The 60,948-nt window shown below is 39.0% G+C and overlaps 3 protein-coding genes and 1 long non-coding RNA gene across 4 annotated transcripts; 2 read left to right on the plus strand and 2 right to left on the minus strand.

Annotated features, from left to right (window-relative positions):
• Positions 1 to 6,598: 6,598 nt before the first annotated feature.
• LOC107795057 (auxin-responsive protein SAUR36-like) lies at positions 6,599 to 7,695 on the plus strand. Its single transcript, XM_016617624.2, has one exon. It carries the CDS (start codon positions 6,938 to 6,940, stop codon positions 7,448 to 7,450), a length of 513 nt encoding a protein of 170 aa, XP_016473110.1. The 5' UTR covers positions 6,599 to 6,937; the 3' UTR covers positions 7,451 to 7,695.
• Positions 7,696 to 26,233: 18,538 nt separating this feature from the next.
• Positions 26,234 to 27,836, minus strand: LOC107795058 (uncharacterized). The gene is made up of 3 exons (XR_001650033.1): positions 27,731 to 27,836; positions 27,471 to 27,660; positions 26,234 to 26,612 (listed from the first exon to the last, which is right to left on the minus strand). It is a non-coding gene; the product is annotated as an uncharacterized LOC107795058 (long non-coding RNA).
• A 5,295-nt stretch (positions 27,837 to 33,131) lies between these two features.
• LOC107795056 (auxin-responsive protein SAUR36-like) lies at positions 33,132 to 34,304 on the plus strand. Its single transcript, XM_016617623.2, has one exon. The coding sequence runs from the start codon at positions 33,410 to 33,412 to the stop codon at positions 33,896 to 33,898; it is 489 nt and encodes a 162-aa protein (XP_016473109.1). The 5' UTR covers positions 33,132 to 33,409; the 3' UTR covers positions 33,899 to 34,304.
• Positions 34,305 to 39,333: 5,029 nt separating this feature from the next.
• LOC142177371 (uncharacterized) lies at positions 39,334 to 39,777 on the minus strand. Its single transcript, XM_075245852.1, has one exon. The coding sequence runs from the start codon at positions 39,775 to 39,777 to the stop codon at positions 39,334 to 39,336; it is 444 nt and encodes a 147-aa protein (XP_075101953.1).
• Positions 39,778 to 60,948: the final 21,171 nt, after the last annotated feature.

Genomic DNA, 60,948 nt, shown 5'->3' on the forward strand with positions numbered 1-60,948 from the left:
GGGGTTATTAGCGACAATGTTGATCCCGACTTGTTGAAAAAATTCAATAAGTGGTTATATTTAGGTACCAACATGGTTTCAAAGATGTTAGATTATATAATTTTTTCATATTATCGAGTGCATATAATATATGGATTTCAAACTGAAACTACAAAATAATTGTACTTGCTATGTCTTTAAATAGGAGGAAGGCGCATTATACTTTAAAAGATAACTAGCTCAACCTGTGGTTTGATCTTGGAATGGAAAAAGTTAATAAAAATGACTGGTTTTAAACTTTGGCACATCCCGGGCAAGTACTCAACAACACGGTACATACATACCCTGACAAAATTTAATGATTAGCTGTAGTATTCTGTTAATTTAGAAATATGCAGATTTTTTGTTTGAAAATTGTAGTTAAATTGTATGAAGTATTGAGAAATAATGAAATCTATTTTTTTACAGCACATTGATATTATTTTATACTATTTGAGGAAGAGAGGAATTTATGATCCTGAAAACAAAATACGGTTTACAACCACTGATTGTATGTTCAAGATTATAATTGAACAAATTTATGAGAGGTACATTAATGCTCCTGCTGATAAGAAGCTTGTTGTTGTCAAACCCCAGTACGTCATAGCAGAATACATATTGGGGTACCGATTACTTGCAAATATTGTATGGGACAAAGTTGATTTTGTGATTATGCCCATAAATATTGTGGAGAAATTTCATTGGTTATTGGTTGTGTTTGACATCAGCAATAGGGTTTTATATATTTATGATTCCATGGCCTCTTCACGAAATCACAAACTTGTTGAATCTGTTGTCGACAAATTTGCTATTATGATCCCCCTCTACTTGTCATGCACCAACTTCTATGGAAAGCGTCCACACATCAACTACAAGAACACAAAGGCATACATTGAAAAAGGTATTACTGACCCTCTTGACATTCAGTGGTTGATCAGTGAGATGTTCCAGCAAAAAGAAGGATCAATGTATGTGCTGCTTTCCTTCTATCTATTTAACTAATTGTATTTTACATTGAATGCTAAAACTTTTCCCCTATTATTTTTTATAGTGATTGTGGTGTATACGTGGCGGCATTCGCAGAATATGTCAACATTGGAGAGCTATCAATTTCAAAGGAAGACCTTTCTGATATTGATCAACACCGTCAACGCTATGGAGCGCTCCTTTTGGATTATGCTAAGAAAAAGCAAGAGCTTGGTGCAATTAGTGAAAGTGAGGTGACTGGCAGATTAGCAAGAAGAAAAGGTGCACCAGCTGTGAACGAGAGAACACAAGTCCGAAAAAAGAAGAATTAGTTGCCCTTTTCAGAAGAAAACTTATAGTTAAAGTGTTTAGATGTAGCTGAGTTGTAGTAAAGTTGTAGACAAATTCTGCAATTTATTTGTAGCAGGTTTGTGCTACAGTTATTTTACTTTTTGTTTTGTTATTTTGTCCAGAATTCTACTACATAGAATAAAAAATATCTGTGGCTTTTTTTTGGTTGAAAGATGTTAATACTTGATCTCGATATTGGTACTATATAATTTCTTTATAGCATAACTATAACTATGTCTACAACTACTATAAAAAAATACATAACCATTCAATTTAGGAGTGTTGTTAGGAAAGGCTGAAAGTAATAAATAAACCCAGTATTTGAACAAAACAACAACAAACCAATTGCATTAAGAGTTAAAATCTGTTTAGCAAACATTCATTATATGAGACAATCTTTATTCAAATTAGTAACACAATTACACCACAACTATAATTCTCTATAACATAACAAATACAACTTCATATGTCTTAAAGGAAATATTATAATCAACAGTACTCGGTAAAATAAACTTTAAATTGTATCAATTGTTATTTTCTTTTGGGAGCATTCCTACAAGATCCTTTGTTATGCCCTTCTAGTTCATAGTTGCCACATGAAACCTTGTACTTTTTTGCATTTACTTCATCATATGGTTTGTATCTTTATTTTTAGGTTTTCCTGGCTGCCTTTTCCCGGTGGGTGGCTTTATAAATTCTTCAACTATATGTTGTGGCACATTCCATTTGCTTTCGTAAGGCAGCGGGTTTACTAGTATTTCATAAGTCTGCAGAAGGCTCTCCCTCATATAATAAGGAGAACAATAGTTTTCACAAGACTCATTCCTGTGCCTCAAAGCCGCCAAAGTATGTGCACAAGGAAGTTCATCAAGCTGGAATTGCCACAACTACATCTCTTGTTTTGAAGGTAAACAATGAAGCGCTTCACACCATCTATCACAGTATGGATGTAATCTGTTGAAACCCTCACCTATAATTTCATTACAAACACACAACAAGTTGTCAGCAACAGATACAAAATAAAATAACTACAATTATACAACAACATTTCTACAATTAACAGTATATATTTAGTTTGGTGGAATCACTGATCTGATGTTATTGGCTATAGCTTACTCTCGTCTTCTGCAATAATATCCTGTTGTCCTCCAACTCTTTGTTGTAATTTTTTCCCAAGGTATGTGAACGTACCCTTTGCATTCAATAACTTTTCATTAGTCCAACATTCAAGAAGAGTCCTCATGTACTCTAATAGTTCTAGTACGGGCAGCTCTCTTGCATCTTTGGTTACCGAATATCATATAGGTATGCTTTAACACGTGTGTCGATCTGTTCAATCTTTGACATTCTTTCATTAAATTCATCAAGCGTGTATGATCGTGTCGTGGCAAAGTACAATTCGCTTAACTTTAGATAACCCTTCTTGAACTTTGACCTTACATTTGTCCAAATATGCCACATGCAAGCATAATGTGGCATGCCGGAATAAGCAGTAGATGTTTCCTTCAAGATACTCTCATTCTGGTCCGAAACAACACACATATTTAGTTTTTCACCATATGCATGTTTGAATTGCTCAAAAATCCATCTCCATGATGTGTCATTTTCTGAATCAACAACGGCATATGCTAGTAGTAATATGCTACCTATCACACATGTGGCAAAAAGAAATTCAATTTCTGTAACAAAACTTGAGAATATAAAAAATACAGTCTCAAAAACAACTTTATAACAATATTTTTAAAATTAATCTACATTACATGTTGTATCCATTGTGCTAGTTGTTAGCATGATTCCCATATATGCCGACTTCAAGAAGGTGCCATCAACTACCACAACTGGCCTAAAATGCTCCCAACCCTTGATGGACGTACTAAGTGCAATAAATGCATACAAGAAACAGTCATCTTCAATCTTCTGCAATTTCACTACCGACTCCGGATAAGTCTTCTCCAGAATATACAAATAACTCGGCAAGCGACTGTAGGAATCAGCAGGATGACCCCTCCAAAATTCCAAAGCCTTTTCCTTTGCTCTCCAAGCTTATATATATGTTAAGTTCACACCATGATCCGTCAACATGTCAGTTTGTATGCCTTTTGATGTGTATATTATCTTAGGATCCACATATTTTGGCATCACCATGCTGCCAACTACCATGATAGTAGCTTTGCGTTGTATATATGTGTTGTCCATCAAAGAGCATGTGTGCAAGCTGTTGAATTTTCGAACCTTGAACAATGTTGATTCATTTATGCTGGTGGACTTGAAGTGCCACGTACAATTGTTCCCAACACATACGAGGCAGTAGCTACAGAAAAAAAAACAATTCAAAAAATGTTATGCAAATTGTAGCTACAAAATACGAGGTTGTTTATGCACAAAAACTTATCTTAAATAATTTATATACAATTTATATACAAAAAAATTACAACTTATACACAATATGAATTTGACAAATAAAATATTCCTACCTTCTTGCACTAGACCTTTTCACCCTAAATTGAAACTTATTCATGACAGAATAGTGCTTCATTGCACTGACAATAATTTTTTTGTCTTGCTAAACTTAGCCTACTTCAATTACATTTGGCGTATGTTATGTTATGATGATACTTTCATATTCCACAATTGCCGGAGATATTTGCATATCAATCAACTTCACTATTCCTGATACTTCTTCAATTGTATTACAATTGCTTGACAATTGTACCACGTTAGTATTGCGATAATCAGAAGAACCTGCACTCAATTAAAAGTATAGCAATTCAGACCTATGTATATTCATGTGTTCAGTATTTGACAGAATGCTTGTAGAGACATAACAGTTGAACTACATTTGTTATGTAGTAAAATTATAGATAATTTATAGTAAAATTGTAAGACAATTGAAATTGAAAAAACATCAGCACTGGAAAAACAAAGCAAACCTGCAATTGTGCTCGCATTCGACATACTGCATTCCAAATCAAAATCACGTACTGTTATACACAACAAATACATTCCTAAGTTTTTGTTTTCCTTTTTTGTCTTCATATACACTCGAACTCCCATATCGCTCCGAATTTCCATTGGAGGACAAACGTTCATTGACAATGTATTTGATTTCGATGATTTTTGCGGAGGTATCGATCATTAGATGCTCTGCAATTGCGGAATTCAATTGACTATAATTTGAATGGTCATTGACTACAATTCTGTCAACATCAAAATCTTTGTATCTCCCAACGCTATCGCACCGACCATTGAGCTGAAGCATAATTGATAATTTTGACATTATATCGCAAAATTCAATTCAATTATAGCTAATTGTTAACAATTATTTTGTTCAAAACCATTGTTTATGGAAAATCAGAGGAAACCAGAGAAAATCAGAGAATAGAAGGATACTACAGATATGTTGCCTTGATTATGGCGCGATGATAACCGGTGAAAATCTGTGTAATATAATGATTCTACAAATATGTTGTCTTGATTATGGTGCGATGATTGCGTTAGTAAAATCTCTAAGCGATCCCAAAATCCAACGTCTAAATAAGGATGACTATCGCAAAAAGGATTCTAGTTTAAACAAATATATATATTTTGTAGTTAAATCGTATTTAAGTCGGATTAATTAAAAAAATATGAATATTTTTCGTAATAAGATTTCAAATAGTACATAATAACAAAAAAATCTCTTATATTTCGTTGAAAGTACACAATTGTACGATAAAATCGTACACTATAACATTTGTCTATACCACAAGTTGTTTATTTGTCGCTTAATGCTCGGATTATGGTTGTCGCTAAACGTTACTACAGTACTTACTAAATCCTAATTATCATACACAAATTACCTTCGACGAATCTACCTAATTATGAGTTATCACAAAGTTAACGTTAGTAGTACAGGGCATTTAATAATCAATAAGGCAACGATTAAAAAATAGAATTAGTGAACAATGAATCCAAAATCTGGACTGACTGTTACAACGTTTTCTTTAATACTTTATTATCAAATAAGTAAGAATCCCTCGTGTGTTGTAATATCAAAATACTCAAATATCCCTCAATCTGGAACGAAGACAAAATTGTGTTGAATGACAGTGAAAATTGCAGATCTTTTGCATGGTGGTGGCAAAGACAAGTTGGCGGATTCTACGCAAAAATAACCAAACTGTCTGCTTTAGCTCGTGTTGCACTGGCAACTTGTCGTAATATGAAGTTGCTTTGTAGGCCATCAACCAGTTTTTCTTTACAAGATTAAGATTCATAATATATCTATCTGGGTTTCGGTAAATGAAGACAAGGAAGACCAGCTTAATTAATCTGGTTTCTGATTAGTACTTAATTAGTGAATAATTACACGACACAAATGCAACTTCTAATTACATCGTCGTCGTCAAAATCTTAAGAAACATTATTGTCTTCCAATAAGCGATGTTGATGATTAATTGGCCACATGTCTTGTTTTTCCAACAATTATCAATCAGAAGGATACTCTTTTAGTAATGTTTGAATATTAAAGGCTGATAGCACCCAGAAGTAGATAATTCATGTAATTTAAGTTTAGTTATACATTTTTGCAATAATCTAATTTGGTTGTTCTTATGCTGGTAAACTAAATTCAAGTCAAATCTTGCTCCCATCAACCGATTTGAGTTTGAAGGTAAGACTTACTCTTTTATGGATTATTGAATGAGTCAAGATGTTGAACTGAAGATTTTGATTAATTTTGTTTTAGCTTAATATTACCGAACATAACAGTTAGTGTTGGTTATTTTTGGAATTTGTCAATTAGAAAACTCAAATGTGAAACACAGAACTAAAATAATTAAAAACTTGACAAGCTTTTTATTCAATTGGGGGGGGGGGGGGGGGGAATTTTTATTAAGCAACAACAATCACCACCTCAATTGAGGATAAAATAGGTATTTTAAAAATACAATTGAATTTCGAATTTTGAGAAGGGATGATTTTGCTCTTTTATATTTTAAGTAATTATTTTGGGATTGTAAAAATAAGTACACTGATATTGTTTATAATTTAAACTCTTCTTATTACTAAATTTTTCGCATTAAAAGGTTTTTATCTCCTTGAAAATTAATCTCTCAATAAATCTCAAAGTCAAACAAGTTTGATCACTTCTCATCGTGTGTGCCGACCATTTCCACTTTGGCCTCTCCCATCTCTCCTCCACCCCACGCGCCTAGCCCCCCACCCCCACGCTCTTTCAACCCCCCAAAATAATTTTCCATATATATATGTACACAGCCATAGTATTGTTCAAACATGTTTGACTTGCCACAACTCTCATAAATTGCAGCTTTCCACATTCATCAAAGAAACCTCATTCTTCGTTCATTACTTTTTGCCAATCCAAGAATCTCTCTTTATTGCTTCCTTAATCCTCTTCGTTACTTCTCCCTATAAGAAGATAGACGGAATAATACCTCCAACTTTTATAAGTCGATCCATTTAAAAAATTTCGTAGCAAGAACCAAAATCTCCTTCAACAATGGCATTTACTAGTTCTTGAAATTCTTTTCTATTAACCCATAATTTTAGTTTTTAAAAGAAAAATTAAAAGCCATATTTTGTGAGATAAAAATTTTGAGCTATGAAAAAAGTGAGAGGTTTCAGGCTTGGACGGAAGCTGGTGAGAGTTTTCAGCTGGTTTATTCACAGCAGAACAAAGGGAAGAGTTGGACACAAGCGGCTGAGATCACCGGGATGTGCTAGCAGAGCCATTTCAAAGCTATGCAAATTAGGACGTATTCTGAAGCAGGGAGCAAAAGGTCTCTGCTTTGCAAGACCCAATTCGGGTTATATCCGGGTCGGGCATGATCCGGTAGAACCGAAGCAGGTGACCGTGCCAAAGGGACATTTAGCTGTGTACGTGGGTGAGAAGAAAGATGATACTTGTAGAATTGTAGTGCCTGTGATATACTTTAATCACCCTTTGTTTGCTAATTTGTTGAGGGAAGCAGAAATGATATATGGGTATAATCATTCGGGTGGGATCCAAATCCCTTGTCCAATATCCGAATTTGAGAACGTTCAATCAAGAATCGCCGCCACAGGCGGTGGTGAAAACTGCCGTGTAGAGCGGAGCTGGAGGTGCACATACTGATTTAGGCTACGGAACAACCCCCTACCTTTGACTATTTTTCGCCGACGAAAAAAGGGCACGATAGATGTGTTGGGGAGGTTTAGTTTATGTTACTTCTATACTTCAACTTGAGGGAAAACGAAAAGATTTTTTTTATAGAAAAGTTTGTAGTGATGTCAAATATTTCGGGTGTGAAGGATTTATTTGTATTAATTCATGTAAACCTTCGAGCTCAATTTTCAAATGCATATTACTCCGTTTATAGATACACATTCATAAATTGGTAGAAGCTTTTCGTACCAATAAAATAAGCAAACTCATATATTGACCGGCCCCCACTTTGAGAGCCGTTCTCCAGAGGGTATCTTCTTACTCCACTTTGCTTACGTTGAAATCTTGTATGTTAACAGCATGTGAAATTTGGACAACCAGAAAGTCTTATATGCTCTCGAAAACGATATGAAACAATGAAATGGTCATACACGGCTGGGAATTATTCATTTAACTTGGAATTCGACTTTCAACCTATTGAATACTTGAAACTGACAAATATGTTTGTTTATCCTAAAAACGGATAACAATTGAATTTATATGTGGTTTTAAGGACACGTGATTTTACTTGGTACAAACTGAAAAAATATACATATTGATATTGAAATTGACTGTAAAGAAAAATAAAAGCAAACCAAATGAGATGTGTAGCTTTGGGTCTCGAACCAAATGAAACAGCAAAGCAGGGGCGGAGCTACAATAGTGGGTGCGGGTTCGGACGAATCCAATAACTTTTTCCGGAACTCTATATTTGTATTGAAATATTTACTAAATCTATATAAATATATACTGCCGAACCCAGTAACAAAAGGGGTCTTGGTTCAATGGTAAGGGCTGTGGGTTCACTGGGAAAGATGGGGGTTCGATTTCCTCTGAAAGTAGTGTTTTATTTTAAAATTTAGAACCCACACACATAAAATCCTAGCTCCGCCTCTGAGCAAAGGAAATATAAGCAGAGTAACACAATATTGAGAACCTAGAGAAAAGAGTAGTATATTGCTTTTTTTTTTTACTGTCTTCCCTCCCTTTACAAATGATCAGACCCCCTTTATATAGTAGGGGAGTCCTACTCTTGATATAATTCTAAATGCAGTAAGGACTCCCATGATAGGCTAATTAATCGGCCTCTTCTTAATATGTGCCGTGATTTCTGCCGAGATTCTCCCCCTAATTGCGGCTATAACGACTTTTTTGTTTCTTGGCTCGATCTTGATCGATCTCTGGATCTTCGAGCTCAATCTTGGCCGACCTCGATCTTGATCGGTCTGTGGGTCTCGAGCTCGACAACATATACTTCGCATCATGGCTCGATATTACAATGATGAACCTTAGACCATCATGTTCCAATATCGATTAATCATACGAAGGGCAAAACTCGATTTTGACCGTATACAGATAGTCCCCTTGTTTCTCGGAAAGAAGATGATGAGAAACGATATGAATTTTTGGACTCCGACTTGGTAGATGATGATGTCAGCACTGAGCCCGATTATGACGTATGCAACAAACGTCTCGTCGGTCCAGTTACCAATGCATTAAATGCACGTCAGTCGTTGGTCGACCACTACCGGTTCTGAACTGTCATCACCAGGCTATAAATATTCACACTTTCATCCTCATCCAAACTTTTCACTGAAAAGATTTTTCTCTACTCTTGCATCTTCAAAACAAATCCCTTTGCTTCATACATTTTACATCGCATACAACCCTAATTCTCATTCCCTTTGTTTATTAATGGCAAAAACCTCCAAAACGGTGCCGCAAAAAAAGGCCGATTCTTCATCACGACCCGCCGGCAGCGAGGATGCGGCAGAGCCTCGCCTTGAGGAATTCGTTCCGGTAGGGTGTTCAACTGTCATCGATTTTAAGGTTGAAAAACATCCTTCGATACCTAGCCGATGTGAGCCGATCTCGAGGTACCAATGTTCAATCACCGAGAACATTCTCGATAAAGTAAAACAGGAATGCAACTGGGGCGACAAGCACGTGGTAGTCCCATCGCCTGAAGAATCAATTACTACCCACGTGGAAGGGTTCTTAAGTATTTATACTTATCCTTTCTCGTTGGGTTCATTAGACCCTGTCATCGTCGCCTTTTGCAAGAGATACCCTTGGCCAAATTCACCCTTCTTTTTGGAGAATAGTGATTTTTCTTCGATTCTTCTCAAGCAAAATCGAGGGGTGTCTTTTCACCCTCGATCACCTTATGTGCATTTATAGTCTCTGACTCTATCGAGGAGGGTTAATCAAGCTTGCTCGCCGAGCTACCAAAGCGTCATTCTCGAGTATAGACAAGACTCGTGATCGGGGTTGGATGGGCCGATTTGTTTGACTCAGAACCTTAGACCTGATCCCTGCCGATGACATTTCATATCCTGAGAAATGGAATATGAACCGTGAGTACTTATTTCCCTTCGAGCTCTTTAATTTGTGATTGCCTTTCATTTTCTTGATCCACTTTTTCTTGAGTACTTTTTCTTTCTTGTCGAACTAAGGAAGAATGTTGCCATGATACCCCCATCTAGTGATGAAGAGGTCCCTGCCCCGAAGCAGGTTAAAAAGAAGAAGAGAAAAGATGCACCGAATTTCCTGGTCTCGGAAAAGATAAAACCGGCGAAGAAATCTCGCAACCCCAAGGGGGCTCCGGTATCATGCCTCCGGATTCGATCCGCCGATTAAGGGATGAGCACGAATAAGGAGAAGAGTAATTAGCATATGTACGGGCTAATGTTGTGATACAATAATCCTCTGAATCGGCGGAGGTAGATAAGGGAACTATGGCCAAAATTCCTGAACAAGGAAAAGCCAAGATTATCTCATCTCGAGCTAAGATCGTTGCAGGGGAGACCGGGGGCAAGACTTCTCGAGAAGCAGAAGATATCTCGAGGGACAAGCTCGGGTTAATCGACATTAGTAGATCCCCTCAGATTTCGGATACTATGATTCGTGAGGCCAACATGTTGGAAGGTCGATCTTACGAGGGTATTCAGGAGTCGACTGACATCCACGGCTTTCTGGATGGGCTCGAGTCAGCTGCCTCGGAGGAGATTATTGGGTTCGGCAGATTACCGGTGCCGAAAAAAGCATTATGGTCGGGCTCTACCGGGTCTTTATCGGTTCCAAAATTGGTGGACCGATTCTCGGCCCCGAGTGTTAATCCTAATCGTAAGTGAAAGATAGTGCTCTCCATCCCAGAGGATGCCCGAATTTGCTCTCCCCCTATAGGGATTGCTAGTTACCTTCGGTCCTTAGTGACCGAAGAGGATCAAACCGTGATGAATGCGGTAGGACCCGCTTGCCTTTTCAACGAGGCTCATCATGCTCTGAATCGGGTAACTTTGATGGTATCTCTGTCGTTTATTTTACACTTAGATTTGTAGATAATTCTAACATCTTTTTCCATATTTGTAGGCTTCGGTGTTGCATCACGAGGCTTTCCTCTGAATCCGGAAGGAGCATGGGGCCGAAGTTCAGAACCTCACTGAGAAGTGTGACTCCTACAAACTTCTTAATAAGAAGCTTCGGGCAGATTTGGCAACGGCTCGAGATGAGCACAAGGAAATAGCTGAGCAGGCATTCCGAATTCTTCAAGATAGTGAAGATGAATTCAAGATAACCACTAACGATCCAATTCTACAGGTTCGACAGAGGCTTGAACAGATTGGACGGCTCAATTCGTAGGTAGATGAGCTACTGGCCGAGGCGGAAAAATTCAAAGAAAATATGGACGTCCTTGCCTCGAAAAAGGAGGTCGTCCAAGCGCAATTGGAGTTGGCTGAGACCCAGCTTCGGGTTGCAGAAGAAAATGCCTAGGTGCAGATTGAGAAGATTAAGGAGCTTCAGCATCGATTGGATTTGGCCACTTCTGATAAGACAGGCTTGGAGGATGAACTCGAAGTGGCCAGATCTGAGGTGGCCTAGGCCAATAAAAGAGCTGATGCTAATGTGGCCCAGTTCAGGATCGATGTTGAGGTCAACCAGGCCAAGGCCAAGAGCATGGTCGAACACACTAAATGGAAGGCTCGGAGGGAAGCTCTCGAGGAGGTCAGTGCTCAGGGCTTCGATGTTGCTGCCGAAATTGAAAATGCCAAGGCGGAGGAAACCAGAGCCCGAAGGCTAGCCTTCCCTAAGGAAGACTCCGAGAGCTCGAGTAAATCTGAGGACAGGAAAAATACCGAGGACGCAGCCTCCGATGAAGACCAAGCCACTTAGGATATTAAGTTTCTTGTTTTTCTTTTGTATCTTTTCTGGGGTCGATTTGGCCTTTTGTTAAAAACTTTTGAATATATATATATAAGGCTTTTCTTACTTTTTTTATTCTTTTGTTTTTCCTTTGCTTTTCTGTATTTTACGAAGGTCGAAAATGCCTTAGCATAAAATTGTGTCCGAGGTTTAGACAATTTGATTGGAATCGAACTAGTATAGCCCTTAGTTTTTTCGAACGAGTGAGTGCTTGCTGGAATTCGAAGTAATGTAGCCCTTGGGATTTTATAAGAAATGTTGTTTATGGCTTTCTCTCCTTTTCGGCTTGGAAAAGTTTTTTATCATTTGTATATGCAAAACACTCGTAATGCCTTGGCTCGAAATATGGAATCTTTCAAGAGTTCGAACAATTTTGTACTCATTAGAGTTTACGAGGCTTGATATTATCGAAGCCTTTTATGATTTTGCCGGGGCAGCCTTTTTTAACCGGTTTATGAAAGAATTTGAAGGCTTGTTTTGTCACGAAATTCGGACGTCTCTGATCTGTGTTAGTTCGGCTGTAGCCTCTTTAGTTCGAGATTTGCCTCTTGGACTTATTTTCCCATTTTACTTTGAGCTTGCCCGAAAAGTCAGTCCCCGAGTGGATTGGTCGTGGCCTATAAATATCGAGGGTTGCCTAAAAGGTCTTATTATCTCGGAGTTTTAATAATTCGATCTCGTTTAGTTTTTGGACGGCAGTCCCCGAGCGTGGGGGTAATTATCCGAACTATGGTTACAATCGACCTTTAAGCATGTTTACATAATAGGTCGAAAGTATGGAATTGTAATGAAAAATACTCCTCTTTATAAATAATTATACATGCGTACATGTTCTGTGCCAAGGCTCGAGCAAACTATTCGGGCACGGTTCGTTTACCGTTTGGCGCTTACAAATTTTTCCTATAGAGACCCTTCTTCCATGAAGTAACTTCCTCGCATTAATGTTGACATTCTAGGGCAATGCCCCCCAGTGTTCGAGGTTGATTATAAAGAAACCTCGGATACTGTTGAATTGTTCTAAGTTAGCACGATCAATAGTTGTCTCATTAAAAACCTCGCCGGAAAACCTATTTGGGACAAAACCGGTCTAAGGAAAAAAGAGTGCAACACGTGCTTTCAGACCTAAAGGTTTCGTGTCGAAGAATCCCTCACTGTTTCTGGTCGAACACCAGCAAGGGTTAGTTTAAAATATAAATGAAAATAGAAAGGGCCGTACCTTAGCAGTAGTATCGTTTTAGGTGCGATACGTTCCAATTGCTCGACAGTTGTTCGCCATTTATCATGTCGAGCTTGTAGGATCCTTTTCCGATGATTTCGAGAACCTGGTACGGTCCTTCCTAGTTCGGACTCAGTTTCCCTTCATTCGGATTTCGAGTATTGAGGGTGATGTTTCTTAGCACCAAGTCCCCGATGTTAAAATATTGAATTTTGACTCTTCGATTGTAGTATCTTTTGATCCGCTGTTTTTGGGCGGCCAATCGGACGAGAGCGGCTTCGCATCTTTCGTCCAACAATTCTAGGCTCATATGTATGGCCTCGTTATTTGACTCATCTGTTGCATATCGAAACCTGATGCTAGGTTCTCCGAGATCGACCGGGATCAGAGCTTCGGCGCCGTAAACTAATGAGAACGGTGTTGCTCCGGTACTGGATTTCGATGTTGTGCGGTATGCCCATAGAACCTCGGGTAGTATTTCTCTTCATTTTCCTTTAGCGTCGGTCAATCTCTTCTTAAGATTTTGGATGATGGTTTTGTTGGTCGATTCAGTTTGTACGTTCCCACTAGGATGATAAGGTGTTGATAGGATCCTTTTGATCTTGTGATCCTCGAGAAATTTAGTTACTTTTCAGCCGAAGAATTGTTTTCCATTATCACATAAAATCTCGGAGGGCATCCCAGATCGAGATATGTTGTGGTCCCAAATGAAGTCTATGACTTCTTTTTCTCTGACTTTCTCAAAAGCCTGTGCTTCAACCCATTTAGAGAAATAATCAGTCATAAACAAAATAAGCTAAACTTTACCTTGGGTCGACGGGAGAGGGCCAACGATGTCCATTCCCCATTTCATGAAGGGCCGTGGGGAGAGGACCGAGTGGAGTAGTTCCCAGGGTTGATGAATCATGGGCGCATGCCTTTGGCATTTGTCACATTTTCGAACGAACTCCCTTGCATCCTTCCCCATATCGGTCCAATAGTACCTGATCTGATTACTTTGTTGATCAACGATTCGGCACCGGAATAATTTTCACAAGTGCCCTCGTGAACTTCTCGTAGGATGTAGTCCTTATCTCCTTGTCCCAAATATATAGCCAACGATCCACCGAACGTCTTTCTAAACAGCGTTCTATCTTCAGACAAAGTGAACCATGTTGCCTTTGTGCACAGAGTTCTCGACCCTTTTGGATCCGATGGAAGCTTCTCGTTCTTTAAGTACTCTATGTACTTGTTTCTCCAATCCCAGGTTAAACTTGTGGAGTTTATCTCGGCGTGACCTTCTGCGATTACTGATCTCATGAGTTGTACGATAGTCCCCGAGTTGATTTCATCGTCCTCGACCGACGAACCTAAGTTTGAAAGAGCGTTGGCCTCGCTGTTCTGTTCTCGAGGTACATGTTGCAAGGTCCATTCCTTAAATCGATATAGAGTCACCTGTAGTTTATTCAAGTAACTCTACATTCGGTCTTCTCAGACTTCAAAAGTCCCATTAACTTGGTTTACCACGAGGAGGGAATCACACTTAGCCTCTATGAACTCCGTTCCCAAGAGTTTAGCTAGTTCTAGAACTGTAATCATGGCCTTATACTAGGCCTCATTGTTAGTCAATTTTGTAGTTCTGATAGACTGTGGGTGATTTTAGTACGATGCCTAGTCCGGACCCCTTTGTGTTTGAAGCACCGTCCGTAAAGAGGATCCAGACTCCCGAAGTTGTACCCAATTTTATCAGAAATTCTTTTTCAACTTCGGGTACGAGGGCCGACGTAAAGTTAGCCACGAAGTCTACCAAGATTTGAGACTTGATGGTGGTTCGGGGTCGATACTTAATATCATACCCACTGATTTCTACGGCCTATTTGGCCAATCAACCCGAAAGCTCGGGTTTATGCAAAATATTTCAAAGAGGATAAGTTGTTATAACACATATTGGATGACATTGGAAATACGATTTTAGTTTCCTAGAGGCGCTTATTAAAGAAAGAGCTAATTTTTCTAAGTGTGGATATCTAGTTTCGGCCTCACCTAAGGTTCGACTAACATAATAGACAGGGAATTGTGTACCTTGTTCTTCTCGGACCAGGACTCCACTTACCGATATCTCCGAGACTGCCAAGTACAAGTAAAGTTGTTCGTCCACTTTCGGGGTTTGAAGCAGCGATGGGCTCGATAAATACTGCTTTAGTTCCTCTAAGGCCTACTGGAATTCCGGAGTCCATGCAAAATTGTTCTTCTTCTTAAGCAGCGAGAAAAATCGGTGGCTCATATCTGAGGATCTCGAAATGAATCGTCCTAGGGCATTTATCTACCCCGTCAGCCTCTTAACGGCCTTTACATTATCCACTACTGTGATATCATCGATAACTTTGATTTTATCGGGGTTGATCTCGATTCAACAGTTGGACACCATGAAACCAAGAAACTTGCCAGAGCCAACTTTGAATGCATACTTTTCGGGGTTGAGCTTCATATTGTACTTTCGTAATATATTGAAAGTTTCCTGTCACGTTCATTGGCAAATAATTTCACCTTTGGTGGTTTCTCTTGCCATGTTGAAGCCGTTAAGTACTCGGGTTGCGGGCATAATTTGATCTTGTAGTCCGAGCTGTTCTATGACCCTCGATCGAATAATGTTGGATGAGCAATCTGGATCAATCAAAATACGTTTAACTTGAATTTTATTCATAAGGATATATATTACCAGTGAGTCGTTGTGGGGTTGTAAGATCCCCTATGCATCCTCGTCATTGAAAGATAAGGTCCCCTCCAGTACGTAGTCTCGAGTCCACTTTTCCCTCGTGATCGACACCTTGGTGCGTTTGAATACGGGACCCTGAGGAATATCGACCCCTCCAACAATCATGTGGATCACGTGTTGCGGCTCTTCTTACTCACTCTGTCTGTTTGAATCTCTGTTCTTGAAATGGTTTTTAGCCCGATCGCTTATGAATTATCGAAGATGCCCTTAGTTGAACAAATGGGCTACCTCCTCCCTCAGCTGTTTGCAATCTTCTGTTCTATGACCATGGGTGCCATGATATTTACATATTTGAGTAGGATTTATCTGGGCCGGATCAGTCTGTAGAGGTCTGGGTCACCTGGTGTCTTTGATGCGCCCAATGGCCGATACAATAGCTGATGCATCAATATTGAAGTTGTATTCCGATAGTCGTGGTGCTTCTTTGGGTTCGACATTTCTGTCGAAATCACTCTTACTCATAAGCCTTCGAGAGCTCTGTCCTCGATCATTTCTTCTATCAGTTCGACCGGGATTGCGTCCAGGCCCGTTGTTTCTCCGATCTCCACCGTATGGCTGATATCGATCTCTGATTAACCGTGGTTCCCGGTCAATATCCCTTTTAACTCTGTCGATGGTCCTGTTTGGATAAATGGACCCGGAAAGAGTCCCCAACTGGTCATCCTCGACCCTAATCTTTAACTGGTACCAATTATGCATGTCGTCCCAGGTTACAGCTGGATATTCGATCAAGTTCTGCTTTAACTGTGAGGCTACCGAACTTCGTATGTTTAGGCCTTGAGTGAAAGCTTGAATGGCCCAATCGTCGGCGACTAGGGGCTGATCCATGCGCTCCATTTGGAACCGATATACGAACTCTCTGAGCATCTTGTTGTCTTTCTGTTTTGCTTTGAAGAGGTCCGATTTTCTAGTCTCGACCTTTATCGCTCCGGCGTGCGCTTTGACGAAGGAATCTACGAGCATGGCAAAAGAATCAATGGAGTTAAATGGTAAATTATGGTACCATATCATCGCCCCCTTTGATAAAGTTTCTCCGAATTTCTTCAGCAGTACGGACTCAATCTCATCGTCCTCTAGATCGTTCCCCTTTATTGTGCATGTGTAAGAAGTGACATGCTCGTTGGGGTCGGTAGTTCCATTATACTTGGGAATTTCTGGCATGCGAAAGTTTTTCGGAATGGGCTTAGAAGCTACGTTCGGGGGGAAGGGCTTTTGTACGAACTTCTTTGAATCCATACCCTTCAAAATCGGTGGTGTTCCCAGAATTTGATCAACTCGGGAGTTATATGTTTTCACTTTTTTTTCATTCGCTTCAATATTATTCTCCCCCGATTCAATTCATTTTGTCAGCTCCTCGAACATTTTCAAGATAGTGGGGTCGGTTCCTGACTCATTCACATTTGACCTTTCCAGCACTGGTTCGGCCATGTGAACATTTTTTTGTAATGGCTCGGGTTCGACCCTACTCGGTGCGTGGTTCTGATTTTGAAGTTGTGCTATTGCAGCTTGTTGAGCCTGTAGCATTTCGAATATTATTCGAAGGCTAATCCCGCCTTCTTCGTCGCCTTGTGAGTTCTGACCGACTGATCGAACGCTTCTGCGGACGCTGTTTTCGGGGTCGACGCCCAGATTTGCATTCAGGGCAACATGAGAACTGACATCGATGAGGTCTTTAACTGGTACTCCTTCAAGGTCAACTGGAAGCACTTCATTTCCTAGGGCGGCTACGTTGTCGTTTTCGCCATGAAAACCAAGACCATTGTCGATGTGTGTGGGTACTGCTTGAGAGTTCGACATGCTGATCCTGGAATCAAAAATTCTTACAAGAACAAGTGTAAAGCAGTGTGTGTTATGAAAATTAGCACCAGGTAATCACTATTGTCCTTAGCCCCACGGTGGGCGCCAAACTATTTACCCTAAAAACGGATAACAAATTGAGATTTTAAGGACACGTGATTTTACTTGGCACAAACTGAGAAAAACTGCAAACTGATATTGAAATTGACTGTAAAGAAAAATAAAAGCAAATCAAATGAGATGTGTAGATTTTGCCCTCGAACCAAATAAAACAGCAAAGAAAATATAAGCAGAGTAACAGAGGGGCAAAACTCGGTTTTGACCGTATACAATGTTCATATTAAATTCGCTAACTAGGAAATGAGCATAATTTACTACTTTATTGTGACTCACCTTCACCTTGATCATCACCACCCCCACCCCCACAACCCCAAACCGACCCACCCTTCATGTGAAACACTTTCATCTTCACCCTTGAGCATTTAATCTCAATCCTTAATGTAGTTCTAGATTAGTATTTAGTAGGCTAGGACTATAATAAACCCTTTTAAAATTATGTACTCTTTCTGTTTAATTTTACTTGTCCAGTATTTTAAAAATAAATTTTTACTTTTATTGAAGGGCATTGTATATTGAGTGAGTGAAATAAGCGCATGAAGAGTTCCATTACATCTTGCTTGGATGGTTATTACATATCGTTTTATAATATATTGTATCATATTGTACTGTATCATTTGATGAATAAAATATTTGGATAGACTGTATCGTTCTTCATCGTTTCATGATATCATGCACTAGCAATATGAAAAATAAACTTGCAATATTATAAAAAAAAATTATGATACGAGCTAGAATTATTATATAAAAAGATAGAAAAAAGGATAAAATAAGATTATTTATTAATAATGAAGGGCGAGATGAGAGAAAAAAATAAGGTAACGATGCAACTACACCAAATAGGTCGTATATAAAGTGACACTTTTTATCGTTACGTAACGACGGATTTAATGATACAATACAATAAAATTTTAGTAATAATCAAAACAAACATTATATTTAAAGTAACAATACGATACAATACAATATGTAACAACCATCCAAACAAGTTGTTAGTCTCGTCTAGCAACATTCCCCAAGAACATTTTAGCTAAAAAGTTGGCCTACGTACACTATACCACGTAAAACATTGGAAAAATGTAAAAAAATACATATATTTTTTCAGAGAAAATTAAGAATAATGCGGAGCTACATATAACACAGGGATTAAGTGATGAAAGTAGCCTAGTTATGAGAATTTTTAATAACGGATATTGATCCAAATGTACCTTTGCCGTGTCTTCAATTTCCCTTTGTGATTTCACAATTTTAAGATTTGTTATATGAAAATGTCACTGTGTCTAATAAGAGATGTCGTCGACTTTTCGTAAAGATGGTTATTCAAATACTCCTATGTACATTCCTTTTAGGACTAGTTGATCGTCTTATTAAGTAGCAAACACTAGAATATGAGAGCAAGGGGTCACATAAACAATGGACGGGCTCAAGGGGATAAAAGTGGCAATGTGCTAGTGCCAGCTGTAATTTCAACGTTTGTGATTTAAACCTAAGTGTCACGTACTTAGTAGTTAATTAAGTACATGTGTGGCACTTGATAACTCGCTAACGATCTTGCATAACTTGCTCATGTTCTTGTTATGCCAAGTCAGCCTTACTACACTCAAGATCGCTAAGAGAATGATAGAAATAACGGAAAAGAATTGTTAAAGGAAACTTTGTATTAGAGAGAACTTGAATTGTTTGTTTGATGAGTTACAAATGAATAACCCCCTTTATATACTAGTTTCATAGGGGCTAGTGAGTAAATAATAATTATTAAACAAGGCCCTTATTATTTACAAGTAAGTCCATTCTCTAGAATATTCTACATAGCTAGAATCTTCTAAGGACTTTCCTAGAAATTCCATAGGGTTCTAAGGTCTTTCATGAGAAATCTTCATATTTCTCTAGAACCTTCCCACATGTGCCAGTCTATTTCATATGCAAGCTTCTACATGGCATTAATATATGACAAATGGCACAAACGTGGCATGATGATATGGCGGGTCATGACACTCTCCCCCACCCAATTTTGTGCCGCTATCGGCACAAAGCATCGACACGTACGCGCGCACCTCGACTTGGGGTCGCTGGAGATCTTTGTCCATTAGCCATGATGCTCTATGGAGCGGTTCGCCTTCCCATGTCACAAGGTACTAATCACTTTTCTTCTTGCCTCATTTGTACTTTGGACGGCTAGCAATGATGACCTCGACCCTCCGCCCATTGGATGCCTTTCCTTGCTCTTGGCCTGAATCGCCCCATGGCTCAACCAAGTCTAGTAGCTTCTGAAGCATCGGGTCCATGCTTCCACTTTCTATTTGCGAGCCCTCCATGGTCACAACCTTGCTAGAAAACTTGACCCCTCTTCTTGGTGCATCGTCCAAGTCTGATAGCTTGCCATCACTTTGTAATCGCCATCATCTTCAACTATGTCCGTCCAACTTGCTCCATTTGCATGGTGCCAAGATAGGCTTTGGAATCCCCTACTTTTGGCTTGGATTCAAAACGCATCCCCCCAATACAGGCAGTCTCGCTTGTGTCTCTCTTGTGTGCCTGAGGAAAGTCCTCGAACAATGCTACAAGCCTCTCAAAATCTGGGAATTCACTTGCCCGATGTGATCCTTTACAGAAGAAGCACCCTCCCTTAGGCACGTACTCGATACCATTTTCCGGCCCCTTGCCGTTTCTCTTGGGCCCATGTCCGTTATGGGATGGCCCCTTGCCATTACCCTTGTATATCTCGGCTATGCCTTTCCCATTGTCCTCGTCATGATCTCCCTCACCCCTCTCGGCATTACCTTGTTTGGACTTGGCAGGCTCCATCTTGAAGTCAACAAGCGACTCGGGTACCGCTATGGCCTCGTCCACATTGGCTACTTGGTGTCTTCTTAACTCTTGCTTTGCCCAATTTTGTAACCCATCCATGAAGTAGAATAGGGAATCTTCCTCGGACATTAAAGGATTTGCAGCATTAAGGTAGTGAACTCGTGCACATACTCCCGAATTGTGGCCATCTGTCGGAGCTCCCTTAGCTTCCGCCTAGCTTCATACACCACATTTACCGGGTAGAATTGCTTCTTGAACTCCTTCTTGAACTGCTCCCACTCTCAATCTTGCATAGCCCCTTCTCAGTGTCAGCACACTTTCGACGCCACCATAACACATCAATCTCGGTGAGGTACAATACGGTGGTGTTGATCTTATCCTCATCGTCCCTCACTCTACCGTGCCTGAAGTAGTTCTCCAAGTGTCGAAGGAAGTTCTCCACTTCTTGTGCATCACGAACACCTTTGAACACCGGGGGTTTGGGAGCCTCGATCTTGGCCTCCCTCGTCATCACAACATTGTTGGCCGCCTCGGCACGCCAACACTAACACGCTCCTCGAGTGACTCTATATTTGCCTTCATAGCATCGATAATACTCAAAGCCTCCATGAGCCTGCACTCTAAGGCAGTGATGGTTTTCCTTAGTTCTATCTCGGTTTGTGTACGTCCCTCCAAGTCATTTCAGATACTCTCAATCTCTTCAAGAGTGTGCCCCTCAAGAACGCTAAGGGTGCCTTTCACCTTCCCTAAGCATTGGCCAAAGATCTCCATGGCTTCCATCCTTGCGTTCATCTTCATCACCCACTCTTTACTGAGTGGGACGTCCTCGGGCAGGACTTCCACTTCATCTTCGCTCACCTCAGTGGCAGATGGCTCTTAGGATGTAAGCCCTTCGTTTGACACAACCTCGGGTGGCACCTCCTGGCTCTTGTTAGTAGCAATCCTCCTTTTATTACGGCCACTCTTGCCAACAACATTTTGGATGACGTTAGCTTGGGTGTTGGCAGCGTTAATTTCTCCGTTGTACGCCATTCCCTTAGTTTGATACTCATAAATTAGCATGACCCTTTGTCACGTCTTTAGTCGTTAACTAAGTACACGTGCGACTCTTGACACTTTGCTCATGATCTTGCACAACTTGCTCACGTTCTTGCTATGCCAAGTCAGCCTTACTACACTCAAGATCGCTAAGAGAATGGTAGAAAGAACGGAAGAGAATTGTTAAAGGAAGCTTTGTATTAGAGAGAACTTGAATTGTTTGCTTGATGAATTACAAATGAATAACCCCCTTTATATACTAGTTTCATAGAGGCTAGTGAGTAAATAATAATTATTACACAAGGCCTTTATTATTTACAAGTAAGCCCTTTCTCTAGAATATTCTATATAGCTAGAATCTACTAAGGATTTTCCTAGCAATTTCATTGGGTTCTAAGGTCTTTCATGAGAAATCTTCATATTTCTCTAGAACCTTCCCACATGTGCTATACTATTTCATATGTAAGTTTTCACATGGCATTAATATATGACAAATGGCACCTACGTGGCATGATGATGTGACGGGTCATGACACTCTCCCACACCCAATTTTGTGCCGCCCTCGGCACAAAACATCGACACGTACGCGCGCATCTTGCCTTGGTGCCACCGGAGATCTTTGTCCATTAGCCATGATGCTCTATGGAGCAGTTCGCCTTCTCATGTCACAAGGTACTAGTCACTTTTCTTCTTGCCCAATTTGTACTTTGGACGGCTAGCAATGATGACCACGATCCTCCGCTATCGAATGCCTCTCCTTGCTCTTGGACTAAATCTCCCCATGACTCAACCAAGTCTTGTAGTTTCTGAAGCATCGAGTCCATGCTTCCACTCCCTATTTGGGAGCCCTCCGTGGTCACAGTCTTGCTAGAAAGCTTGACCCCTCTTCTTGGTACATCGTTTAAGTATGATAGCTTGCCATCACTTTGTAACTCGCCATCATCTTCAACCATGTCCGCCCAACTTTTCTTGCTGCCACCATGCTCCATTTGCATGGTGCCAAGATAGGCTTTTGGAATCCCCTCATTTTGGTTTAGATTCAAAGCGCATCCCCCCAATACAGGCAGTCCTGCTTGTGTCACTCTTGTGTGCCTGAGGAAAGTTCTCGAACAATGCTGCAAGCCTCTCAAAATCTGGGAATTCACTTGCCCGATGTGATCCTTTATAGAAGTAGCACCCTCCCTTAGGCACGTACTCGCTACCATTTTTCGGCCCCTTGCCATTTCTCTTGGACCCATGTCCGTTATGGGATGGCCCCTTGCCATTACCCTGTATATCTCGGCTATGCCTTTCCCATTGTCCTCGTCATGATCTCCCTCACCCCTCTCAGCATTACCTTGTTTGGACTTGGCAGGCTCCATCTTGAAGTCAACAAGCGACTCGGGTACCGCTATGGCCTCGTCCACATTGGCTACTTGGTGCCTTCTTAACTCCTGCTTTGCCCAATTTTGCAACTCATCCATGAAGTAGAATAGTTCTTCCTCGGATATTAAAGGATTTGCAGCATTAAGGTAGTGAACTCGTGCACATACTCCCGAATTGTGGCCATCTGTCGGAGCTCCCTTAGCTTCCGCCTAGCTTCATACACCACATTTACCGGGTAGAATTGCTTCTTGAACTCCTTCTTGAACTGCTCCCACTCTCAATCTTGCATAGCCCCTTCTCAGTGTCAGCACACTTTCGACGCCACCATAACACATCAATCTCTGTGAGGTACAATACACTCGTGTTGATCTTAGCCTCATCGTTCCTCACTATACCGTACCTGAAGTAGTTCTCCAAGTGCCGAAGGAAGTTCTCCACTTCTTGTGCATCAGGAACACCTTTGAACACTGGGGTTTGGGAGCCTCGATCTTGGCCTCCCTCATCATCACAACATTGTTGGCTGCCTCGGCACGCCAACACTAACATGCTCGTTGAGTGACTCTATATTTGCCTTCATAGCATCGATATTACTCAAAGCCTCCATGAGTCTGCACTCTAAGGCAGTGATGGTTTTCCTTAGTTCCATCTCGATTTGTGTACATCCCTCCAAGTCATTTCGGATACTCTCAATCTCTTCAAGAGTGTGCCCCTCAAGAATGCTAAGGGTGCCTTTCACCTTCCCTAAGCATTGGCCAAAGATCTCCACGGCTTCCATCCCCGTGTTCATCTTCATCACCCACTCTTTACTAAGTGAGACGTCCTCGGGCAGGACTTCCACTTCATCCTCGCTCGCCTCCAGGGCAGACGGCTCTTGGGATATAAGCCCTTCGTTTGACACAACCTCGGGTGGCACCTCCTGGCTCTTGTTGGCAAAAATCCTCCTTTTGTTACGGCCACTCTTGCCAACAATATCTTGGATGACGTTGGCTTGCGTGTTGGCAGCGTTAATTTCTCCGTTGTATGCCATTCCCTTAGTTGCAACCTTTGCTCTGATACCACGTTGTCACGTCCTTAGTAGTTAACTAAGTACACGTGCGGCACTTGACAACTCACTAACGATCTTGCACAACTTGCTCACGTTCTTGCTATGCCAAGTCAGCCTTACTACACTCAAGATCGCGAAGAGAATGGTAGAAAGAACGTAAGAGAATTGTTAAAGGAAGCTTTGTATTAGAGAGAACTTGAATTGTTTGCTTGATGAGTTACAAATGAATAACCCCCTTTATATACTAGTTTCATAAGGGCTAGTGAGTAAATAATAATTATTACACAAGGCCTTTATTATTTACAAGTAAGTCCTTTCTCTAGAATATTCTACATAGCTAGAATCTTCTAAGGACTTTCCTAGCAATTTCATAGGGTTCTAAGGTCTTTCATGAGAAATCTTCATATTTCTCTAGAACCTTCCCACATGTGCTAGTCTATTTCATATGTAAACTTCCACATGACATTAATATATGACAAATGGCACCTACGTAGCATGATGATGTAGCGGGTCATGACATAAGTGCCTTAAAAATTGCATGGAATTGGAAAGACAAACAGGCAAATTGGGAGAACTTAATGACATTGACTTGTCTGCTTGTCGATTCTCATTCTTGTGGACATGAATGGCAGAATCAAGAACCCTCACACTGAAGAAATTAAGAACAATTAGCCGGAATCTATGGTGAATCCTGCTATTTCTGGATAGAGAATGGAAAACAAAGCTAGAGAGATAGAGCAGCGTTTGAGAGAATTCTAAAATTTTTCATAACTACTGCAAAATAATGATATATGTTCTTTATATACAAAGGGCAAAATTAGTAATATATATATAAAGTCAAAGTTCAATGGTAATGACTTCTTCCATTGACTTCAGGATTGCTTGGTTTCAGGGAAAGTCTCTTGCTCCTCTCCATCTTTTTCTTGGTAAGGAATTCCTTTAGGAGTTACTTAATGGGCTAACTAACCGGGTAAAATAATAACTGGACTAATACAAGATAAATATACAAACTAAACTAAGACAACTGAATAGGCCCAATACTAAAGCTAAACTCTAACACCCCCCATGAAGAAACTAAGAACAACTAGCCGAAATCCATGGTGAATCCGGTGATTTCTGGACAGAGAATAGAAAACATAGCTCGAGAGATGGAGGGGCGTTTGAGAGAATTCTAAAATTTTTCATAACTATTGCAAAATGATGATATATATTCTTTATATACAAAGGGCAAAACTGGTAAAACAAACTAAGCTTAATGGGCTAACTAACCGGGGTAAAATAATAATTGAACTAATACAAGATAAATATGCAACCTAAACTAAGACAACTAGAATAGGCCCAATACTAAAGTTAAACTCTAGCACCCCTCCCCCTCCCCTGAAGAAATTAAGAACAACTAGCCGGAATAAATGGTGAATCCGGCGATTTTTGGACAGAGAATGAAAAACAAAGCTAGAGAGATGGAGGAGTGTTTGAGAGAATTCTAAAAATTTTCAAAACTACTGCAAAATGATGGTATACGTTCTTTATATACAACGGGCAAAACTGATAAAACAAACTAAGCTTAATGGGCTCATTAACTGGGTAAAATAATAACTGGACTAATACAAGATAAATATACAAACTAAACTAAGATAACTGGAATTGACCCAATACTAAAGCTAAACTCTAACACCTCCTATGAAGAAATTAAGAACAACTAGCACTACTCAAAATCACTATTACCGACGTCAATTACCGACGGACGTCCCTCGGTAATAAGGCTTTACCGACGAAAGTCCGCCGATAAGTGGTTGGTAGGTAAATCCTTCCTCGGTAAAATAAACCGACAGAATCCGTCGGTAATTACCGATGGACCCCATCGGAAAGCTATCGGTACATTTCTGACAGTAGTTGGTCAAATAATTTTACTTACCGACGGATATCCGTCGGTATATTATAAAATAATATAATATTAATAATATCAATACCGACGGATATCCATCGGTAAATTAAAAATAATAATTTAATAATACCGACGGACACCATCGGTAAGTTTAGAATTTTAATTTAGTAATTTAAAAATTAAAAATATAAATAAATTCATATTCCGATGGATATCCGTCGGTATTTTTAACAAAATTTGAAAAATTGGTTCAAGACTACCGACGGACTCCCTCGTTAATTAAGAATGCTGGATTGAAAATGAATAATTATTCTGACGGACTCTGTCAGTAAGTCCCTCGATAAATCTGGTATTTTTTGCCAGGGAGTGCCTATTTTTTGCTGCACCACCTGCCAGCCAGAACATTACAATAGAAACAAAACTGCAACCACAATAAAACTCAATGTAACAATAACAAAACTTTATAAACTATCCAAACATCTAAATTATCCCATCAAACATCAAAACTCTCCAGCCAAACTTCAAAATGTAACATTCAAAGTTAACATCCAACTAAACAACAATCCAACCAAACATAAAATCACTCCTTGTCTTCGGATTTCCCCTCATCTTCTTCATCATTTATATTATTTCCATCATTTTCATCCTCTTCATGAATGTGGCTTTTTGGCGAAGAGCGGGGCAGACCGATTAAGTGGTTCACTTGAGCCTTGAGGGAGTCGATGTCATTCCTAAGTGCGTCTATAATCTTCTCTTCATGCTTTCTTTTTTCTCGTTCATCCACATAGTTTCTAGAAAGTTGTTGAATCGTTCGCCGCATCTCTTCAAGGTCCTCATTTTGTACGGTAGCGGATGTCCCAATACCTTGTAACCCACAAAAGAGAAGTGGAAAAAATACACGAAGAGTTAGAATTGAATGATTCAGCACCTAACTTCATAAACTTCAACTAGAAAACATCGACTACCATACATACCATGAAGTAGAAACTTCGGTTACGTTTTGAGCAGCATATTACTTTCACTAGATATAGGAATACTCTTACTATGGTAGAGAACATCTTCAACTACTTAAAACTAACTAGTTCAATTAATTATTATGATATGGAGGGAATTGATTTTGTAACAGGCACGTTGATAAATTTGAAATTGCTCTAACAAAACGTAACTATTAACACTAAAAAAACTAAAGTTGTCTAACTTTTCCCGTAAAGAATGATCAGCATTGTCAACAAATTGTAAGTGAAAGTTGTCCAACCATTTGATTCCTAGTGATGCTAAATTTCTACTATGACTTGGAGCCGAATGTTATAAATTAATTTGGTGACCAAGCAAACTCATGGTCAAAAGAGTGCACCAGTAACTCCCTCTTAAATACCTTTAGCATTTCAGCCTTTCTGACCACAAGAAGAATCTGTATCTCCTGTCGTCTTTCTTATACCTCTAAAAATCCAATTTGTCCTTACTAACAACAGATGGAGGCTACAAATCTTATGAAAATACAACTTTTAATCAGTTATGTGCAGATATCAAGTGACATCACGATAGTACAATAGATTCGGATTCTTTAACTAAGGTCTTATCATTGTTATATAAAGTGTATCTCTAAGGGTTCTCACAGAAGACTTAAAATATTTAGTTGGAAAGGATAGCCTATGAAGTAGTGTTTGCAGACCTTAAAGTTTCTTAACAAAAAGAAGAGCTTATTAACCAAAAAGTATATACCTTGTAGTCCACACACGAGGCCATGAAAATTGCGCTCGGAGGAAAGGCCGTATGCTCTACCCTTATACACGCCTCCAACCACGTTCAATCACAATGAGAGAGTTTCTTCCTCCTATGGCACGATTGATTGGCCTTGCTCATCGGTCGGCTGACTCCTAGCGAGCTCTTCCACTGCTTGTTTATACCGATTCTACATTAAAAATGAAATTTAGTATATAAACAATCATTATACAAGAATTTTAAGTAAATCTTGATCTTACATAAGCCTCCTCAGTCTGTGGCTCAACCCAAGCTTTTTTCCCTACTTTGCTTTTTGTGTGGGTCTTCTTTCAAACCTCATAACGTATCGAGGGTATCTTAAGAGCAGCTTCCTGTAAATAAAACAAAAAGAGTTAATAAATTCAAGTAATGTTAGAAAAAATTAAGATTGAGATCTTTAAATAATTACCAATCTCCTCTTAGCAGATTTCACAATAGCATCATTAAATAGAGGAAAATTTGAAGATCTAGTTTTTAAAAAAAAAAAAACCACTAAGAATGGCTATAATTGAGACACACGTGTGGAAAAATTGAGCTAAAATAGCGCTGTTTTTGTCATCAAAATCGCATCATTGACTTACATTTAACACATAAAAAATCAGATCTACTGAAAACAACTACAATACTTGAACAATACGATGCAACAAAGGCAGATCCAGTATTTGCAATTTACGGTTTGACAGGAAATAGTATAATTTAAAGAGAGATGCAAACTTATATAAAATTCTATTCTATGTGTTCTATTTAAAGAAATTTTTCCTTAACTATCATTTTAAGTGTTATTTCAATATCTTAAGCTATTAATTATTGTAATATACATAGACATAGTACTTTTTTTTTGCTTCAGTATAGTACTTTCATACTATATTATTTTAGAATGTGTAAAGTTTATTTTAAAAAATTAAAGAATCTATATCCAAATTCGCATAGAAAATTAAATAATCTAACCATCATACTATGAATTTCGTTAATACGATTCGAAGAGAGTAACAAATAGAAATAATTTTTTATAATGGAACGACTGGAAAAGATTAATTAGATATTGCATTCATTGATGTTACAATATGTTGCAACTTGCTAGCACATGGAATGGACCCTATGAGCTCAGCATCTTAGAAGTTTCATCTGCTTCTTCAACTGCTTGTATAAATTGCCTTCTCAAACTCTTTGGGAAAACCAAAACAAATCCTACTACAATTATCAGAAGTGCAGAATCTAAACAAATCCTACTACAATTATCAGAAGTGCAGAATTTTATTTAAGTTTGCATCACTGCCTAAAACAGAAGTGCAGAATCTAAATATAACCAAAATGTACTTATTTTCACAACTACACACTTTATATAGTAAAACATTTGCTTTATATATGTTCTCTAACATTAGTGAAACGCAGGTAATCTTTGCCAATAACAACCCCCGAAACACAGCTAACAAAAAGAAAAGCTTATTAACAAAAAAATATATACCTTGTAGTCCACACTCGAGGCGATGATAGTTGCGCTCGGAGGAAAGGCCGTATGCTCTACCCTTATACACGCCTCCAACCACGTTCAACCAATATGGGAGAGTTTCTTCCTCCGATGGCATGATTGGCTGGCCTTGCTCATCGGTCGACTGACTCCTAGCGAGTTCTTCTAAAGGAACAGCTATCACAGAATTTCCATATTCTAGACCAAGAACCAGAAAAAAAACAGTGTGGAAAACCATTTACCTATAAAAGGTCTTTTAGTAAGCATTTTGATTAAAAAAAAAACTAAGCTTCACTAAATACTAAAATGATTCCTTAAGAATATGGTAGCCTGATGTTTTATCTTGTTAATTGTATACATTCTTATTGTCTGTAATGACTGGTCATTTTATATTGAACCTTATCAGGCAAAAAAATTCACGATAAATTGTAGCAACATGAGTTGGTAATGCTTCTTGTCCCAGAATGGAAAAACAAAAGCAGTTAACAGTACTACCAAATGCAATAATGAACAGACTTGAGAAATTACTTACGTGACTAGCCAGCACAAACCACAACAGATAATATGCAGCACTAGCTCAAAACACAGCTGAAAAACAGCTTCAAAACACCCAAAAACGACTACCCAAAAAGGACCTCAAGCCAATATGTATTAAAGAATTGGTGTAGTTGTCAGTTCCAATATTCAAATATCGTCAATGCCCTTACGTGGCGGGTACCAGGAAGATGTATTAAAGAATCCACTAACTATTTCTATTTCAAAATGAGTGAGCCATTATGCAAAAACAATTAGTTAATTAAAAACATGATAAATTTACTACATTCACGGATATCTACCCTTTAAAAAATTACAAAAATAAAGATATCACAAATAATGTGACCTTTCATATTTGTGTAAACAACAAAATCAAACTCTATCAGCCGAGAAGCTAGCATCACAACGACTATTCAGCTGACCACTCTTCTTCCTCGTCCCTCAAAGCTATTTATTTCTCTCCATAACATTAATAAGTAATAAATCTCAAAGTCCAACAGTTTTGATCACTTCTCATCGTGTGTGCCGAACCCCTCTCAAAATAATTGTGCTGAGCATGGGTAGGTTCTAAGTGACCGTGCATGACTAGTTGTAAGTGGTTGAACTGAGCACCGAAAGTTTCCAAGAGGCCATGCTGAGTACGAGTAGGTTTTAAGTGACCGTGTTGAACATGTGCAGGTCTCAAGTAGCCGTGCAGAGCACAAGAAAGTTTCAAGTGGCCGTGCCGAGCACAAGTAGGTTGCTAGTGGTACAAAGCATGAATAGGTTCCAAATGTCATGTTAAGCACGGGTATGTAGGTTCCACGTAGCCGTGCTAAGTATGAGTAGGTTCCAAGTGCCGTTTTGAGTACAGAGTAGGTACCAAGTGGTCAGAAGCGGAGCCAAAATTTTAGCTTTATGAGTTCTGAATTTTTGAACGACGACGTCAATTACTAACAATGGAGTTCTAGATTTAATATTTGTTCATATTTAATAAATTTCTTAACATAAATATACTGTTTTAGCAAAAGCTACTGGTTCAAAATGATCGTACATAACGCGAGGAAGTTACAAGTGACCATGCAGAGCACCAGATTTAAAAAGAATTTTTTTCTAACTTGTACAGTCAAACTTCTCTATAACAGTTTCGTTTGTTTCGAATATTTTTAGATGTTATAGCAAAGTACTGTTATAGAGATCATATATTATAACATAACATAAAAATTGATTCCGAAAAAGTTTGGTTTTTACAGAGGAGTATTGTTATATAGGAATACTGTTATAAAGAGCTCCGACGGACAGTATTTAACTGAAACCTAAAGGGAGGGAGTAGCATGTTAACCACTGTACTATTTTCCCAACAAAAGGTTTGGCAAGAATGGTGACACAACATTCACTTTCTCAGTGTACATATAAGCACTTCCAATAATTGTAGTTAGTACCTTTTAATGTGTCTTTTGGTTGTCCTTTTTTGCCTTCTTCTGCGTTAAGTAGTTGGATTCGAAAAGCCTCACGTTTCTTTTCCGTTATAGCTGCTCTTTACGAGTTACTCAGTGAATTTGTTTTACTGAATACGAAATTTTAAAAAAAATAGAAATTTTTAGAATTTGTGGTCCTAAACAAGTCAAAAAGGAGTCCAGAGTATTTATATAGTTATAAAAGGTTCTCATTAAGAGTAAAATTAAAAATTTAAGTTAAATTATTTCCAAATTTAAAAAGGGATCATTCTTTTTAAAATGGACCAAAAATAAAATAGATTCACGTCAAGAGGGAGTAGTTATATTCTTCATTGGTCATCACTTCATCATCGGTTCTTTTTTCTCATCATCAGTACGGTTACTTCTAAAGTTAGTGCCTCTTCCAAATTCTCTCCAATTTCTTGGTTATATGTTTGTGTCCTAAAAAGATTGGTCTCAGATTTTATGGGAGTGAAAGTTTACTCTTCCTTTATTTTTTTTTTAAAAAAGTTGAAGTTGAAAAAAAAGAGTTATGTATGTTGTATATAATTTTGTGCATCCTACTGCAAATATACCAAAAATGATATAACCTATAATTTTAATTAATATAATGCTCTTGTACATCAGTGGTCATGAGGTGATCAATTATAAGTCCCCCATCTAAAATCAATATTGAATGGGGGATTCAAATCTTTTATGGTCCAGACTCCAGCATTCCATGTGTATTACCAACCCAATAATTTTTGTACATTTTATACCCTTTTGTTATAATATAGATGTTCATTCTTTTTTCAAAAATATAAATCTTTTGGTATACCAAAATTTCGTCAAATGCTTACATTCTTCTCCTCTATACATGCACCTCAGTTTTATCATTGGACAAGGTTTTGTCACTGAAATTTGCATTCTTTCACAATTCTCAAGCTTACAAATATATGATGAATAATAGTCAAATGGAATAATGCTCCTTTATTAAGAAGAGAAGCACAATTATTTGAAAAATGATTCGACTTGTATTTGACCATAATTTTTGAAAATTGTAAACGACAAATTGTAGTTATTTTACGTAAATTTCTATGTATGTAAATTCGCCTTTTCAGGATTTTTTTTCTTCTCAAATTGCTGCTGAAATTGAATATGTTAACCTTCGTTTTTTTGCACATTTGTTATTGAACGAGGGTGGATAAGATTCTTATATAAATATTATGATAATAGATCAAATATTAGTTTTTGCGTAACTATCATTATTTTCGACATTTATGGTTAATGCTTGGTTATTCTAATGATCTGGTAAATTACTTCGAACTTGGAAGTTACGTTCTATGCTCTCACCATCGAAAAATAATTTATAGTTCCAATAATGAGATGTCGTCAATGGCCTAACGTGGCGGAAGATTAGGGAAATGTATAAAGGAAAATTCCACTAACATTCTCTATTTCAAAATAAGTGCGCTAAATTTTTCTGTTTAGTTGAATTTTGCCAAAATTTCTACATTCACGGAGATCTGCCTATTAAAAAATTATGTAATTACACAAATAACATAAATAAAGATACAAAAATAATAGCACCATTATTTTTATGCGAACAACAAAGTCAAGCACCTTAAGGAAAATTTTAAATTCGGAAAGTATTAATGAAAGTTAAAAAAAGAAAACACTCCTCTACCTATTTTCAATTGCTTCAATTTGTGCGTTAGCAAGTTTATGTATATTTATGCTTTTGTAGATCTAATATCTAATCCTAGAGTTGAATAGTTTCCCAGAATTACTGTTATGTGGCGTATTATGCTTGTCTTCATTTGTTATTCCATGAATTCAATCTTACTATATGCTTTTTTTGTGTTAAATGAACTACTTGCTCCGGCTCAAATTATGTGATGGAGTTTGACTCGCCAAAAGAGTTTAAGAAAAAAAAATCTTTTGAAACTTATGGTCTATAACAATCATAGATATTAATTATTTGTTTTTAACTAATATAATTGATTTAGTCTCTTTTTAACTTTCATCTAATTTTTTGAAAATGTGAATTTTATTAAAAGATTTACGATCCAATTTTGCACTAAAAATTAAGTATTTTAATCCTTGCTGGTTCACATAAATAAACTAGGATAAATGGGACAAAGGAGTACTTTCTTGGAATTATCTGACCCCCGAAACTCCATACAGTCGCGAAACATCATAGCGACTATTCAGCTGACCACATTTCCTCCTTGTCCGTTTTTTCCCTCTTAAGTATTTATCTCTCCATAAATAATAAATCTCAAAGTCTAACAATTCTGATCACTTCTCCAATTCGTGTGTGCCGACCATTTCAAAACTCCACCCTCAGTTTCTATATATATATATATATATAAACATTGTGATATATTGTTTCATCAAATTTCACTTGTCACAGCTCTCATAAAACAAGGAACTCAGTCTTCTCTTTGGGAAACCAACAATTATTCTTTGACGATTAAGTTATGAAGAAAGGGAGAGGTTTCAGACTTGGGCGGAGGTTGGTGAGAGTTTTCAGCTGTTTTATTCGCCGGAGAACAAAGGCAAGAGTCGGACATAAGCGACTGAGTTCTCAGGGATGTGCCAGCAGAGCCATTTCAAAGCTACGCAAATTGGGAAGCTTGCTGAAGCATGGAGCAAAAGGTCTCTGCTTTGCTAAACCCAATTCGGGTTACATAAGGGTCGGGCAAGAACCGATTGATCCAAAGCAAGTGAGTGTACCGAAAGGGCACTTGGCTGTGTACGTGGGCGAGAAGATAGATGATACGTGTAGAGTTGTGGTGCCTGTGATATACTTTAATCACCCTTTGTTTGCGGATTTGTTGAGGGAAGCAGAAATGACTTATGGGTATAATCATTCGGGTGGGATCCAAATCCCGTGTCGGATATCTGAATTTGAGAACGTTAAATCAAGAATCGCCGCCACGGGCGGTGGTGGAAACTGCCGTGGATAGCGGAGGTGGAAGCATAATTATTGATGAGCTGTGGCTGAGTCAGTGGACAGTGATGTAGGAGTTGTGAACACATGCGTAAAAAATTGTAACGTGCAATGGCACAACCCTCCATCTTAATTAGGCCTTTCTTTCGCCGAGAGATAAGGGCACGTTGATATGGGGAGGTTTAGTTTATGTTAGTTTTTTTTAGTATTTAAAAAAAAAAAAAAGGGTTTACAATGATGGCAAATGTTCTGGGTGTGAAGGGTTTATTTGTACAAATTTTTGTTAACCTTCTAGCTCAAATCTCAAATGGACGCATGTATTAGTTTGGCTCCCAAAATATTAATGGACGCATGTATTAGTTTACATGTTACAAGAATTGAATGTCACTCTCTCTTATGAAGAGACGATCTGGGACTAACATAATTAATAGTAATACTTATTGTTTATCCGTAAAATGATACAGTTGAATTTGTACGTGGTTTTTAGACAAGTGAACTATTTGATCCTGAAATAATATAATAATTAAAAAAATATACGATACTTAGCCTTAGAATGTGGATGAAACAACAGTAATAATAATCTCGTAAACACAGTTTTCGGACACAACAATGATGAGATCAAAAAGCAATAAAGTCAAATTGTATAAAGCTTTGTATAGAATATAGTATATATTTTTGTCAGAAAATTCGTGTCCTTTACAATGGTAACTCAACTCACTATTTATAGCTATGTCTAGGGAAAAAGGTCATAGGATCATACCCTCCTTTAATGCCAATTATGAGGGTCATTGATGAAGATGTAATGGTGAACATAAATGCCAAATTCTCTATAACGGATCGTCGCTCTTAATGCTGTATAATATTCTTTAGTAAATGCTACCGGGCGCAGAGCATTTAATACACCTTTATGAACGTTATCCTTTCCGGTGACAAGCAGAGTGGCTGCGTTCGGTCCTCAACCATCCCGTCTTGGATTCTACGTATCCTCCTTTTAGTCAGCCACACGTCATATCATATTTTACTTTATACAGATAGTCCCCCTGCTTTCCGGTGATATAACTTTGTGTTACCGGAAAGTTGGTAGAAACACCTTTTTGGCGGGAATTACTATAATTCCCTCTCAAGATCTCTGATAGTTGATTAGACGTACGTCTCTTCGCATTTAATGCTCCGAACAAGCGTCATCCCATGATTTAGTACAACCTTTGCCTATTATCGAGGTAATCATGGCCATGAATTTAGCCGCCAAAATTTTACTTATACGCAACTTTCTTTTCCTTTGCGTTTCACAATTGCTTGAGCTTCTGATTTGCATCCGTTTTTCCCCTCCCTTTTCTAATTTTCTTCAAATACAAACTCTTTACCTTCTTCTTTTTCAATGACTTCTTCCTCTAAATGTGCTGGTTCTCGAAAGAATAAGAACAAAACCGAGGATTCCATTCCTCTAACAGTGGGTTCCATCATCCCAAGAAGGCTTAGTATTTCGAAGGATTTTGAAGAGAAATTTCCTACTGCTAACCTTATACATGCACTATTAGTAGGTACCCTTCTTCCATTCGTCCTTCTAGTATTCCTGTTATGAAGGAGGACTGCCGCTGCAATGAGTTGGAAATTATTGCTTCTGATCTATCGGAGCGAGTGACCCTTCCCAAGGAAGGTTTTACATACTTTTTCATGTATCCCTTTTCTTTGGGTGCGTTTTCTTTGAGCGGAGAGCTTGATTCCATGATTGCGGAGTTTTTCCTTCGCTACCAGGTGTGTTTGGCACAGGTAAGTCCTTCAATGTGAAGGACGATCGCCGGCCTCCGACGTTTGTGCCAAGAAACTGGAGAGGAGCTAACCTTAGCTCATATGATGAATCTCTATCCCCCAAACATCTTTCGCGGGGGAATGATAAACCTTTGCAAGTATGGCCACCATGCTTTGTTGTCTAGCATGGATGATGATAACGACCGTGGGTGGATGGAACGTTTCGTTGCAGTTTCCACTAATGACATCGTCCCGACAACGGCTTCATCCTTTCCGGTTGCTTGGAACCGCACTCATAAGTTCTTTGTATAATATTCCTTTTACTAGATATTCTTCTATGGCCGTATCATCTCTTCACCCTTCTCATGTTTCAGCAACTCGATGGATCCCACCGGTGGTGAAAGGTTTGGACCGGTGGGTTCAGAAGATCTTGGACGTCATAACGCCCGGAACTCGTTCATGGAAAAAACTGGCCCTTAAATACGGGTGGAAGGCCAAAAATCATGGTAACTTTAATTTACCTTGCTTCCATTTTTATATTTGAAGAACTTGGTTGAACCTTTCTAACTTGTTCACAGAATTAGGTCTACCTGCGGGCTCTGTTGCTGTCCCCGAGGAGGACGTTGTGGTTGATCCTGCTGAAGCAGCGAGGTTGCTTCAGGAAGCACTTACTCGAACATGCATCTCCAGGCCTGTTTTAGGTGCGAATACTTTTTTACGGAGTCCGCGGTCGGAGGATAAAGAAACAAAGAGAATACCCTTCTCCACGGTCGGGGAAAAGAATAAAAGGGCAAAGATTGATGCCCCCGAATCATCTCCGGTGGCGATGATGACTGGTCCTCCTTCTGGGCCGGTCGTAGATACCGTGATGATTGATGAAGAAGCTGTTGATGATGGAGCTTCTTTACATAGAAGGCGACGATCCTCTTCATCTCAACAGGATGCTCGACCTGTTGAGATAGTTACACCAACAGAAGACGATGTCTCGGCACTTTGGGGAGAATCTGATTTGGTAGAAGATGCCAACTCCCATTTTCAGGCCCCAAATGCTGCAATCGGTGCTGCGGGGATGAGCACCGGATCCTTGTCGTCTTTGTTTGGCGAGCATCAAACAACCAGCACTGCATTTCATGCAACTGCTTCTCACTCTTCAACTCCATCAACTTCATCTCCACCTTCACCAACACCAACAACTACTACGTCATTTCCATCTTCGTCTACTCTTCCACCAGCAGTTGCTACACCCTCTCCATCGGCCGCACCTATCCACGAAGAAGGTGTTCCTCTTCCACAGTCCCCAGTTCATGGGAATTTGGGGCAAAATTATGCTACTCCTTCTGAAGATCCACAAAGGAGGAGGAATATTATTCTTTCGGTCTCTACCGGGTGCAACCTGCTATCACGACCGGTGGAGCTTGTGAATTACCTGAAGCCTTTGGCTTCAGAAAAAGACTAGGAAAAGATTCAGACACTCTCGGGAGAGTGTTTGTTGAACAACGCTATGCATAATGCCGCGGTGATACGTTCCTTCCTTCCTCTGTTATTTCTTCTACTTTTGAACGAATGTATTCTAAGTTTTATCTCATCTTATTTTATAAGCCAACTTTCTTGCTTCTAAGGGCCTTCAAAGGTTGGTTCGTGAGAAGGAATAACTTACTTTTGAACGAGATTAACTTTTGGCGGAACGGGACCAGAGTGTTCTCCGCCTCTCGAAATTAGAAACCAGAGCTACTGAGGACGTTGTTTTAGAGGCTCGTTTTCAGCAAAGCGAGCAAGAAGTGGTAACCCTTGTCCAAGATATTGGGCCGCTGAGGGTTAAATTTGATGAGGCCAAGGCCAAATGGGCAGAAGTGCAGAACGCTGTTCTTGCTGAAACCGACCGTGAGGCTGCCTCCACTGAAAGAGTGATTAACTTGGAGCCTTGAACTCCAAAAGCGAAGAGCTTGCTTCTGTGGAGGTGAAACATGCACAGGTAGAAGAGAAGTACAGGAAAACTATCGAGCATAATAGGCTCTTTAGTTCAACTGTCCGCGAGCTCGACGCCAGCCTCAACTCTGCTAGATCCGCCCAGGAAAATCTTTCCGTCGAGGTTACTAAACCCAAAGAAGAACTTAAGTGCCGATTGACTTCCCTCATTGTTGAAAAAATGTATTCCATGTATAGCATGAGAAGAAAAATCTTGGAAGAGGCCAAAGCTGGTATCACTGATGTTGATGCCGAAATTGCTAAGGCCCGAGAGCTTGAGTTGGCTGCAAAAAATGAACTCCCGGTGCAGTGATGCTCCACGTTCTTCTGATTCCGGTTCCGAGTTTTCAGAAACTAAAGAGGGATCGGAAGGTGATGAGGACGAAGACCAAACTGGGGAAAGCGTTGAGCCATCGGCGAAACCACCTACTTTTCTCGACAATGCGGATACTTCTCTTCCTACTGGTGCCGGAGGCGCCGTAGTTTAACTTTTTCTTTCTTTTCCCATTTTGTACTCATAAAGTTTTGGCCCGTTCTTGTAAATAAAGATATATTATTTTTTCTCAAGTATCGTTTGAGTCTTACTTTCGTTTAAATATCCATGCAAGCCTTTAACTTTTGCATTTGCTCAAGCATTATGTGCATGTTGTTCTATTCGTGCTTTACTATGTGTAGTCTCGGATGCCTTTTCTTCCAAGCATTTTGGTTCCGAGTATTGTCCCTTTTACGTGAGGGTTTTTATGAATATTTGCGCAAGTTTTTCTTTTACGTGAGGGTTTCTATGAATATTTGCGCAAGTTTTCCTTTTACGTGAGGGTTTCTATGAATATTTGCGCAAGTTTGCTTTTTGCATCCTTTTCATATGCGGCTTTGGGTGCATTTTTCCCCGATGGCATTTTGGATACTAAGCATTGATTCTTCCGGAATCAACCTTTTAACGTGAGGGTTTTTATAAGAAAGGGCCCTCTTATGTTTACGGTGCTCTTGAGGAGGACGTCTCCTGTTCATTACGGCACTAACATTTGAAGTACTTGTTTAACTTTCAAATGACAAAGATAACTCATCGTTCAGACAAGAAACAAGATAAAAGCAAAAGGATTTCATTTCATTCCTTATATTTTTAGAAATTACATAAGCATTTTGCTATGCAAAAAAGAAAAAGAAATTGCCATTACTTGTGGCTATCTTGTACAACTTGTTTCTACGGGGCTAGTTGCGCAGTCCCCGATCCCGATGATGTTCTGGATTTTCGTTCCCGATTGACTTGGCAATTATTATTGTCGTATCCTCATATCATTCCCACCCCAGTGTTTGAATGCGAAGAATGCGAATTTGAACACTAGAAGTCTTGTTTCTTCGAAGGTTCCACCAATGAATTGCTAGGTAATCCTTCACTCGACAACATATCTTGTTTCCCCGTAGGAATCTATGCTATCGAGCGAAAGAATACCTAATAGTCCTCTGGCGGTTTGTTCTTGTGAACAGTCGGATAACCTCTCTTCGGTAGCAAACCTAACTTCCAGGTGGGAATTTGCTATCGAACCAAAGATTACCCAATCGTCCCCGAGTGGAAGCTTGTTCGTTTGCCTTGCTATCAAAGGTCTTATTGCTGCTATCTTCGTAGTATGATTTTTGTGATTGCCTCGTTAAAAACCTTGCCAGAAAAACCCAATTGGGACAAAAATTGAACGAAGGGAAAAAGAGTACAACACATACTTTCCATTTGAGTGTTGTTCATCAGTAATAATATCTCTTGAGGTGTGCCATGTTCCAGTTGCTGGGCAACTTGTCTCCATTCTGGTTCTCCAGCTTATATGAACCTTTCCTAGTGACAGCTGAAATCCGGTAGGGACCTTTCCACGTTGGACCTAGCTTTCCCGCATTGAGCTCTCGGGTATTTTGTGTTACTTTCCTTAGAACCAAATCTCCTATTTTGGAAAAACGGAAGTTGGCTCTTCGATTGTAATATTGCTCCATCCTCTGCTTTTGAGCTGCCATTCTTACATGCGCCAAGTCCCTGCATTCATCGAGCAATTCCAAGTTGATTAGCATTGCTTCGTCGTTCGATTCTTCATTTGTATGAGAATATCTCAAAAAGGGTTCTCCCACTTCAACCGGGATTAGGGCTTCAACACCACATACGAGGGAAAAAGGAGTTTCTCCTGTACTTGATTTGGCCATTGCTCGGCAGGCCCATAAAACTCCGGGCAATTCTTTGGGCCATTTGCCTTTTAATGCTTTCAACCTTTTCTTGTGGTTTTGAATGATCACTTTGTTTGTTGACTTCGCTTGACGGTTTGTGCTCGGATGATAAGGCAAAGATGTGATTCTCTTTATTTTCAGGTCTTCGAGGAACTTTGTAACTTTCGCACAGATAAACTGTGGCCCATTGTCGCATGTATCTCTTTTGGTATTCCAAACCTGCAAATTATATTTTTTCACAGGAAATCGACTACTTCGAGTTCTCTGATCTTCTGATAAGAACCTGTTTTCACCCATTTAGAAAATTTATCAGTCAAAATTAAAAGAAACCTTACCTTTCAAGGAGTCGGTGGCAACGGTCCGACGATGTCCATCCCCCATTTCATGAACAACGATGGGGACATAACCGAATGTAAGGGTTCTGCCGGCTGATGTACTAGTGATGCGTAATATTGGCACTTATCACATTTTCGTATGAAATCTTTGGCGTCTTGTTCCATGCGAGTCCAATAATATCCTGCCCATACCAATTTCAGCAGCACTCTGCGCCTGAGTGATTGCCGCATATCCCTTCGTGGATTTTTCTCATGACATAATTGGCTTCTAATGCTCCTAAGCACGGGGCCAATGAGCCTTGGAAAGACTTTCTATACAATTGGCCTTTCTTGAAGCAATAATGTGCAGCTTTGGCGCATAACGCCCGTGGTGCTTTGGGGTCGTCGGGCAACTTTCCATGTTCGAGGTAGTTGATTATTTCATTTCTCCAGTCCCAGACCAGACTAGCCGAATTTACCTCATAGTAACCATCCGTATCCAGGACTTAGCTCATCAATTATACCACCGTTCCGGACTCCGACCCCTTTATTTCCGTCAAAGATCCTAAGTTTGCTAATGCATGTGCTTTCGCGTTATCCTCCCTCGGGATATGAGTAATTGACCACTCCCGGAATCGTGCCAAAAGAGCCTGGATATTTACCACGTATTGTTGCATACGTTCTTCTTTGGTATCAAAGATCCCGTAGACCTGATTTACCACCTGCTGTGAGTCACATTTGATTTCAATAACCTCGGAATCGAGTACCCGGGCCAATTCGAGCCCTGCAATCAAAGCTTCATACTCTGCTTCATTATTAGTTAAATGGACCGTTCTGATGGCTTGCCTTAAGGTTTCCCCTGAAGGCGTGATTAAAACTATTTCGAGCCTGGACCTTTTTACGTTCGAGTCTCCAGTAAATAAGGTCCAAACTCCTGATGTCGATTTTGACACCATTACTGCCTCCTTGATTGCCATAGGTAGCAATCCCGGACTAAAATTGGCCACGAAGTCAGCGAAGACTTGTGACTTAATTGTAGTCCTTGGTTTATATTCTATGTCAAATTCACTTATTTCGATGGCCCATCTGGCCAATCTGCCCGAGAGCTCTGGTTTATGAAGGATGTTCCGCAAAGGGAAAGTAGTCACCACAACTATTGGGTGGCATTGAAAATAGGGCCTCAACTTTCGAGCGGCTACTTAGAGAGCTAAGGCCAGTTTTTCTAAATGTGGGTAGCGAGCTTCTGCTCCCGTTAAAGTTTTGTTAACATAATAAATAGGAAATTGTGTATATTTGTCCTCTCGGACTAAAACTGCACTTACCGCAACTTCTGAAACCGCGAGGTAGACTAGAAATGTTTCACCTTCTTTTGGTTTCAAGATCAATTGAGGGCTTGATAAGTACTTCTTTAGGTCCCTCAAAGCATGCTGGCACTCTAGTGTCCATTCGAAATTATTCTTCTTTTTGAGCATTGTAAAAAAGCGATGACATTTTTCCGACGACCGGGAAATGAACCTGCTCAAAGCTGCTGTTACACTCTATGCGTCCCAAGGTGACGTAATGAATATGAGACTAGTTAATCATGATTTAAATTAGCTTAAATCATGATATGACTACATATGACATTTGGATATAATATATAAAGTTTGGAAAAAATCGGATTTAAGTTGCGGAAAAACCGACTAAGGATTTGCCTGGTAACAGAGCTTTTTGAAAACTAAATTTCGTATTCTATAAGAGCTCTTTTTGGGACATATTATATACAACATTGAAGGTCTACAAGTCTAGTTTCCAACGCATTAAACCGTTCACTGATACGACGTCGGAGTAGAGAGATATCTACGTTTTCGTGAGACTACGCAAGCAGTTCGGTTGGGATCCACTTGAGACGACCTCCGACCTTACGTTTTTTAAAGGTGTTTCAGACTCATTGTGGGTCAATTTTCACCCAATTTTCATCTAACAGCTCTCCGAAATCCTCCCTAACATATCCCAAGTTCTCAAGAACCAAACTCAAGGGAAATCAACTCAAATCATCATCAAAGGTGTTAAGGACTACAAGAGAATACTTCTATGATGTCGTGGTGTGATTGAGGGCTATTGTGAGCTAAGATGAGACAGGGTTTCGAGTTGTAGCTGCTGTCCAAGGTATGTATAACATCTTCTTGATTGTTCCTAAGGTTAATCTTGTGTTGGTTGTGTTGTTTGAGTGAGAAACCATAAGATAGCACTTGAAAGAACATGGGATGTAGTTGTCTTTGGTTGGACTATTTTGTGGCTAAATAGATGGTTTGTGGTGGCTACAAATTGTAAGAAAAAATTTGATAATGTTGTGTCTGTTGTTGTTAAGCTTTTCTAGGTGTTAATTAAGTTTATTGAAGAAGAAAAGATGAAAAAAACAAGTGATTGACGATAACAATTAAGGTACTAAATGTATGGGGCTGTTTTTGGAAGGCATTTTGTTGATGTTTTGAACAAGAAATAATATAGTACATATAAGTATGATGTTCTAAAGTTTATAAGCTAATTTATGGAATAAGATTTGGATTCAATTTATATCTTGTTGTGAGTAAAAACGAGCTTGCCGCTCAATTTGGTTGTTAAGATAATCGGAGAAACTCATATTGGATTATATTGTTGTTGTTGCTATTGTTGGTTATAGTTGTTGTTGGGCTGTTGATGACCCTTATTGGTCTTTGGGATGTGTTAAAAATAGGGGAGTTGTCCGATTTTTCTTAAGCCATACGACTAGCCAAATACGATGGTATGGCATTATATGTTAACGGCAATATCATTTCACTTGTTGTAGATGAAAGAAGTTGTATTGAGCTTGATTGAGTAATAAGGAAGAGATCATACTGGTATGTTAAGGCTATCCCTTCTTTCTTTTTGGCATGATCCAAATGATACAAATGAAACGAGCAAAATACGTAACTTTCATAAATGACTCTATTCATAGAAATACTAGGGGTGTCTATATTCTTGATTCCCCATGTGAATTATTATTATATCCTCTATTCATGGGTCTCAGAAAAATACGTATTTGATAAAGTTTGTCCGAAAGGCATATTGATTTTATGATATTCGAGAAATCTTATTAACGTATTTCTTATGCATTTCATGCATTTATACATGTACATTAACCCATGACCAGAAGGTGTTATATACGCGTATATTATATGTATATGGGATATGGAAAAAGGTTATGGCGTTATATACGCACCACCACCTGATCAGCTAGTATACATTGATGATTTTGCCCACAGTGGCCGAGATGATATGATGGGATGCCTTCAGAGGCTTGATGATGTTATGAACGCATATACCTATGCATGGTATGACATTTATATACACATGCATGACATTATAAATTTTCATGATTCACAAAGCTATTCAGAATTTCAGGTTGAGTTCTTTACTCCATGTTTCTTTCATGTCTTTTATATACTACTTTCATGCCTTACATACTCGGTACTTTATTTGTACTGACATCCCTTTTGCCTGGGAATACTGTGTTTCATGCCCGCAGGTCCCGATAGACGGGTTGAGAGTTCTCCTAGTAGGCTATCAGCTCAGCAGAAGGTGTTTGTGCACTCCACTTGCTCCGGAGTTGCCTATTTGGTCAGTATGATTTGAATATGTATTGTTTGATATGGTGGGGCTCTGTCCCGACCTTTATGATATTTATGTACTCTTAGAGGCTTATAGACAGATATCATGTATACGGATACTGGTATGACCTTATAGGCCAGTACGTCATATGTGTAAGTCAATATATCAAGTTGGGTCACCCTATATTAAGTATTTTCTCATGTTTTATTCTACTTATCTCACGACAGCCTCTCCGGCTCAATTACCTATGATAATATGATATGAAAGATATGTTGCGTTGGTACTCGGTTGAGTAAGTTACCGGGTGCCTGTCGCGGCCCATTGGTTTGGGTCGTGACAAAAGTGGTATCAGAGCAGTTCTGTCATAGGGAGTCTACAAGACGTGTCTAGTAGAGTCTTGTTTATGGGTGCGTTGTGCACCACACTTATAAGCAGGAGGCTATGGGGCATTTAGGACTGTCACTCTTTATTCTTACTCTAGATCGTGTGGTAGAGCTCAGTTGTAAGAAATTCACACTCCTAACTTCTATTTTATTCGTTATACAATGACATCTACTTCCAGAAAGACAGTTGGTAAGAGACTGAGTGTGGCTGTGGAAGAGTTGAGTCAGAGGAACTCGATTTTGCATCATGCTTATGATGAGTAAATGTAAGGCCTTCAGTAGATATGTGTGTACTACGGCGTGTGAGCCTCTTGATAAGCAGCCCTAAGGCATGAATATCTATCTGCCCCTTTGGTAAAAAGCAACTAGAGAATCAGAAGGTAGATACAAGTTTCAACAAGTAAAAGAAGCTAGGTGAAGAAGGATACGAGGTACGCAGTTAGTGAACATTATCTATATTTACAATTCAGGCAGAGAAATATAAGCATTCTGAGTTACTTTCAACAATAACAAAGATATATTCACTTGACAACACCCATTTCAGTTATGCCCCGTGGGAGCTAACATATATAATTTAAGAGAAGGATGGGATATCAGCATCCAGTTGGGGTTAGAGTAACCCAAAATTGTGGATGGATTGTTATCATTAGCTCACATTTCCGAGGGATATTGAAAACATGGTAATGGTTCTCCTTGTGAGGCACCCAGATGGTGTACTCTAGAATAGTACAATCAGATATAAATACTAGAATGTTCAGAAATTTTAGAAGATTGGCATTGGAATCCTAGAAGGGATATATATTTACCTTTGTATGGCTCTCGTCCTTAGTAAAAAGAGAGTGTTAGGCGACCTGAAGATCTAGTGAGTTGAATCAAGGTGGGCTAAAAGTGAAAGAATGTTTTGAAGACGTTTTCATAATAAGGTGATAGACAGAAATATTAGCAGGAGAATAAAAAGAAAGTAAATGAAGCATTATGAGTAAGATGTGATAAATGGATGATAACGGTAAATCAAAACATGACAAGACTACAGATTCTATAGTCAAGTGAAGGAAAAGACAAGAAGTTACAAGCCTTGAGACAATAAAAGAGTATAAGCTATAAAGTCATATCTCCATTTTGAGAAATGAGTTGCTGACTCATACATGATTACCAGAAGGAAAAGTTAGACCCCCGGAGTAATAGAAATTAGTATGGGCTAGTGAATAAGATAAACTGAACATGAATTCGGGACCGAAGGATTTGATAATAGTTGACATTGTGAGAATTTCAGAGATCGCGTTCCGGACGATAATTGAATGGACAACAGAAGAATAACTTTTAAAGGTCATTCAGGAAGACCTTTCCCTAAAACAAGCATTGTGAGCAGAGTTAAGATTAAGGGACTAAGCGTGCGAGTTACACTAGGTATCACCTTTGTGTGTAAGAAATTAAATTATCCCTGGTACAGAAGGGTTAACACAAGGCAAGTAAGAGTCCGTGAAGATGTGAAAAGCCGCCAAATATGAAGAGGTGAAACATTTATAGGTAAATCTTCATAGCAATAAATGTTAGTACTCCCCTAAAGAGGGGAAGATGGTGTGATATGGTATTAAGTCGGAGTTATGTGGTTAAGGTAACTATGAAATAGTAAAGGAAGAATGTGGTAGAAAGGCAAAAGGAATGAGATTGCATTTATTCAGATCCTACGGATATGATACGACTCCGGAACATTATGTAAGCACGACAGGGAGAGGCAGTAAGGGTTCCATCACTAGATGTTATTGATAAATAAGTGCAAGTGAACACTGGATACATAAAGAGCCAGTGTGCGGGATAAGTTAAGACAAAAGATATAACCTAAGAGAGATTACGCAAAATATAGATATGAGAATAGAATAACGTGTAGTTAGTAGTTGATTTAGGAAGAGCCTAGCCATGGATAAACAAGAGGATATAGACAAATCAACAGGTTGTGCAAGATAAACATAGTGAAACCCAACATAGGAAATTCAGTCTCGCAAATATGATGACATCATAATCCTTGAAAAATATTCAGATAGGAGTTAGGGTTGTACAATCAAAAATTTCAGTTCAGAATCAACCTTACGAGCACAAGGGAGCGAAGGTAAGTAATTAAGGATAATTATATGTGAATAAGAACGTCAAAAAAAAAAATTTCTTTCGGGTATACGATGTAATAAGCTCACAGCTTTACATGAGTCAAAGGGTCTCTCTTAAGTACTACGAAGAAAGACTAGCTGAGGGAATAAGGAAGAAGGCTTCAACTTAAGCATAGTGACATAAGGAAGAAATGGTCTTGTAACAACAGTCTCACAACAACATTGTATGCACTCCATAAGAAAGTGGCACCATCATGGCTAATGAACGAGAAGTAAAAATCAAAGCTGATATTTGAGATCATATGAGTTATAAAAAATTCCAGTATTTGTGGGCAATGAGATAAGCCATGTATTCATGCAACAAATGGCAGAACGACCACGAAAAGTAATTGCTTATGTTTAAAGATAACTAAGAAAGCACGAGAAGAATTACCCGACCCACGATTTAGAGTTAGCCGCGGTGATTCATGCACTAAAGATGTGGAGGCACTATTTGTATGGAATTCATGTTGATATCTATACGGATCATAAGAGCCTTAAATATATCTTCAATCAAAAGGAATTGAATTTATGCCAAAGGAGATGGTTGGAGCTACTGAAAGACTGTGGCGTTGATATTTTTTTACCATCCGGGGAAGGCGAATGTAGTAGCCGACGCCCTCAGCCGTAGATATATGGTTAGCCTCTCATATTTATAGCTAGAGAAGTGTGGGATAGCCCATGAGATTTATTAGCTAGCTAGTCTTGGAGTTCAATTACTGGAGTCAGGTGATACCGGAGTTACTATTCAGGACACGACAACATCCTCTTTAGTAACTGAAGTGAAAGAACGCCAGTATGAGGATCTTGTGCTAGCTCATTACAGAGATACATCCCCTCAAAATGAGAATACACTATTTGAGATTACAGGAGATGGAGTCCTCAGATATCGAGGTCGATTATGTGTTCTAATGTGGCAAGATTGCGTCAGCAGGTTACGGGAGAAGCTCACTATTCTCGTTATTCTATTCGTGCAGGAGCGACGAAGATGTGTCATGATATCAGGGGAATATATTGGTGGGATGGAATGAAGAAGGATATAACAGAGTTTGTTGCTCAGTGCCCTAATTGTCAGCAGGTTAAGATTGAGCATCAGAAACCCTGTGGATTATTAGAGGCTATAGAGATTCCGACTTCGATATGAGAAGTGATTAATATGGATTTCATCATAGGCTTACCTCGTATCCAACATAAGTTCGATGCTTTATGGGTTATTGTCGATAGATTTACAAAAGCAGCCCATTTTCTGTTTGTCAGGACTACTTATTTAGCAGAGGATTATGCAAGGCTTTACACTAGGGAGATAGTATGACTTCATGGTGTCCCTATATCTATTATCTCAGATAAAGGTGCTCAGTTTATAGCTAATTTCTGGAGGTCCTTCCAAAAAGGATTTGGGACTCAGGTAAGTCTTAGTACAGCATCTCATCCCCAGACAGACGATCAGGCAGAACGTACTATTCAGATATTGGAGGATATGCTATGGGCTTGTGTGATGGACTTCAGGAGTAGCTGGGATGATCATCTTCCACCTATTGAATTTTCATATAATAATAATTATCATTCCAGCATTCAGATGGCTCCATACGAAGCTCTTTACGGACGAAAGTGTAGGTCTCTTATAAGATGGTTCAAGATTGGGGAAACTAAGTTAGTAGGACCAGAGTTGGTACATCAGGCAGTTGAGAAGATTAAGATTATAAGGGAAAGTCTATTAGCAGCACAGAGTCGTCATAAGTCCTATGCAGATAATCGACGACGAGACTTAGAGTTTCAGGTAGATGACTGGGTATTCCTAAAGGTATCACCGATGAAAGGTGTTATGATATTTGGTAAGAAAGGAAATCTTAGCCCTCGGTACATTGGACCATATAAGATTATACGCAGAGTAGGCCAAGTAGCATATGAATTAGACTTGCCTTCCAAATTGGAATCTGTACATCCAGTATTTCATATGTCAATGCTCCGTAGGTGTATTGGAGATCCCTTTAAAGTCATTCCAGTTGACGATGTTCTGGTTACAGAGCAGCTATTATATGAGTAAGCTCACATTGCTATACTAGATAGACAAGTTCAGAGATTAAGAACTAAGGATGTAGCTTTGGTTAAAGTACTTTGGATTAACAATAATGTAGAGGAGATGACTAGGGTAGCTGAATAAGAAATAAAGACTAGGTATCCTCACTTGTTTCCACTTCCGGAGGAGGATCAGACTGAGACATCACAGCCTTTAGATACGTATATGGTACTCGATTCTTATGTTAGTTGTTGTTATTGGTCGTGTGAAGCCATTTGTGTTATTGATGATTGTGGCCCAGTGTGGCTTTGTATTGTTAGGTTTTCTGTGTGACAATTTGGTAGTAGTACCATTATGGAGGAGACTCCGCCAAAATTTCTATAGATTTCTGGGAGTTAAACATTCGAGGACGAATGTTTCTAAGGGGGGAAGATTGTTACACCCTGTGCGTCCCAAGGTGACGTAATATATATGAGACTTTTTAATCATGATTTAAATTAGTTTAAAGTCATCATATGACTATATATGACATTTGGATATAATATATAAAGTTTGGAAAAAATCGGATTTAAGTTGCGGAAAAACTAACTAAGGATTTGTCTTGTAACAGAGCTTTTTGAAAAATACATTTCATATGCTATATGAGGTTTTTTGGAACATCTTATATACCAAATTGAAGTTCTACAAGTCTAGTTTCCAGCACATTAAACCGTTTGCTGATACGACGTCGGAGTATAGAGATATCCATATTTTCGTGCGACTGCGCAAGCAGTTTGGTTGGGACCCACTTGAGACGACCTCCGACCTTACTTTTTTTGAAAGGTGTTTCAAACTCATTACGGGTCAATGTTTACCCAATTTTCATCTAACAGCTCTCCGAAATCCTCCATAACGTATCCCAAGTTCTCAAGAACCAAACTCAAGGGAAATCAACTCAAATCATCATCAAAGGTGTTAAGGACTACAAGAGAATGCTTCTATGATGTCGTGGTGTGATTGAGGGCTATTGTGAGCTAAGATGAGACAGGGTTTCGAGTTGTAGCTGCTGTCCAAGGTATGTATAACATCTTCTTGATTGTTCCTAAGGTTAATCTTGTGTTGGTTGTGTTGTTTGAGTGAGAAACCATAAGATAGCACTTGAAAGAACATGGGATGTAGTTGTCTTTGGTTGGACTGTTTTGTGGCTAAATAGATGGTTTGTGGTGGATGAAAATTGTAAGAAATAATTTGATAATGTTGTGGCTTCCGTTGTTAAGCTTTTCTAGGTGTTAATTAAGTTTATTGAAGAATAAAAGATGAAAAGAATAAGTGATTGACGATAAATATTAAGGTACTAGACGTATTGGGCTGTTTTGGAAGGCATTTTGTGGATGTTTTGAACTAGAAATAATATAGTACATATAAATATGATGTTCTGAAGGTTATAAACTAATTTATTGAATAAGATTTGGATTCAATTTATATCTTGTTGTGAGTAAAAACGAGCTTGCCGCTCAATTTGGTTGTTAAGATAATCGGAGAAACTCATATTGAATTATATTGTTGTTGTTGCTATTGTTGGTTTTAGTTGTTGTTGGGCTGTTGATGACCCGTAGTGGTCTTTGGGATATATTAAAAATAGGAGAGTTGCTGTCCGATTTTTCTTAAGCCATACGACTAGCCAAATACGATGGTATGACATTATATTTTAACGATAATATCATTTCACTTGTTGTAGATGAAAGAAGTTGTGTTGAGCTTGGTTGAGTAATAAGGAAGAGATCTTACTAGTATGTTAAGGCTATCCCTTCTTTCCTTTTGGCATGATCCAAATGATACAAATGAGACGAGCAAAAAATGTAACTTTCATAAATGACTCTATTCATAGAAATACTAGGGGTGTCTATATTCTTGATTCCCCATGTGAATTATTATTATATCCTCTATTCATGGATCGTAGAAAAATACGTATTTGATAAAGTGTGTCCGAAAGGCATATTGATTTTATGATATTCGAGAAATCTTATTAACGTATTTCTTATGCATTTCATGCATTTATACATGTACATTAATCCATGACCAGAAGGCATTATATACGCGTATATTATATGTATATAGGATATGGGAAAAGGTTATGGCATTATATACGCACCACCACCTGATCAGCTGGTATATATTGATGATTTTGCCCATAGTGGCCGAGATGTATGATGGGATGCCCTCAGAGGCTTGATGATGTTATGAACGCATATATATATATATGCATGGTATGACATTTATACGCACATGCATGACATTATAAATTTTCATGATTCACAGAGCTATTCAGAATTTCAGGTTGATTTCTTTACTCCATGTTTCTTTCATGTATTTTATATACTACTGTCATGCCTTACATACTCAGTACGTTATTTGTACTGGCGTCCCTTTTTCCTGGGGATGCTGCGTTTCATGCCCACAGGTCCCGATAGACAGGTTAAGAGTTCTCCTAGTAGGCTATCAGCTCAACAGAAAGTGTTTGTGCACTCCACTTGCTCCGGAGTTGCCTATTTGGTAAGTATGATTTGAATATGTATTGTTTGGTATGGCGGGGCTCTGTCCCAACCTTTATGATATTTATGTACTCTTAGAGGCTTGTAGACATATGTCATGTATACGGATACTGGTATGGCCTTATAGGCCAGTACGTCATATGTATAAGTTAGTATATCAAGTTGGGTTATCCTATATTGAGTATTTCCTCATGTTTTATTCTACTTATCTCACGACAACCTCTCCGGCTCAATTACCTAAGATAGTATGATACAAAAGATACGTTACGTTGGTACTCGGTTGAGTAAGGAACCGGGTGGCCGTCGCGGCCCGTCGTTTGGGTCGTGACAGCTGCTAACCTTCACGTGAGTCTTTGGACTTCCTTTACGTTCGACAATTGATCCGGGATATCGTCTATAGCCTTGATTTTATTGGGGTTTACCTCAATTCCCCTTTGTGAGACCAGGAACTTACCAGAACTGACCTCGAATATGCACTTTTTGGGGTTGAGCTTCATGTTGTGCTTCCTCAGGATATCGAATGTTTCTTGCAAATGCTTAAGATGATCACCTGCATTCAAATACTTAACGAGCATATCGTCTATATAAAATCCCATGGTCTTTCCTATTTGTTTTTCAAACATCTAATTTATAAGCCGTTGATAAGTGGCTCTTGCGTTCTTCAACTCGAAGGGCATTACATTGTAACAATATGTATCGAAATTCGTTATAAATGAAGTCTTTTCCTGATCTTTCTGGTTAATCTTAATTTGGTTGTACCCGAAATAAGCATCAAGGAAACTCATCAACTCGTGCCCGACTGTGGCATAAATTATTTGATTGATATTTGGCAGTGGAAATAAGTCTTTCGGGCACGTTTTATTAAGATCTTTATAATCTACACACCTACGGAATTTATTATTCTTCTTAAGAATTACTACTACATTGGCTAGCCAGTCTGGATATCTTACCTCTCTGACCGAACCAATTTTAAGCAAGCGGGTTACCTCTTCTTTGACGAATTTATTCCTGGCCTCGGCAATAGGGCGTTTCTTCTGTCGCACCGGTGGTTCGTTGAGATCCAAACTCAGCTTATGCACGGCTATTTTTGTCGGGATACTTGTCATATCCTCGTGCGACCATGTAAAACAAGCAGTGTTAATTTTAAGGAATTAAATAAAACCAGACCTGAGCTCGGGGTGAAGTTTTGTCCCCAAGTAAAATTTTACTTTGTAGAAATTCTTCGAACAATGCCACTTGCTCCAGTTCCACTGTCGTGGACTTTATTGTGTTCGTCTCTCTGGAACTTGGAAATATCTCGGCACCTGATATTGTTCTGATGATTCTTTCCCTGGGATAACCTCTTCTAACTCGGGAGTAGGTGCCGGTTCCTGTAATTTCTATGCCCTATGCTCATTTCCTTTGCTACTGGAAACTGAGATTACATTCATCTCCCTTGCTGCCGATTGATCACCCCTCATCTTCTTAAGCGTTGGAGACTTCAGCAATTGGTGATACGTCGAAGGTACAACTTTCATCTCGTGTAACCATGGCCTTCCTAAGATGATGTTGTATCCTATATCACCATCTACTACTTCGAAGAGAGTTGTTTTCATTACTCCCTCAGCATTCGTGAGCAGCACGATATCTCCCCGGGTCGTCACGCTCGCAAGGTTGAATCCAGCGAGGAGTATTATTGTCGAAATAATGCTTCCGGTAAGTTTAACTTGTTCCAAAACTCTCCATTATATGATATTAGCCGAACTTCCTGGATCCACTAGCTTAATTTTAAAATCTAACACATTTAAAGAGATTACCAGTGCGCCGTTGAGTAGTAACAACAATCCGTCTGTGTCTTCCTTTGTGAAAGTGATATCGTCCTCCCGGAGACTTTTACTGTGAGTTATCGATACTTTAGTCTTCTTTGCCACCGAAAAGGTGACCCCGTTAATCTCGTTCCCCCCCCCCCCAAAGATCATGTTGATCATCTGGCGTGGGGTTTCTTCTCCTGCTTTCGAAGATTCCGTGTTGTCTCTGTTGCGACCGTAACTGTTATTAGCTCGATCACTCAAGAATTCTCAGAGATAACCATTCTTCAATAGCGTTGCCACCTCCTCCCGAAGATGTCGGTAGTCCCATGTCCGGTGACCGTTCATCCCGTGGTATTCGCACCATAAATAAGGATCCCTCTAGCTAGAATCGGACCTTATAGGTCTCGGGAATCGTGCTTCTTTAATGTTCCTCATGGCTGACACCAGTTCCACTACACTAACGTTGAAGTTATATTCTAATAACCTGGGGTAAGAAAGATCTCGAGACCTCAACGTTTCTTTATCTTAAAGAGATCTATTGTTTTGCCCACGATCAGTCCCCCTGTCAATGGTGAACTTGTTTGCTGCTCAGAAATTTCTGCCACGACATTCAGTACTCTCGTAGGGCAAAAATTGACCCCTCGAAATCCGTATATCCGCGTCGTAGTCATCCTTTGACTTTTCTTTGTTCTTCTCCCATCCTTTGGCCGATGACGTAGAACTGACCTGGTCATCTTTGATCCTTATTTTTGACTCGTACCGGTTGTGAACATCTGGCCAGGTTGTTGTTTGAAACTCTAGCAGGCTCTTCTTCAGCTTCTGGGAAGCATCTGAACTTCTCATATTCAATCATTTGGTGAATGCTTCAACTGCCCATTCATCCGGGATGGCCATGAGCAATATTCTTTCTTTCTGGAATCGGGTAACAAACTCTCGTAGTAATTCATATTCTCCTTGTGCGATTCTGAATATGTCGGCTTTCAGGGCTTGCACCTTTCTGTCCCCGGCATGAGCTTTAATGAAAATATCCGCGAGCATCAAAAAGGAATCTATTGAATGCTTGGGCAATAATGAATACCACGTTAGGGCTCCCCTCGTGAGAGTTTCGCCGAATTTCCTTAGCAACACACATTCAATTTCGTGAGGAGCTAGATCATTTCTTTTCACCGCCGTTGTATAGGTGGTAATATGTTCATGTGGGTCTAAAGTTCCATCATACTTTGGAACTTCATGCATTTTGAAATGCTTCGGGATTAGTTCTGGTGTCGCACTTGGCTTGTACGATAATTAAACATACTTCTTCCAGTCCGGGCCATTCAATACTGGTGGTGCGCCCAGGATTTGATCCATGCGGGCGTTTACTTCCCTCATGAACCGTAAAAGCTCATCTTTGAATGAATTGTTCTCGTTGTTAAGATCTGATCTCCTCCCCCAAGCCCCATCGGAGCCAACTTCACCCCTGGGAGTGTTGTTATCAACTCTCTGTGTTATTTGGTCTGCGGGAACAACGAGGGGAATTGGATCTCGTATGTTTGCATTATTTGAGGGGCCCGATAGTGCCTGCTTCAATTCTGTCATAACTTGATCCTGCCACGCGAGATGGCCTAGAATGACTGCCTGTTGCTCTTGTAGGACCCTCACAGCATCCGCTACTTGTTCCTCGTGAGCATCATCGGGAGTTATTTCCCGAACCCGTCGGGGGTACCGCCTGTCATGCACAAGTGTGGCGTCATTTTCTTTATTGCGGGTGTCACTGATTGAATCCTCCAAATGAGGCTGATCCCCTTGAATTTCAGGGTTATGTGCATCGTTAATAGTGTTATCTGTCATTTTGTGCGATTTTTTCTAAGACAAAATAATCAAAACACGTTAGTAGAAAATGCAAGGATCAATTTAATTGCACGGATGTCTAGGCCCCACGGTGGGCGCCAAACTATTTACCCGTAAAACGGTACAGTTGAATTTGTACATGGTTTCTTGACAAGTGAACTAATTTGATCCTGAAATAATATAATAATTGAAGAAATATACTATACTTAGCCTTAGAATGTTGGTGAAACAACAGTAATGATAATCCCATAAACACGATTTCCGGGCACAACAATGTTGAGATCAAAAAGCAAGAAACTCAAATTGTATAAAGCTTTGTATAGAATATAGTATATATTTTTGCCAGAAAATTCGTGTCCTTTACAAAGGTAACTGAGCTCACTATTTATAACTATGTCTAGGGAAAGATGTCCTATGATCATGCCCTCCTTTAATGCCAATTATGAGGGTCATTGATGAAGATGTAACGGTGAATATAAATGCTAAATTCTCTGTTACGGACCGCCGCTCTTAATACTGTAGAATATTCTTTAATAAATGCTATCGGGCACAGAGCATTTAATACACCTATAACATCATGTAACTGGGAATTGATGATCCTTATAACAGTGAGAAATATAATAAAGAAAACGTAAACAGTTTAGTAAAGGAGAGTTTGTTAAAGCAAAACTTTGCTTCTTTAAGCTAGTTGGGGTCATGGGGTGTTTTCATAAGGGATTGGGAAACTGGTTTATCAGTTTGACATCAGCGCGTGATTAGTGTTCTAGTTCGGACTCGTTCTCTTATTTCAAACGAAAGATAATTGGAGGTACAAAATGTACAGTCCTTTTATTCAAATTCAAGAATAGTCTGACATTTTTACCTTGCCGTTGTGTGTTGTCTGCCCTAATCCAAGCAATGGCGGTTACGTTTCTAGAAAATTACACTGTATTCCTATGTAATTTTTTAATGTTTTATACTTATTTACTATAAGTTGGATTCTTTTGGCTTTTCAATATGTTTAATTTTTTATATTTTGACATTCGTTAGTAAAAATCATACTGTATGACGTATAGTTCAACGGTTTAAGTCGTGAAATTAGCCATTAATGTTTTTTCTTGGGGCACGGCCTTTTTCTGGACCCTGCCTTTTTTGTTTGTTTGTTTCATTTAATTTTAATTTTCCTTTCGCTGAAACTACTTGTAATCTGTAAATGAGAATATTGATACCACTGAATATGGAAAGACATATCACATATGCCTAGGGAAGGAATGTAGACGTCCATTTCTACAGCATAATTATGGAGAAAAGTCTTCCCTTAGAATCGGATCATATCCCGCCGAATCAGATATTCTTAGGTACTTTTCAATACTTATTTAGGGATTTGGAATCTTAGTTAGTTGCCTTACCACGAGAACATCATTTTATGGTATTAGATTTAGAGTTTAGAAAATTGAAATTCGCACATGTAATATTGACTTAATCTTGGAGAAAACCTAACCCCTTCTCGTATTATAATACAAGAATCAACTAATGAGTTCTACCATTTCACTCAATCGTATTGATGATTCTTTGAAATCAATTATGTACTTCCTCTAGGACTAACATATTTAAACATGACATATTTTCCGTAGAAAACTCAGTAACTAATTAGGAAGAATTTAAAGCATGCTTTCAAACTAACTGACTTGTTGCCGATGAGATGTTTTATACTTCAATGATACACAAGAGAGGTGATTTGTGTGGCGTCCAATTTTTGCGTGCACTGATTATAGAAGAACATGGTTCTTCTATGTGTTTCTTATACTACTGTTGCGAAAATAGTAAATGCGAAAAGTAAAGAACACAAGTATATTTACGTAAAAAACACCCGGCTCAAAAGGTGAAAAAACTACGACCTACTACTCAGTAGGATTTTTTCCAACATTTCACTAAATTACTGAGTCAAAACAGCATTTAAAAAACTCTTTGTAAACCTAAGGATTAACTCTAATCCCGTTGTGGCAACCAACCTCTAACTGTTGCAATAACTTCAAGTTAACTCTAACTTGAATATTCAGAGTACCTAATACATTTGCTTCTAGATAAAGCTAAAAGGTACAATTTGAAAACACTTACTACAATTGTACTAGAATAAAAGACAGACGTTTGGAACTGGTTCTTCTATCTGGTTCATGTAGCTTCAGGTTCGCACACTTGAATCACACAAGAATTGCTTGCGAAATGCCTTGCTATTTTGCTCTCAACTTACGTTTAACTTCAGTGTTTGTACGTAACTGTAGAATGAGAACATCCTGCGTTATATAGAGTTAGAAGAATAAGAGATAACTAGAGTTCTAATGCTATACTGTTCTATGGTGGAAGAGTTCTAGTTATCTTCAACTTCTAAGTCCTCCCTTTTCTTGGATAAAGTTCTCTTAGAGTAAGGAGTCCTTCTCCTTATCACTTATGCATCCTTTTCGATCAGGAAATATCAGATATAACAACTTGAGCTTATCTCCTTCACGTGCATCCCTTATTGTCGAATCTGCCCGTGTCTGTGTACAGTGTGTATGGACCTGGTTCATGCTTTGAGTTCCTTTGTCAATCATCAAAACAAACTTCACTTGGGCCAACAAATTCCCCATTTTTGATGATGACAAACTCTATGCTTTTCATAAGCATAATCCATGTTTCAACTCAGCTCAACATCAACACAAGGTTAGAACACTTTTTATTTTAAAGTCACTAATCATCAAGGACCAGGTTTATTAGTTTATAAACATCACAGACCAAAGTAAAAAGCATAACCCATCTTCCCCCTTTTGGCATCATCGAAAAGTTGCATAATTATCTTAGATAACCAGTTTTAATAGAAATTACTCATGGACACTAGGGCTATTTCAAATGTAATCATGGAGTCAAGCATCATAGATCAATCTAATGATATTAGCCATCTAAGAAGTATCAAAAAATAGTTAGACCACAAAAACAGTTGATTATCATTGATACTAGTCATCCACAAAGCATAAAGAGAAATAAAAACATTGGATCATGAGCAAAAAAGAAAAAAACTCCCATTAGGGTCACTGGTTTGTCTAACTAGGCTAGGAAGGTCTTAAGACTAGGAAGGACTAGGTTCTTGGTTCTTGGCTTGAAGCAGTTTCAGCATATCCTAAGAATGGTATCGTTCTTCTCCTTCTCCTTTGTAAGCTCAGTTCTGAGAGCATCTCTCTCAGTTTCTACTTCTGCCAACCTCTTCTTCAGCCTTTCAATTTCAGCATCCTTAGCCCCACCTTCTTGCACCAAGGCTCACACTTTGCTGTTCACAGGTACCTATTTGGATGAACCAGGTTCTTTGGGAGTGGTGTGGACTTCATAGCCACAAGCAATCAAAGTGTTTTCCCCAAAGTGATCCTTACTTGTACAAACCTCCCATTTCTCGATGGGTACCTTAAAGTGTATAAGTACAGCCGTGAGAATGAAACCATAGGGTATGGCATGAGTTTTGGTGCCAGTCAGAACCCTATCAAGAAGCTGGATAATAAATCCAGGCCAATTTAATTGTCTCTCACTGTCCAGACATTCCATAAGGACCAGGTCCATGAATGTGGCAATGTGCCTCCTTTCTGCCTAGGCAGCACAACTTTGTTAACAAATTCAAATAGCACTTTGTGGGGTGGCTTCATCTCACTTTTGTATATAGCCTTGGGCTCAAGCTCTTGTTCATTGTCACCAAATTTTCTTGTAATGGCAAGGGCAGTAAGGTGATTCTCTAGACTTGGCCATTTGAGTTTCTTATAGTCATTGTACCATGCAACAGGTACACCTAAGATTTCGCCAGTACCCTGTCATCAAAACTCACTATCACCCCCTTCACTACACTGGTGACTCTACCATTATTGATCTCACAATTTGCCATGAACTCCACAATCTCAGTTCTGGCAAGCTTTCCATCCATCTGCAGGACTATGTCCTTCCAATCTTGCAATTGTAATTTTTCCAGCAGCATCACCATGCCTTCCTACTCCAAGTTCCCGAGGAGTCTACCTTTCAATATGGATCTTTTCCCAAACTTAACCATCTTGTCCTTCTCTGCATCAGATTCTACTTCTTCTTCTTCTCTACTCCATTCTTCTTCTTCCACTATTTTCACTTTGCTGGACTTCAAAGCAGACCTGGTTCATTTAGCCAAGGTAGATGGCCCTGCAGACTTTGTCTTTGAAACAGACTTCTTTGTGGAAGTCTTGATCTTCTTTGCCTTTGGAGTCACACCCTTATTTCTTTTGCCTCCTCTTTATCCTGAAGAACCAGGTCCATCTCATCAATTTCAACTGCCTCAACAGGCTTAACCACCTTATTCTTTCCCTTAGCAGTAGCTTTTCTCTTACTTTCTTCTAAGGCATTTTCCAGTTCAGCCTCACTCTGCTTCTTCTGAATCCTTGTAGGAGGAGTCTTGACAGGGATAGACGAGGCAGCCTTTCTTTTCTTGTTTGCCCTAGTAGTATCAGGTACTTTAACTCATGAACTCCTTTTCTTTTTAGGATTGTAACTGTCAAACACCTTTTTCAGTAAGACTTCAAGGGGTTCCTGCTCAGATGGAACAGGTTCTTGAACCTTCTTCCCCAATCTAATCAACCCCTCAGCAGCTTCGCCAGACCCACTTCCCCCTTTTTCTCTCACACTTTCTTCTTCTCCAGCAGATTCCTCACTCTATACTACCATCACTCATGTTTCTTCAGTCAAACCAATATGAGTGGGTGAAAATTCAGTCACTCCTTGTCCCATTCCCCTCACATTGCCTTGAGCACCCTCATTCTTCTTTTCTTTTCTCTTTTTATTTTTACCATCAATTTTCCCAGACTCAGTGGTCTCTACCCCAGCCACAGTTCCTACCAGAATAAATCTATTTTTCAGATTTGCAGCAACCTCAGAGATTACTTCAAATGTAATTTTTGGACTAGATGTTACCTACTCTGTTTTAGATGAAACAGTTTCTTCCCCCTCAGTTGCAGATTTGAAAGAATCTTCAGACTTTTGGGGTTTAACTCCTTGACTTGCCCTCAACTGCTTATTGATTTTCTTGATTTGTTCTTTTCTAGCAACAACCTTGCGAGCCAGCATCTTGAACCTTCCTTTCTTAAAGGTGGGTGTGGTTGAAAGTGTGATGGATGGTATGTGTATTGTTTCCTTGGGTGGTGATGAAGGATTCTCATAAGGGTTTTCCATCGCTATGTTTGGGTATGAGAGAAAATGAGTATTTGTGTGTTTGGAAGATGAGAGAAAATAGAGAGAATTTTTTACGGCTTGGAAATTAAGAATTGAAGAACCAACTCAGGCCTAATCAATTTAAAGAGGTATAGTTTAATTGGGTAACAATTACTTTTTCAGAAGTTCAGAAGTTCAGAGGTCTAATCAACCTGGGAGTCAGTTTGAAGAGACGTTTATGACTCTCCCTATAATCTAGGCACTTATTGCATTTTTGGGACTCTTTTGAATGAAATTGGTTCATTTAGTAATGGATAAGCTCAAGGAGGTTAGGATTAAATGGGACTCTCCTCTTGATCATAATCCAAATATAATTATTCCAAAATATGCAGAGTGGAAAATACGTACCAAGTAATCTTGATGAACCAGGTTCTTCACTGAGAAATCCCTTGTGTAAGTCTGGATTTTCCAAGAAAATAGAGATAATATCATTAAAGATTAATGAGTCATTTTAGCACACGGTACAAGAGTATACTGATGAAAGTATGAGACTGGTCAAAATATAATCTAATTATATACAAAAATTCACAATTTCTCTAACCAATTTTTTGAGTTAGAACTTGTTCCTTTTAGGTGATCTTAGTCATCCCTAATTCTAACTTGTTCCTTTCAAAGTGATCTCTACTTAGAACTTTTGTGAAGATGTCAGTTATTTGCTTGTCAGTAGCACAAAATTCCACAGTGATCAAACCCTTCTCATAGTTGTCCCTCAAAAAATGATGCCTAACATCTATGTGTTGAGTTCTCTTGTGATCAACTGAGTTCTTGGTTATAATAATTGCACTAGTGTTGTCACAAAACATGGGGATACAACCTACATCAATTCCAAAGTTCATTAATCGTTGTTTGATCCACAACAATTGAGCACAACATAAGGCAGCAACAACATACTCAGCTTCAACAGTAGATAAGGCCACATAATTTTGCTTTTTGGTGGCCTAAGATACAAAATATGAGCCAAGAAAGTGTGCCATACCTGAGGTGCACGTTATATCCACAAGAAAACCTGCATAATCAGCATATCCCACTAAGTTGAAATAACTACCTTTTGGATACCATAGACAAAGGTCAGTGGTGCCTTTTAGGTATCTCAAGATCCTCTTGACAACAGTCAAGTAAGACTCCCTTGGACTTGCCTGAAATCTAGCACAAAAGCCTACACTGAAAATAATGTCAAGTCTACTAGCAGTGTGATACAATAAAGAGCCAATCATTTCCCTATACAACTTCTGATCAACAGATGAACCAGGTTCATCTACATCCAATTTTGTGGTTGTTTCTATAGGAGTGTCAATTTCTTTGGAAT

The sequence above is a fragment of the Nicotiana tabacum genome, chromosome 23 (assembly GCF_000715075.1).
Source record: "Nicotiana tabacum cultivar K326 chromosome 23, ASM71507v2, whole genome shotgun sequence".
NCBI classification, from domain to species: Eukaryota; Viridiplantae; Streptophyta; class Magnoliopsida; order Solanales; family Solanaceae; genus Nicotiana; species Nicotiana tabacum.

Coding starts and splice junctions, on each gene's coding strand:
- LOC107795057 (XM_016617624.2), top strand. CDS start 6,938: ATGAAAAAAGTGAGAGGTTTCAGGCTTGGACGGAAGCTGGTGAGAGTT.
- LOC107795056 (XM_016617623.2), top strand. CDS start 33,410: ATGAAGAAAGGGAGAGGTTTCAGACTTGGGCGGAGGTTGGTGAGAGTT.
- LOC142177371 (XM_075245852.1), bottom strand. CDS start 39,777: ATGGCCAAATCAAGTACAGGAGAAACTCCTTTTTCCCTCGTATGTGGT.